We start from the raw sequence: 71,785 nt of genomic DNA, 5'->3' as shown, positions 1-71,785 counted from the left end.
ATACGGACAAAGTTTTGGGAAAAAACCATACAAAAATTCTGAATATATCCGACATGACTTTGCATCAATTCGGTAGAATGGCCCATATGTCAAATTGTACAAATGTACAAATATATATATATATTATATAATATGAATATATACCTATACTTAAAATATATTACATTATATTATATTGTATCACATATTATATATACCATATGTTATTCCATTGCACATTATACTGAGTCATTATATTATATTGTATTATATATATGCTATGTTATTTATATTACAGTTCAACTATTGAGATGTGTATGTATATATTGAGATGTGTATATTTTTACTGCTATAGAAATATATAGCTTTTTTTGTAATGTTGATTTGTGAAATAACTGTGTATTGCCAATTGCACTGTTCAAGGTTTCTTAATGCACATACTTGAAAAGGAACTATTAAACTATGAAAAACACACTGACTGCCAGTTTCTCACTATTTGATGTATGCTCTTTCTCTTAATGATGGTCAATACGTAGTAACTAAAGAAGCACTATTTCGATAGTTTATAGATCTTCTCAGTATTTTCAAAGTGCACGAGCTGGTGCAAGAAAGGTGCGCGTTTATCATAGACCCATGCACATGAATGACTGGCGATTTAACTAGCGAGATTCAAAGTAATGTAGAGGCAAATCTTTTTCACACACTTCACGTAGAGCATAAACCCTTGAATACTCCATGAAATTGGTTGCGAAATGTAAAAGGTTATCGTGATTTGTATCCAGATAAACCGCAGCTCCTGGCAACTTGCGGTTGTTTGACACGTTTGACAGACCTCTGACGTCAGAGAGCTCCTGTAACAATATGGCGGCGACGCGTTTCGCCGAGAAGCAGTGGAGGCGGCGTCTACGTATTCATGTCTATGTCAACACCCATCTCCACGTCCTGTATTTGGAATAGATCAATGATAGACTGTTAACATGTGCCACACTGACCCCTGTTGGTAGATGGGGGTGTGGCATGTGACTTTCCAACAGGTTCAGAGATTCTGATAATCTGGTCTGTCTGGCTTCTGCCACTTCTGGAAGGTGAATCTTTTCCTTGAGCGTGTGATGTGAATACAAAATGTTACGCATGTAGATATGGGAGGCACCCAGTTGGAAAGAACATCCAGAACAGACCAGTTGTTTTATTGTTTTTTTCTCAGAAATGCTTTTAAGAAAACTATTTTCCTTTCTCAAGGCATATACATATTTTTGTGAGGGCCAACTGGAGAAGCAGGAGTCTTCTCTGACCGTTTCATCCCGGTCTTGGGACCTCAGACGTGAGAACATCTGCTGTGACATTTAGGCCTTTAGCCCCATCATAGCGTCCTCCTGAAAACCCCGTCGTATTTGCTGCCGGTCCTGGAGACTGGACTTGTTGCATTTGCGTCTGACCCTGAGTTAAATATTCAAACACAGCATTAATGAAGAAGCCTTATATACAATTAATCTCTTGTACCTGTCCATGACAAATAAACAAATAAATATTAGAAACAGTAGAATACCTGTTGCTTTACTTCCTCTCTTAATGTTTCTCATACTTTTGAAAAAAGACAATAGGCCTACAACAATGTACTTGAATGCCTGAAATAATGTTTAGCACTGGTTTTCAAGTCAAATAGAAAAAAACACTTGGAACAACCTCTGTATCATATTTTGTGTGTTTTAGTTTTTTTATTGACTGTCTTTCAAAACTAGGCTACTCACATTGCTTCCTGGTGTGGCTTCAGTCTCCATTGGTTTCCATTCGTCCATTTCTACCTGTTGTGTTCCAACCTATGCAGATAATATATTTAAATGTCGTAGTAAACACATGTCCATCCAAGTATTCTTTCACTTCTCTTCTGGAAGTTTCATGGAAGATCTTATTTCAATGACTGTCCAAATAGGAATAGTTTTGAACTTGTATGTTGTATTTTTTTTCTCTCTCGTCACACTGAAGTTAATTCAGCTGCGCAAAACGAGATTAAATCACTTTTTTTTTTCACATAAACTCCAAACTCAGGTTACGTAGACCAAGGTCACAAAAGTCGACAAGAAATGTACTTACTCTTCTTCTTTCTCACGTCTCACTAGGTTGTCAGGTTTGGGCTCTTTTGATTCCGGTTAGGCTCGTTACACCTGATCTGTTTATTGAAAACGAAACTGAAAGGTTGGTCACAATATTTCACGTCTTTGTGTAATGTGTAATGGCTGTGTTGTTCAGCCAGGGAAAGCAACACAGCCATTACACATGCACTTTACAACTAACTCTACAGCTAAAAGGTTATAAGACTACACTATCGTCTGAAGCCAAACAAATGGCACTGTAATGGGCGTTCAGTCTCTTACACCAAGTCTGGAATAGTTGAGTACCCCCTTTTTTCGGAAATCAAACATGGAAGGTTAAAAAAGGTTGGGACCCCTAGATATGATCAGTGGTGGAAGAAGTACTGAAGTTTAGTAACAATCCGACTTAAGTAAAAGGTACTCACTTTTAAATTTACTTTAAAAGTAAAAGTAGGCTACTCACGCAATGGGATGTCTCTCAATGTCTAGGCTGTGCCATTTTGATAACGAATTAGCGACTGGTAATAAATGCCTGTACATATGTCACTACTAGTAATAATTATAAGCAACAACATTTGTTAATTGGAAAGGTTGGTGTACTTATTGGGCCTATTGTCTGTAATACTGTTCACACTCTATCTTACAATTCTGCGGATGACAATTTATCTACCAGGGATTATTTGCAAAGTTAATACCATTAAGCCAAACCAATAAAGACACAATTGTAAATCTTTTAATCTTTTATTTAATTGTAAACATGTAAAAAATGGAAATATGAAACATGAAAAACAAATGGAGGTCAATGCAGAGTTTTATGCTCTATTGATTACAGAAAAGAAAAAAAAACATATTGAGTAACCCAAGACTAGGCATTAAGTTTGCATGCCAGGCAATAACCAGTCAATAAAAAAGGCAAATCTTCACGTTAGCTTGACATTGCTAAACTACCAGCTACCAACTAGGCTACGTTAAATAAATAATCGAGGTACAATCGTGTTATTTTGATGCTATTGCTGTATGTCAACATGTATTTTGCTAGATAACAGTATAAAAACATGCCAGCAGTAACCGCATACGATATGCAAAAGTCATAGACATTAACTTAGCATAGCAAGAACTCCGCATAACTCGACGGGTTCTCCAAATTAGAAGGCGAATTTTGAAGGCTAGCAACTCCTTTTTTGAGGTAGACAGGAAACGCACTGAAACCTCCACTAATGTTATTATTTCTTGGGGCCTCTGAACTTGAACATGTCCTCAGATGAGGCTGACTCTGAATCCATGCTGAAAAGTTGTTTGTTAGGCAGGCTGTTTGTCGAATGTTTAATTAAAACAGGCAAGGCTACCGTAGTGCTGCCAAATACACACTCTGCTGTCATTGGAGCTGATAGAGCCACCTAATTGGTTGAAACGTCCTAAAGCCACGCAATCCATATTTTTGTGTAGGCAACGGTTTGGCGAAACTGTGTTCATAAAATGTTACGAATAACGACACATGTTGTAGAAATGTAGCGGAGTAAAAGTATAGATAATAGCTGCAAAATGTAACGAAGTAAAAGTAAAAAGTATGCACTATTATTTGTACTTAAGTAAAGTACAGATACGTAAAAATGTAACGAAGTACAGTAACGAAGTAAAAATACTTTGTTACATTCCACCACTGGATGATACAGTTGACATATGATCTGATATGTAATACGTTATGCGTGATGGAGGGACGTGCGGTCAGAGGAGGCAGGGGAGGCAGAGCCTAAAAATAAAAATAATAATTATATATGTATATATAAAATAATATAAAAATAATAATAATATATGTATATATAAAATAAATATTCATATTTCTCTACTAATCTGTGGTATGGGTGTAATTTCTGCATGATTCCGATAATTTTGAGCATTTTTATTATCAAATTTGCTGAATTTGCGCATTTCCTGTTCCAGAAAACAGGGACGTGCGGTCAGGTGAGGCAGAAGCATTGGTGTCTATGGGCAAGTGAGGCAGTGCCTCACCTAGGATTGTGCAATCACTCCAAACTGGGTTTTACGCATGCGTGCGCAAGCGTAGGACCTTTGAGTTGAGCTCAAAACGCATTGAAAAATAATGTTAGTGAGGCAGACAGTACCTCTGCCTCATTGAAGGGGGCGGGCGAGAGCGCACTTGTCGGGTATATGCTTGTTTTGACGTTGGACTCCTTCTACACTTCTTTACACTTCTACTTGACCTTGGTGGCGGAAATGGAAGATTGTATTGCTAAGCTGAAGCAGTTCTCAAACTGAACTTTCAGTCCAAAGGTGAAATGATTAATAATGGGAGACTTCAAACAACGGGACAGAAGGTATTGACATTTGCATTGGAGTGTTTCACGTTTCCCAACGGGACTACATATTCATGCGAAACACGAACCTCGATAAAGTCTGCTGGTGCAGGAACGTTGTCTTGAAGTTGTGAGCAGACTAGGTGCTAATCCTGATCTAAACTAGCCACTGACTGCATTCGCTCAAGAAGAGGAGGGAGATGGCGGGAGAAAACAACGGATTTCCACTGAACTTTACAGGTAGTAGTGAGTGGATTACTTTAGTTTCACCTCAAATTGACGGTTACGAGCTCCAACGAAAGTGCACCAACTTTAAATTATACTGGCCAGTAGAACATTTTGGTATTGTGTGCTATTTCTGCGGTGTTTAACTGTTTGCTTGTTAATATGTTGTGTAAATAAATATGTAATTGTTTTTTCTAAACTGCGAATTCAAGTTCCGAGTTGGGTAAAAGGTCATTTAAATTAGCATCCCCCCACCGTAGTTATATTTTCCCTAGACAAAATGAAATGAGCCACATCATTGGTGGGAGGGCTACATACGCTATCTTGTTACTATTAATGTCTTATTATCTTACTATTAATGTCTTATTCGGTTGTACGTTTAGCTGTAGGCCTATAGCCTCGTAAAGTTAGGTTAACAAGTCAGTTGAGTATTGAGCCGCATAACTTCTTATATTAAACAAAAAACGATAGTTTAAAAGTAATGGAATTCGACAATAAAACATGTTTTTCAGTTTTGGTCAGATGACAATTTTTAAACCATAGGCATATATAGATGTATGATGCAAACATTTAAAAAATTTTAAAACAACTAGAGATCTGAATGACGTAATCACTTCCGGTTTCTGTGCCTCACCAGCTAGGAACCTCATGGCACGTCACTGGCGTGATGTTCAGTATAAATACAACTACACAAATAAAGTCTTCCTCTTTCCGGTCTACCACTAACCGAAGTGAGCAGTGTGAATTATTTCCTCCGTAAATCATATAGGTTTATCCCTACATTAGCCTAATGAGAATGGCTACGCCAACAGGTTATGGGCCCCGGTCACGAGATGGAAGTAGGTGGAGTAGATTGTGCTTTGACGGAGATGAGAAAAAGTACGACATTTGGGAGACAACGGGAGACTCCTCAACGAGCCTGACTCCGACGATGAGGAAGATGTCGTCTAGAACGACATAAAGAAAAACGGTATATGCAGAAATGATTCAGTTCTTGGACGACAAAAGCCTGTCGCTAATAATGAGAGATGCCACCGACAACGGAAGAAAAGCTTTCAAGATACTGAGGGACTATTATTCAGGTAAAGGCAAACCAAGAATAGTTAGCCTGTACACGGACCTAACGTCTTTGAAAAAGAGTAGGCCTACAGATGAAAGTGTTACGGACTACATCATTAGGGCAGAAGCAACAGTTACAGCACTTCGGAATGCTGAAGAAAGACTGAGTGATGGACTTTTGATTGCCATGATTTTGAAGGGATTGCCGGAATCATTCAAACCCTTCGTTATCCATGTTACACAAACAGACGAGAATGTAGTTTTTGCTGAATTCAAGACAAAATTGAGAAGTTTTGAGGACACAGAAAAATATTGTGCTAGCTCGGAACACAACGTGATGAGGCGAGTGCGACAGTTCAGGGAGGGAGACAGCTCGCTGCAGGCCGGGAAATTGTCTGTTACAATCATAGTCTACTATACCAGTGGTTTTCAACCTTTTTTTAGTGATGTACCCCCTGTGAAATATTTGTTATACACAGTGCTATGCCATCATTATGCCATCATTGTCTTATTTATTAACCTGTAAACAATGAAGATTGAACATTGTTGCATTGTAACACCCACCAACGTAATAACTTCCCACCAACGTAATAACCCTGCCAACGTAATAAAAAAGTGTGCATTTCAGACGTAATAGCCCGGCCAACGTAATAATTTCCTGCCAACGTAATAATTCTTGCCTCCTGCCAACGTAATACACAGCTTCCTGCCAGAGTAATACTTATTACGTTGGCAGGAAATTATTACGTTGGTGGGAAGTGTAACACCCACCAACGTAATAACTTCCCACCAACGTAAAAATCCTGCCAACGTTATAAAAAAAAGTGTGCATTTCAGATGTTATGGTCCGGCCAAGCTTGAGAAGTCTTATATTTTGTTACATTTTGTCCCACCAATGTAATACATTTGATCATTTGCTTAATAGATTCCACTGGGTAGTAAGTTTTTATTTGTATTGAAGGGACAAAGACATGTCAGGATTCTCATCTCTTATCTGACACATTTAACCATACAGATATATGCCTCTTTTCCACTGTTTTCTGGTAGGCCTTCGATTGTGCAGGCAAAATGAGCGTTTGTGCACAAACCGTCTTTAAGATAGCCTATTTAACTTTGTGACCTTAATTGACCATAGGCTACTCAGCACCCCCTCAACATCCAAATGACTCGAAAATGGTTGGAATCGTTTGTGCTTCGTTTGTGCACGATTGTGCAGGCAAAATTAACGTTTGTGCACAAACCGTTTGTATATAATTTAACTTTTAATTTTTTGGAAGTAGGTGACGCAGCACCCCGTCAACATCCAAATGACTCAAAAATGCTTGGAATTGTTTGTGCATGTGTGTGTGGGTAAAATTAACGTTTGTGCACAAACCATTTGTATGTCACTTTGTTTGGTTTTGTCATTTTATTTATGTTAAGTCCTAAAAGTTAAATATCTTAAAGACGGTTTGTGCACAAACGCTCATTTTGCCTGCACAATCGTGCACAAACGACGCACAAACGAATCAAAATACTTTTATTCATTAACTTGGCCCTGTTTCTCGACAGGTTAGTTGCTAACTAAGTAGCAACTTAGTAAGTTGCCAATGGGACATTGCATTGCAGCCAAGTAAGTTGCTAACTTAGTTAGCAACTAACCTGTCGAGAAACAGGGCCCTGAATTAGGGTTGCATTTGCATGTAGACTTTGTTGCCATCTAAGTTAACTTTGTTGCCATCACTATTTCTTTGTATTATTGTTCAAAACTGTATAATTAAATGTGTCAGACAAGAGATGAGAATGTCATTGGGAACAAAGTCTTCAATACAAATAAGAGCTTACTGCCCAGTGGAATCTATTAAGCAAATGATCAAATGTATTACATTGGTGGGACAAAATGTAACAAAATGTAAGACTTCTCAAGCTTGGTCAAGCTATTACATCTGATATGCACACGTTTTTATTATGTTGGCAGGGTTATTACGTTGGTGGGAAGTTATTACATTGGTGGGTGTTACACTTCCCACCAACGTAATAATTTCCTGCCAATGTAATACTTATTACGTTGGCAGGAAGCTGTGAATTACGTTGGCAGGAGGCAAGAATTATTACGTTGGCAGGAAATGATTACGTTGGCCGGGCTATTACGTCTAAAATGCACACTTTTTTATTACGTTGGCAGGGTTATTACGTTGGTGGGAAGTTATTACGTTGGTGGGTGTTACACTTCCCACCAACGTAATCATTTCCTGCCAATGTAATACTTATTACGTTGGCAGGAAGCTGTGTATTACGTTGGCAGGAGGCAAGAATTATTACGTTGGCAGGAAATGATTACGTTGGCCGGGCTATTACGTCTAAAATGCACACTTTTTTATTACGTTGGCAGGGTTATTACGTTGGTGGGAAGTTATTACGTTGGTGGGTGTTAGATTGCATTGAACTGAGTGCGTTTGCAATCACATTTTAGTAAGAAACTTGTGCTTGTGTTTCATTGAAAATCTTTTTCAGTCTTGGTGGCAGGGAGGCAACTGCTGTGATCAAGCTCTTCTCCAGGCACAGTCTGTTTCTCTGCTTTGTTTTGATCACATTCATTGCAGAGAAGGAGGCCTCACATAAATATGTGGAGGCAAAGGGTAGTAGCTGCTCCAAAGCTTTCTCACCCATGCCAGGGTGCTCCTGCTTCACACACATCCAAAACTGTGAGTGTGGATGTGGCAAACTTTATCTGGAGGCCACGGTCAGATGATACTTCTAGGATTGTTTCCTGATTAGTGACAGGTAGGTTGCTTCCACATGCTTTGGACAAGAGAAATGGGTATTTCACCAAATCCAGCTATGTAGATTTCTCCTTAATGTCAGGAAATTGGGAAATTGAAAATTAAAATTTTGAATCAAATTGGTCAAATGTCCCATGATGACCCACTTGACTGGAGCTCTGTCCACATCCTCACTAGAGAGAAACTCATCCATCTGAGGAAAGCAGGTGAAATCCCCCTGTGCAGAGGCTCTTCTTCACAGCTCTGCTTTCTTCAGGAAGCCTCCCACCTTATCACAGGTTTAAAATGCTGGTGTCCGTTCCCTGCAGACATATTCAGTTCGTTCAGTTTGCTGAGTATGTCTGCCAGATAGCACATATTTGCAAGCCAGTCTGTGTGGCATTGGGAGATCTGTGCTCAATCAGAAAGGAGTGTACTTCAGATCGCAATTCCAACAGCCGTTTGAGTATTCTCCCTCGAGAGAGCCAACGCACAGTGTTCTGTGTGCAGCAGCATTTGTTTGTGTTCAGCTCCCATTTTTTTCTCGAAAAAAATCACGTTAATCATACAGTTAATTGATAGAAGACATTCCTCCATAATACCTCTTTTAAATGAGTTTGTTGACTTCAAGTTTCAATGACCTTCCGTTACGTTAAATGACCGGACCATAGATATATACAGCCGCGGAAAAAATTAAGAGACCACTTCAAAATTATCAGTTTCTCTGGTTTTACTATTTATTGGTTTGTGTTAAAGTAAAATGTACATTTTTGTTTTATTCTATAACCTACTGGCAACATTCCTACCAAATTTCAAATAAAAATATTGTCATTTAGATCATTTATTTGCAGAAAAATGACAATTGGTCAAAATAGCAAAAAAGATGCAGTGTCTTCAGATCTCGAATAATGCAAAGAAAACAAGCTCATATTCATTTTTAAACTACACAATACTAATGCTTTAACTTAGGAAGAGTTCAGAAATCAATATTAGGTGGAATAACCTTGATTTAAAATCACAACTTTCATGTGTCTTGGCATGCTCTCCACCAGTCTTTCACATTGCCGTTGGGTGACTTTATGCTACTCCTGGCGCAAGAATTCAAGCAGCTCGGCTTCTTTTCATGGCTTGTGACCATCCATCTTCCTCTTGATCACATTTCAGAGGTTTTTTATGGGATTCAGGTCTCGAAATTGGGCTGGCCATGACAGGGTCCTGATCTGGTGGTACTCCATCCACACCTTTACTGGCCTGGCTGTGTGGCATGGAGCATTGCCCTGCTTGAAAAAACACTTCTCAGAGTTGGGGAACATTGTCAGAGCAAAAGGAAGCAAGTTTTTCTTCTGTGACAACGTTGTACTTTGCCTGGCTGAGGTTTGTAAAAGACCATAAGGATTGAAAAAGCGGACTGGAGGGTCTTCTAAGTTCGTCTTCTCTAATGAGTCCAATTTCACAGTAGGTGCAAGACTCTGTGGCTTGTAGGCCTCTCCAGGTCTCCGTCTAACCATCAGACGACCATGTGTTGGGCAAAGCTAAAAATTGGACTCAGAGAAGATGAACTTAGAAGATGACCCTCCAGTCCGCTTTTTCAATCCTTATGGTCTTTTACAAACCTCAGCCAGGCAAAGTACAACGTTGTCCCGGAAGAAAAACTTGCTTTTACAGTTATGGTTCATGGCAACTAGTATTATTACCATCAGAAGTACATAACTAGTCTCTCCAACAAATGTGTTAATGTAAAAATCTAAATGTTAATGTTACCGTCAAAATGCTAATGTTACTGTTTGTAAAATTGCACTCTGAGCTATCCTAGCTAGAGATTTGTATCATTTTGATCATTAATTTGTAAATATGGCAGGTTTGGTCCTCCATATTCATCAGGTATAGTTAACATTAATAGTAGTTGAAGACTCTTACTCATAAGTACTCCAAGATCTTACTAATTTTCGTGGTTGAAAGTCGGTAACAAAACAGAGACAAATAGCTTCACGGTCAAGCAATGTAATTTATTTCCTAAAATACGTTTTACGAATAACTCATGTTAAGTCAATACATGAAGTTTCATTTTTATAAACATTAATTCTAGTACCAGCCCCATTATTCAAACATACCAGCATTCTATCATTCAACATTTCTTCAACAGCCTCCCATTTAGGTCTGTGTGTTTGCTACCCCACAAACTATTGTGGGCATTAAAGTCTCCACACCATATTTCTCTACGATTTGTCCTAGAGATACTTTGTAACATCTCATTAGTTAAACCTTTACATGGATTATAGAAATAAACACTACAAAAATGTCCACTGATCCCATCAAATTTGACGAAACTGTGTTCATAAAATGTAACAAGTAGCCTAACAACACATACTGTAGAAATGTAACAGAGTAAAAGTATAGATAATAGCTGCAAAATGTAATGGAGTAAAAGTATGCACTATTATTTTTACTTAAGTAAAGTACAGATACGTAAAAATGTGCTTAAGTACAGTAACGAAGTAAAAAATACTTTGTTACATTCCACTGGCTGGGACCCCAGTCACCAAGAAACCCATTGACAACACACTACACCGCAATGGTTTGAAGTCCTCCAGCGCTCTCAAGGTCTTCCTGCTCAAGGAAGCACATGTACAGGGCCGTCTGAAGTTTGCCAACAAACACTTGAATGATTCTAAGGAGGATTGGGAGACAGAATGTGGTCAGATGAGACCAAAATCAAGGTCTTTGAAATCAACTTGACTTGACATTTTTGGAGGGAGAAGAATACTGAATATGACCCTAAGAACACCAAGCACTGGGGTTGAAACATTATGCTTTGGGGCTGTTTCTCTGCCAAGGGTACAGGACGACTCCACCGCATAGAGGGGACTATGGATTGGGCCATGTAAGGTGGAATATTTGGCTTGAACCTCATTCCTACCCATTGAAAACACAACCTTGATTAATTGGAGAGGATCTGCAAAGAGGAGTGGACCAAAATCCCTCCTGAGATGTGTGTAAACCTGGTAAACAACTAGAAGAACAGTCTGACGTCTTTGCTTGCCAACAAGGGTTTCTAAGTCATGTTTTGCTTATTGGTTCAAATACTTATTTGCCGCAACTAATGCAAATCAATTCATAACTGTTATAGAATGCAGTTTTCTGGATGTTTTTGTTGATATTCTGTCTCTCACTGTTAAAATAGACCTACCATTACAATTATAGATCACACATTTCTTTGCAAGTGGGCAGACTTGCGAAATCGGCAGGGGTTCAAAAACTTATTTTCCCCACTGTACATGTGCTTGTGGAACTGGTCCAGGCTGCTTTACAGGTGGTCGTACATTGCATAAAAGTGACCGCACATTTCAACTTGCTACACAACAAACCTCTTCACCTAAAGATTACCATGTCAAAGTGCTATCCAAAGTTAAAATCTCAGAAGTCAGAACCTTACTTTTTAAAATTAACATCTGTACTTTAATCCATATTTAATTCAATAGTTTTGGGTCTATTCCATCTAGATTCTGATTCTCCATGGGGATTCTTGTTTTGGTCCTTGTCCCAATGTACCTCAGGTCTCTCTGATCTTGGATCATCCTTGTTAGCCGGCTAATTCAGCAGTCTCTGCGCTGCGGCTACATGATCAGGTGGCCCTTGCAGGATGCAGTTTTGGGCAGACGCAGTAAGCATGAGTTTGTTGTGCATGACTGGGGGCGGCACTGGTCTCTTCAACTGTAACACACACATCAGCTTTGATCGCCACTCTTTTTCTTGAATGCGTTCTATTTCCATCCTTTGCATCTGATTAAAGTACCAATACTGAAACAGTGGCACCCTCATACAGGGCGGGCCCTAGCACATGTGGTGCTCTAGGCAAGCTTCACTTCAGCGAAAGTAGGAATTGCAACTTTCAGACGGTATTTTGCCCTGTAAGGCTTCATTTCTTTCACATAAACACAACAACGATTGCAACGCTGAACAAACATTAATTACAGAACAAAATCACTGAGAAGATGAGACAAGTCTGTGCTAAACTCCGCTCCGGCTACGCCCCCCTGTTCAACGGTTGATGCACACAGACACCTCCACTTCAGCCTGCAAATAATGTTTTTTTAGTCTTCTGTTCTGTTGATGGCTGGCAAGCAACAATCTTAGAAAGTCAGGGTCACTTGTGGCACACCTCATTCACTTGTTTTAAGCCATCAATCTACAATAAAACGTAATTCACCAATATGGCTGGACCCTTTTTAAAGAGGGTGAATACTTATGCAATCACTTATTTTGATTACATATTTTTATTTATCTGCGTACAAAATTGTTTTTACTTTGACATTAACAAGGGCTTTTTAGTGAATGTTCTTTTTTGTCCAAAAATTCAACTTATTTTGACTATGACTAATAATAAAAGCACTAAAAGGGTAAAACATCCAAGGGGGTGAATACTTATGCAAGGCACTGAATGTGTCTGGGTGCTGACACTGGAGGCACATCTACCGACACTTGAGGCTCATCTACTGACACTGAAGGCTCATCTACTGACGCTGGAGGCACATCTGCCGACACTGGAGGCCCATCTACTGACACTGTGGTTCTGATGCGCACAGTGGCTTTTTCATCTCTATCCTTGAATTTCAGTGGTGCTGACTTCATGTTCAACATTGATAAAGATCATTTCAAGCACTGTTAATTACTCAAGAATATAATAATCAAGTGCCTTGTATTAATAATTACCTTATTTGAATCATGTGCTTATGAAAGCAGGAACATGGCTTTTCTGTATGTGTGTGTAACTTAGATTCCACCTAGTCTGCAGAGCATGTTAAGACCAGAGGTGATGGGAAGGGAACTGTGCTTCTTCCCACCTTGTGCAAAACTGCCATCCTTGCAAGATAGGGAGCCTCGGACGTGAGAAACCCACTACGTGGTTATCCCTGCTGAAAGCTTAACTTCTGTCTGTATAAACCTTGTACGATGAGTTTATCTTGGCCTTCACTTTCAGCCTTGTGCTGGGAGGGGAGCCCGATTGCAATTGTTGTTGATGTTTGTCTAATAAATATACTTATTTGCAGCTCCAGAGTCCTGAGGTAACTAGGGTGAATTTTCACTTCATGTTCAACAGCATTTCACAGCCTGAAATAATTTAATAAACTATTAATATGACAACAGACCAATGACATACTGAGAATATAAAACCACTGGACAAGTTCTTCTTTTCTTGAAGGGCTTATTTTAATCTTGGCTGAAAATGGAGCATCCAAAATATCTAGATTGCATACCTCAATCCCCTTCAAGTTTTTGTTGAAGAATGCAGGGCCCTTTTTAACATGGTCTCACATTTTGCTGGCTGTTCTTTTCTGTCCCATTCCATTTCTACAAGGGCTGGAGTCGGGAAACGAACCCGGGCCACTGGATTCCTGGTTCAGTGACAAACTCACTGAGCAGTAGTATGTGCTTTAACAGGCAAAGTTATCTCCATCATGGTAGGAAGTATTTGTGCAGGAAGCAATCTATAATAAAAGTATATGCTAATCTAACATACACTATAGAAACTATTAAAAAACGATACAATGAAATTATTAAGTTCTTTTTTCTTTGGGATTTTTGTCGTATTCAGATTTGCAATGATGATTGCTCGGTAATATGTATGTTGTTGTCCAATGTCAATCAGACCCTCCCGGATTTCGCGATGTCGTGATCGCGCCAATTCACGCGAATTCAACTATTACCTGCGAATTCAGCAACAGCCACAACTTTCTCCTGTCCTGCAGACACTAGCAGAGTTCTAATCTGTTGTAAACAATGAGAATGGCTACACCAGGCATGGAAATTAAACGCAGTTTTATGTGTAGGCTGAGATATTCATAACATTTTTATTCAGTCTTACTTGTGGTCCTTTTGTAATTCCAACAGGTGCACTTCGTTGTGGATAAGTAAATCCTATGTACTGTTACCCCTACGTGTTTAGCATAACGTAGCATAACTAGCTATGTTTCTAGATAACAGTCTAACAGCTGTTGCCATTCCCACGAGATGAACATTTGAATGATGTCAAAGTAAAAGTCCTGTGTTCGTTTCCATAACAACAATACAAACAATATACATCTTCTGACCTAAATAAGCAGAGGGCAGAACAGCCTATTATGCTACATTTTTGTAGTACTGGTAATCTTTTGTTTGGTATGTTGGTAAGGTTATTTAGAGGACCATTTCTCAACTGTTTGGTTCTTTAGAAAATGTTTGTTTATTTATTAACTCAATTATAATTAACATTTTATCGCAACTTTCACTTGCTCCCACAATTTCATCGCAACAAACCCCTAAAAACACCACAATTTTCACCGCAAGTTTTTTGAAAAGCCCCCGCGAAATCAGTAATTTTCGGCCGCAACTATCACAAAAAAGGCCCGCGAAATCCTGAGGGGACTGAGTAGTAGGTAGTAGGACATATGCAGGATGTGTGCCAGAAACATAGTATTTCATTTCACCCAACAAAAGATAAGGAGTAATTCAGTAGACAAAAATAATTCAATCCCTCAGAATATAGCATCAAAAACGAGGCAAAAGGGGAAAAGTAAACAGGAGACTAAGACATTCACAAAAGGCTTACAAAAACACAAAGAACTAGTTAATAGGGAACTTTAAGACAATAATAACTTGAGACAGGAACTCAAACCAGGAAACAAAACACCATAGACACAGCAAAGACTAAGATAAAAGGCCAGGGCCCTGTTCGGCGTACAACTGAAGCTAAGATAATTAATTTAGCTCGCAACTGGAGATTAACTAGCTCGCTAAATGAGAACAGGCCAAGCCGGTCTGGCGACGGGCGCTAATTTATTTTAACCTCAAGTTAATTTATCTCGTCAGCTAAATTGCGCGTGCACGTCCTGCTTTAAAAGGCATGAAAGGTCGATAACCAAAACCAGGATTTTTTGAACGGCATTATAGTCTAAACTCAAAGAAAAAGACTCATTGTTTTCTCCGCTAAGGCGGGATATGACCATGAACGCGTTATGAAGAATTCAAGACCATAATCATGTCAAAATTCATCACTGTCGCGAGTGCAACAGCATTAAAGAAACTGTCCATAGGCTGTCTAATTACTGATATCTTTTCTTGACCCTAACATGTGACTTTGGTACAGCGGGCAGAGCGTAGGGCTTGCATGCAGTAAATCGCCGGTTCGATTCCTTTCACCTTCGTAAGAATTGTAGTTTTAAATCGCTTTGAATAAAACCGTCTGCTAAATGACTAAATGAAAATGTATTAATAAGAAATTCAATAAATTGAAGCAATCCAAATAAATTGTGTTTCTTTCTCTCTTCTTATCATGCACCCACCTTACCATCCACCTCCACCATCCATCATTCACTACCGCACAAACACTAGACACGTTTGCAAAACTAAACGTTTGCAATGATGTAAGTTAAAGTAGGTAAAACAACTTTAGCCAATATCTATTTGGGTTATGTGCTCAAATTTCCTGGGATCAAAGAAAACGTTAGTATTCATGTGCAAACTAAAAATCACGTCTCAGGCTGCATTATGAAAGTTATTTCGGGTTTATCAACTGTACCAATGTCTCAACTCTACTTTAGGCTACCACTGTCGGTGGTGCAATAAATGACTCGAGAAGGTCTTCTAAATTAATTATTCCTTGTCGGGTGGATCGGTAGCGCTCATACAAGAACTCATCATGATGGAAAAATGGATCTTCTTGGCGGTCGCAAAGAACTCTTACTACGCTAATCAAACTATGACTCCTTGTCAATGGGATCCCTCCTTTTGGCGTGGGTGTGGCAAGTTTAGCCAGCTAAACTTTGCTTAGCCTGCCCTGGAGCAGGCTAGGGCTAAGCGATTAATTACCATGGAAATTGAGCAAAAGTTGCTTCGGCGAATCCGCTAAAGCGGTGTTGTCTTTTTTTAGCCTGGAGTTTAGCTCGCTAAACCGCTTAGCGAGTGTCGGCGAATAGTACCCAGGTATAAATATACTTGACTTAATTGGTCACCTGACTCACTAATGAGCAGGTGAAAACAGAAAATGGCGTAAACATGAAGTTAACAAAGAAGCACATTTACACACCGCAGCTAAAGAGTCTTTCTTGGTGGCGACCTCTAGAGGCCCGAAGGTCCCAAATCTACCTATTTTGGGGGGCTTTAGTCCATCCAATTTCCAATGATACAGGGTAAACCCAAGGAACAATGGGAAGGCTATTGTAGTGTTTCCATTGCCTATGCAACACACTCAGGGTGTGGTGTAGGAACTGCCATTGTTTTCTCACTGCTTTTAATCACCAAATTGAATCCTGGTGTCAACATAAAACGTTAGCATGACCACCTTCTCAGCTGAAATTTTAAGTACTTGTGACGATTTTGGTTGTTCTTTAATAGGTTACAGCTTAACCTAGTTTACAGTTTAGAGGATTATTTTAAGTTTAAGAGGTAGCTAGAATAATACTTGATTGCATAGGCTACTTAGCGTTCTTGGGTCTCGTATTTCTGTATTATCATAATTGTCTGGTTACATCCCTGACTGTCACAACACCAAAACACTAGAGGTATTTCAACTGGCAAAACAGTCTTTTTATGAGGACCAAAGCTGCAACACACTTTTTTCGACAGTATTTTCCTCTCAAACCTCTTAGACATGAAGCTACACTTATTGCAAAAATTCATATTAGTTCAATAGTCATGGAACAGTGTTTTATTATTTAAAGGATGTTTCCATTATTTATTGTTTATTTGTATACACCAACATATAAGATATGATACGCCATCACCAGAAATGAAAAGAAGACAGAAGGGATTATTATCAGCAGATTAAACATTAGACATTTCTTTGGTGTATTGCAATGCAAATAGTACTATATTAATCAAAATTGTAGGTAATCTTAACAAAATTATGTCTCTTTTCAGTAAGAAGGACCAAATACAGACACAAACTCTTGCAGTTTGCCCTATGGTCATTGTTATTGTGGAGCTTTGGGTCAGACTATTACAGGCTTCTTCACTCAATGCCTTTGGCTTTGAGTTCTTCTCGCACTCTCTTCATATAGTCATCATCTGGGTAGCCAAACCTAGAAAAGAATCAAAAGTAACATTAGTGCTAAACAACGTTACGTTTTTGGCTGTTTTCTAAAACATAAGGTAAATGTTAAGATGAATAAGACAGCCTCGACAGGACTACACAGCTACAGTTGGTCTTTCTGTATATAAATTCAACACTGTTAAACCATTTCTGTATTCTAGAAAATGCTTGGTATCTTATGTATTGAGTTTAAATGCTGAAGACCTTTGGTGGGCAGTATCACAGCATCTATTTGATTGAATCCCCTACCTTTGTGGTCCTCCATATATGGAGGTTTTGTGATGGATGTCGTTCCAGGTAACACAGTCATCCTGGCCGCTGGTACGTGAGGTGCCCACAGTAAATATTAATCTCTGGTCAAATGCCCTTTTCAGTAGTGCAAGTATCTCCCTCCCTTCCTTGTTGTCTGGTAGGTAAGCTGTTCTACGTGCACCTTGAAATGTCCGACCTGGCTTGGGATGCTTGCTCTGCAAAAAAGATTGAACAAAATTGAGAGCGCAATTATAGTTTCATATTGATGTATTGAACCTTTATTGCTGTATTCTAACTGACTACTTTTCTGGTATGCTACCTGGTTTCTGCGTTACTCTGGGAAGATTAACTACAGACAAATAAACAACCTCCCTTACCGACTGATTCCCACTTGGAATATTATAGTCAATGATGATGGTGCCACATCCTCCAAACCCAGGAACGGAGGGCCTCTCACTGCGATCATTCATTGTTCCATCAGGCTGGTCTCCTTCTACTTTACCAAACACGTCTTTACACACTGGGCAGGTGGCACCCATACTTTCCACTGATCGTCTCAGGCAGTCCTTACAGAAAGAATGCCCACAGGACAGCTTCTCCTCATTGTTAAAGTCATCCATGCAAATGGGACACTTATCTTCTTCTCCACCTCCATCTTTTCCTCCAGGAGGTGCTCTGTGATCGTTATTTGGTCCTCCTGTTGAACCTTCTCCTTTCCTCCATTCATATGCGTTCGTTTCCTTCCTTCCTGCTCCTCCTGGTTTTTGATTCTCTCCATACACACTACTGCTGGTTGCTCCATTCACTGATGATCCGCTAGCTGCATACCCTTTTCCTCCTTTCTCCCATTGATTTTCTCCATACACATTACTGCTGGTTGCTCCATCCATTGATGATCGGCTAGCTCCTCTTTCTCCTTCCCATGCTGATTCATTGCCATATGGTGTCAAGAACTCAGCATCTTGCTCATATCCAAGCATGTCCTTGTGTTTTTTATCAAAGACAGTTCCATCAAGCTTCTTCTCTATTTCTTTTACTGCAAAACGTAGATGATCTGGAAGGCCAATCATCATCCAGGCTCCACCGGTACCAGAACCTTCCACAACAGCAAGAGATGGGTTCTGTTTACGGATGGCACTTAGATGCACTTTAACACTCTCTGTTTGGGTGTGAGATGTGTTTTGCAAAGGACAGCTCATAGTTGTCGTGACAACCTTTTGATAAAGAGACATCAGTGCCCTGAGAGCATTCACTTCAAGATTGACTATTTGAATCCCAGTGGACTGAGCGCTGACAGTTACATTACCAGAAACACCAAATGTTTTCTTGTCATCACCAAAGTCAACACCAAATTTGTTCTTGAGATCCTTAATTTGCTTCTTGAACGCATTCTTCATGAGCTCCCAATGGGTATCACTAATGCACAGGCCATTGGATAAGAGAGGGTCCTTGATGTTCATCTCAATAGTTTTGGGTCCATTCCATCTAGATTCTCCATGGGGATTCTTGTTTCGGTCCTTGTCCCAATGTACCTCAGGTCTCTCTGATCTTGGATCATCCTTGTTAGCCGGCTGATTCAGCAGTCTCTGCGCTGCGTCTAAATAATCAGGTGGCCCTAGCAGGATGCAGTTTTGGGCAGACACAGTAAGCATGAGTTTGTCATCAAAACGCTGAACCAACTCCAACGCCGCACTGGGTACAGGAACATTTACTGATGAATTATTAGCACATTTTCTGAAAAGGTCGATGAATTCATCAGTAGCATCTGTGGATGACTCGTTGGTGGCTCCACTGGTCTCAACTGTAACACACACATCAGCTTTGATTGTCACTCCATGTTTCTCTTCAATTTGTTCTATTTCCTTCCTTTGCATCTGATTCAAGTACCAATACTGAAACAGTGGCACCCTCATAGGCTCTCTACTGGTCTCCATCTGGTTGGGGTGGGTGTGTATAGACACAGAGTTGGTATTTCTTGATACTGGCTGTCCAATAACTTCCTTGAATTCCTTGTAGAATTCTTCCACCTCTTCAAAGGTCCCTTTCACTGTGAGAGTATGACTCCCTGTTTTGTGTTGTGCAAATTTGTGCAGAAGTTTCTTCTCAAGCTGAATTTCAAACTTCTGCACATCCACAACAGCACTCACGGTCATTGGGATCTGTAAAAAAACTGGAGGCTCATCTACCGACACTGGAGGCTCATCTGCTGACACTGGAGGCTTATCTACTGACACTTTCTGTCTGAAGTACACAGTGGCATTTTCATTCATATCCTTGAATTTCAGTAATGTTGACTTCATGTTCAACAGCATTTCACAGGCTGAAATAAATTATTAAACTATTAATATATCTGACCTTATGAAAAAAAGACCAATGACATACTCAGAATATAAAACCACTGGACAAGAGCATATTTTCTTACCTGATGAAGGGCTTATTACAATCTTGGCTAAAAATGGAGCGTCCAATTTATATAGATTGCAGACCTCAATCCTTTGTTCAGTCCCCTTAAAGTTTGTGTTGAAGAAGGACTGCAGGGTCTTGTATAACATCATCTCCCATTTAGGTGGCTGTTTTTTTCCTTCCCATTCTATTTCCACAAGGACTGCTGCAACATCCTGGGGTTCAGACAGCTGCTGGTTTTGCATCTCATCCTCTGATGGTTTCTATTTGAAAATAATTAAGTTATTAAACAGTCAAGAGGACCTGGGACCTGATCTGGTATAGGACCCAACACCAAATTAACTAAACTAAGGCATGTATTTCATTCAAAAGTCAATCTGAGCCATTTACTCATGTATAATTAAACACTGACTATGAGTGTGTATTATACACGCCATGTCCAAGTGATATTTGTCCTTTAAAGCATAAATAAGGAGTTTTGTTCGGAAAACTAGCAAGCTAACTACCTAAAAGGCATGCAAAAGCCTTGCAAACACCACCAACAGTTTTGACACTGATAGTAGCTTGCCAACACACTGTCTTTTCGCAGTATACCTGGCAATGTCATGCTGTGAAAGCTTTTCTTCCATTTTTGCACGGTATTCCAGCCCAGTATACAGAACTACATAGGGCATATCCTGGATGGCTAGTGGGAAAGACACAGGTGTTTATCTGTCCTTCACATGACAATATGCTATCAAAATTAATTTGAGGATGGTACCAAAACAAGTTGCCTATGAAACCATACCTCAAAAAGTGTAAAATTGTTGCATAGTGTTGAAAAAAAATAGAAAAAAAAAAATAGTGTCTGGGACTCACTGCAGAGAAATGCCAAGTTAATCTAAACTTGGATAACTAACTTTGTAACATATTGTATACTGTATAGTCCACTAAAGCAGTATGCAGGAAATTAGCACTTTTTGAAGTGTGTTCATGTTAACAGTAGGCAGTCATGTGAAGGACAGATAAACACAACTGTCACCATGCACTATGTTATTCTGAAGTGTGGGTCATAAAATGTAAGAAAAGCTTCCACAACAGAACAGCACCAACTTTATCGCCAAAAGCAGAGATCATATCACATCTATTTCCATCCCACTGCAAGTCTCTGGTCTGAGCACAGAAAAGTAAGAGACTTCTCTGACCGTTTCATCCTGGTCCTGGGACCTCTGGCGTGGGAACATCTGCTGTGACGTCGGGTCTTTAGCCCCATCATAGCGTCCTCCTGAAAACCCAATCAGATTTGCTGCCGGTCCTGGAGACTGGACTTGTTGCATTTGCGTCTGACCCTGAGTTAAACATTCAAATACAGTATTAATGAAGTAGAACTAGATCACAACCAGATCATGACCATACGGCTGTAATGGCTGTGATTCTGTCTGCACTGAAGGATAACTGGGATGTCCTTGGAACAAGATGCCCTGTTGCTGGAGGGTATAGCTTGATTTCAAAACTAATACTAATTATGAAACAGGAATAAACTACAAAGGTCTACAGATTGTATTATTTTTATTACTATTATTATTCTCGTAAGCCTACTAATCTTTTAATTTATTTTAACTATTTTCTTGGTCGTCAGCAAAAAGGAGGCAGGCTGAAAACTGCTAGTTCATAGTATTCTTCAAACAGTCCCGTATATGTACATCAAAGTGCTGTGCAATTTCCTGTTAATGTACATCACAGTGCTGTGCTTCTTCCTGTTAATCACAGTGCTGTCCTACTTCCTGTACAGTACATCACAGTGCTGTGCGACTTCCTGTTAATGTACATCACAGTGCTGTGCGACTTCCCAAACTACATCATTGTACTTACTTACCCATGTATCTCGACTGGGTTGTGATGTATAGGTTGCAGATGTATCTCCACTGGGCTGATGCCCAAGATGCTGTGATGAACAGGGTGCTGATGGGCCTTTCAAAGGCTGCTGAGTTATGGCAGGTGCCATTTCATTTGAGCGAAAACCCTGAGAGAGTAAAGTATTTAAGTGCTGCAAGTTTATAGCTGTGACTTTCAGGTGATCATTGTGAATTCACGAGAAGTCAAGGCACAAAAAGGCCATTTTATATGGCTCTCACATTGATGAGTACTGCCATGTTATCATGACTAAAACCATTACTTAGAGCAGCTATGTCTCATTCTTAACCTTAGCTGTAATTAAACAAGTTTCAGACAAATATTCTTATACTATCCTTATACTAACCTGTGCAGCCTGATTACTCAATTTATGTTTACTACAGCAGGTCTGGGATTATGCAGGGCTATAGGCACCCACACAGAGCTGTCTCAACAAACTGATAAGACTTCTGGCACCCCCTGAACATACAAACTCTATACAAAAATCTGTTATTTTACCTCAGGTTTTGTAGCATTTTTGGGTTCATCGCTGTGATTCTGTGTCTGTGTTGCTGTCCTATCTACAGACACAGATGAGGATCCTGTGGCGAGGAGTGTCCCTATGGCGGAGACCTGCTGGAGAATGAAATGGTAATGCTAGGCATCAATGGAATATAGAGACTAAAGGAAATTATTACTGTTCTGCAGCCTTAAAGTTAGGTGTGCTTTCTGGCACCTTATAAATACAATTAAATAATGAAACACATTGTATCCTACTTGACCATTATAAAAGTGTATCAATTTCTACATCATATCCGCACAATTTTAACAATTTGACAATTTGGACCAACCTGGTCCCTCGGGCCGGCAGGTATGACCGTGTCCTCCATAGACCTATAAATGTCTATGGTGTCCCCATCAACACTCATCCCCATGTCCTGTGTTTGGAATAGATAAATGATAGACTGTTAACATGTGCCACACATGTGCCTGTTGGTAGATGGGGGTGTGGCTCGTGTCTTTCCAACAGGTTCAGAGATTCTGATAATCTGGTCTGTCTGGCTTATGACACTTCTGGAATGTGAATCTTTTCCTTAAGTGAGTGATACGAATACAAAATGTTACGCATGTAGAGATGGAAGGCACCCAGTTGGAAAGAACACCAGACCAGACCAGTTGTTTTAGTTTTTTTGAGAAAACAATTTTCCTTTCTCAAGGCATATATTTTTGTGAAGGCCAGCTGGAGAAGCAGGAGTCTTCTCTGACCGTTTCATCCTGGTCTTCGGGCCTCTGACGTGAGAGCATCTGCTGTGACGTCGGGCCTTTAGCCCCATCACGCCATCCTCCTGGAAACCCCGTCGTATTTGCTGCCGGTCCTGGAGACTGGACTTGTTGCATTTGCGTCTGACCCTGAGTTAAACATTCAAAACACAGCATTAATGAAGAAGCCTTATATACATTTCATCTCTTGTACTTGTGGAAATAATGTTTTTCTACTGTCACTGACAAATAAACATTAGAAACAGCATCAAATGTTGAGATGTGCTCTTCAGATGCAGGGGCTTTAGCGCATCTACTTGTACAAAAGTAGATGAGACCATTCAAATGGATTAATGTTCAAAACTAAAACTAATTATGAAACATGAATACATATTTATTTTAAAGGGTAGACCTACTACAAAGGTCTACAGATTGTATTATTATTATTATTATTATTTATGAGCCATGACCTCACATATAATTAAACACTGACTATCAGTGCATGAGTGTTTATTATACACCTCATATATTTAATGGCATTGAAACCTATCAAAATGCTTTTGAGAAAATAATTTCAATTTCTCAAGGCATACATATGTTTGAGGGCCAGCTACATATATATAATTTACAATGGCTTTAAGTTCAAGTACAGCAACTAATGACTAATGACTGAAACTTTTTACTGTTCACAATAATCTTTGTGTGAACTAAAGTTACAACGCATTTAGAACCTGATGACCAACATCCTCTAAAATGAATTAGTCAGTAACTATTGTTTACAGTAACCTAAAAAACAAATGCTTTCATGCATGTGATAGAGATTATTTCCAAACACAGTTAATGACTTAAGAATATAATAATCAAGTGACTTGTATTAATATATTCCTTGTATGAATCATGTGATTATGAAAGCAGGAGCATGGCTTTTCTCTCTGTGTGTGCAACTAGAATATAAGGTGCCACTTAGTCTGCATACGGACAAGAGCATGTTTAGACCAGAGGAGATAAGAAAGGAACTGTGCTTCTTCCGACCTTGTGCAAAATTGCCATCCTTGCAGGACAGGGAACCTCAGACGTGAAAAATCCACCACGTGGTTACCCCAGCTGAAAGCTAAACTTCTGTTCTGACTATATAAACCTTGTGCGATTTGGGTGGGTTTATCACTGCCTTCACTTTCAGCCTTGTGCTGGGAGGGGAGCCCGATTGCAATTGTTGTTGTTGTTGTTTGTTTAATAAATATACTTACATGCAGCTCCGGAGTCCTGAAGTAACTAGGGTGAATTTTCACCTATCAGCATGTATGTATATGGAACCCATGGCTGTATAGTGAAGCACTTGAACTTATCAGAGATCAAAGAGCAACAGTAAAGGATCAACAGCAACAACAAACTTTGACTCCACACTGAGTCTGACGGCTGATTTACTTCCTCGTGTGTCTCAAAAAAAATCCTCATGACAATAGGCCTACAACAATGTACTTGAATGCCTGATGGTGGTTTTCAAGTCAAATAGAAAATATTCTATATCATATTGTGTGTGTTTACTGACTGTCTTTCAAAGCTAGGCTACTCACATTGCTTCCTGGCGTGGGATCAATGTCCATTGGTGTCCCCTCGTCCATTTTTACCTGTTGTGTTCCAACCTATGCAGAGAATATATTTAAATCTCGTAGTTTTAGCAAAGACATGCCCATCGAAGTATTCTTTCCCTTCTCTTCTGGAAGCGTCCTGGAAGATTATATTTCAATGACTGTCCAAATAGGAATAGTTTTGAACTTCAATGTTGTATTTGTTTTTGTCACATTTAAGTTAATTCATCTGCGCAAAACGAGATGAATCACTTTCGTTTCGGTGGCTGAATTAAGCGACGAAGTTAAGGTCGTTCTGACGACAATCCTGAGAAACAAATTATTTGAATCCGTCTGCTTCTGTATGCCTATGACCATTAGCCTAAATTAATCGTAGGTTATATGACGTTTTCGTCAGGATACTCTGTTGGATTAAGACTGTTGTTTACACTGCAGCCAAACACAACCGTGTGCATTTTGAGCTAGTTGCATGCAGAGTTGCATGGTAGCCCATTTCTTAGGCTAAACAGTTGGCTACTTTTTACTGACTTTCAGGATACCGCAGTTCTTTCTTAAAGACTGACAGCCTACACAACAACTCCAAACTCGGGATATTTAGAACAAGGTCACAAAAGTCGATAAGAAATGTACTTACTCCTTTTCTTTCTTACGACTCTCTAGGTTGTCAGCTTCGGGCTCTTTTGATTCCGGTTGGGGTATATATAGTTTCCTTATCTGTTCATTGAAAACGAAACTGAAAGGTTGGTCACAATGAATGTTTCACGCCTTTACACGGTCATGGTGAACATATGTGTTCAGCCAGGGATAGCAACACGGTCATTAGACACATGCACTTTACAACTAAATCTACAGCTAAAAGGTTATAAGACTACTACACTATTGTCTGAAGCCAAACAAATGGCACTGTAATGGGCGTTCTGTCTCTTACTCCAACTAAGTCTGGAGTAGTTGAGTACCCCCTTTTTTAGAAAATCAGACATGGAGTGTTATAAAAGGTTGGGACCCTAGAAATGATATTTAGGAACTTAAAGAATCACAACCTGGGTATAAAACCTTGTCAATTCACTACTGGAAATATACAGGGTGGGTTCAAACAATGTAACCCGTAGGCCTGTTAACTCGCATATGTTGCCGATCACGCTGGAATGATCAAATTCGTCCACGTCATCGTCATTACTTGTCATAAAAACAAACAAAACGCGGTAGTATCTGTCAAGACTTCCCAAATATTTCCCAAAGTAACCACTAGATGGAGTCAAGTTGTTATTTTATTGTTGCTATGCTATGTCTACGTCGACAGCAGGGAAATATATCACCGACGGAGGAGCTTACGCTAGCGAAGTACAGTTGCATCTCAATACATTAGAATATCATCAAAAAGTTGAATTATTTCAGTAATTCTATTCAAAAAGTGAAACTCATATTTTATATATGTTCATTACACACAGACTGATATATTTCAAGTGATTATTTCTTTTAAATTTGATGATTATAACTGACAGCTAATTAAAACCCCAAATTCAGTATCTCAGAAAATTAGAACATTACTGAAGACCAATAGAAAAAAGGATTTTTAACACAGAAATGTTGGACTACTGAAAAGTATGAACATGTACAGCACTTACTTGGTCGGGGCTCCTTTTGCATGAATTGCTGCAGCAATGCGGCGTGGCATGAAGGCAATCAGTCTGTGGCACTGCTGAGGTCTTATGGAAGACCAGGTTGCTCTGATGGTGGCCTTCAGCTCTTCTGCGTTGTTGGGTCTGTTGTCTCACAACTTCCTTTTCACAATACACTATAGAATCTATGGGTTTTAGGTCAGGCGAGTTTGCTGGCCAATCAAGCTATTGGTCCTTATACCATGGTCCTTAACCCAGGTACTGGTACCTCTGGAAGTGTGTGCAGGTGCCAAGACCTGATGGAAAATGACAACCGCATCTCCATAGGATGGTCAGCAGAGGGAAGCATCAAGTGCTCTTAAACTTCCTGGTAGACGGCTGTGCTGACCTTGGACCTGAGAAAACACAATGGACTAACACCAGCAAATGACATGGCACCCCAAACCATCACTCACTGTGGAAACTTTACACTGGACCTCAAGCAACTTGGATCCTGTGCCTCTCCTCTCTTTCTCCAGACTCTGGGACCTTGATTTCCAAATGAAATGCAAAATTGACTTTCATCTGAAAAGAGAACTTTGGACCACTGAGCAACAGTGCAGTCCTTTTTGTCCATAGCCCAGGTGAGACGCCTCTGACGTTGTCTCCGGTTCAAGAGTGGCTTGACACAGGAATGCGACAGTTGGAGCCCATGTCCTGGATACGTTTGTGTGTGTAGGCTCTTGAAGCACTGACTCCAGCTGCAGTCCACTCCTTGTGAATCTCCCTTGAATGGGCTTTGTTTCACAATCCTCTCAAAGATGTGGTTATCCCTGTTGCTTGTGCACCTTTTTCTACCACATTTTTTCCTTCCATTCAACTTCCCATTAATGTGCTTGGATACAGCACTCTGTAAACAGCCAGCTTCTTTAGCAATGACCTTTTGTGTCTTACCCTCCTTGTGCAGGGTGTCGATGATCGTCTTCTGGGCAAATGTCAAGTCAGCCGGCTTCCCCATGATTGTGTAGCCTACTGAACTAGACTGAGAGACCATTAAAAGGCTCAGGAAGCCTTTGCCGGTGTTTTGAGTTAATTAGATGATTAGAGTGTGACACCATGAGTCTTCAATATTGAACTTTTTCACAATATTCTAATTTTCTGAGATACTGAATTTTGGGTTTTCATTAGCTGTCAGTTATAATAATCAAAATTAAAAGAAATAAACACTTGAAATAGATCAGTCTGTGTGTAAACAATCTATATAATATATGAGTTTCACTTTTTGAATAGAATTACTGAAATAAATCAACTTTTTGATGATATTCTAATTTATTGAGATGCACCTGTATTTCAAAATAGATATTCCCGATCAAAACCATCCAGTTTACCCCTAGTGACAAAAAAAATGCTAAGCTACAGAATTGGGACCTATGAGTTACAGCTGGGTCATGCCATTTTGTGCCTTCATGAGGCAAAAACATACCAACATCCAGAAACAAAACACCTAGATTTAAAGCACTAACAATTAGTTTGCATATTTTAACCAATACAATTTTGTACATATTCTCATTGTTTTTTTTATTTTCCAGTGACATCACTTCTCATAGTAAAAGTGCTCTTTTAAAGTTCACATCATCTTTTGATGGGGAGGACAACTTTAAATCATCCACACAATGAGTTATTTTTAAGTATGGTACGTTCTGTGCTGGTAGTTGACATTCCCCCCCACTTGTGGATTTGTAAGCCATCATCAGCTTGGCTTCATGATAAAGCTCTTTTTATCTGTCTCATCACTGGGCATAAGGCTTGAAGCTTTTTCCTGCCCTGTCCCACTCCTAACAAAATACGCCCCGACTGCCCATAAACTGCCCAACTTAACAGCCCCTAACAGGCTAGGTGCCCGCTAGCAATACAGTAATGATTGTCAAGTTCTAAAGGAAAGATATCACATACTTCCACCTTGGTGTCACATTATTGGCTACCATATCTTAAACATGTGGATTAATAGAATATTTAATTGTTTTAATGTCCACTCTTTACGTAGAGCTGACTGGTACAAAATGTACCAGTAATTGTAAGTTAGCGTGGTTTACAACACTGTAGAGGCCAGTGCATCCAAAATATTCAACATTTAACCTATGAAATAAGCAACACAATCATGAGGACACAATCCAACTCAGTCTTTATTGACAAACAACATTTATAAACGATACATTCAAAGAAACAGGACAGAATATATAACAAAATACAAGGAAATGTAACATCAGTCGAAAAACACGTCTAGAAATGTGACTTTATTTTTTGAATATATGCGTTGCCCTCGACGACGTGATTTTCAATGCGCTTGTGGAACTGATCCAGGCTGCTTAACAGGGTGTCGTACATGGCCTGAAAGAGATCGCACATTTCAACTTGTTACACAACAAACCTCTTCACCAAAAGATAACCATGTCAAAGTGCTATCCAAAGTTAAAGTCTCAGAAGTCAGAACCTTTACTTTTTTTTTAAATGATCATCTGTACTTAAATCCATATTTTAATGTCAGTAGTGTGGTGGTGTGTCATGACAGAATACACTGCCACCTGGAGGTTTGCAGGGGTAGTGTATGGTACCTGTGCCCTCTCAATCTCCTGGTTGCAGGTGTCCCTCATGACCTGCATCTGGGTCCTGAGCTGCTGGGTTTCCCTCCTCAGGTCGTGGATCTCCTCCACCACCTCCTCACGCTTCAGATGGACCCGGTCATACTCCCTGCAGGATGGAGGGAACGAGCAGGTCATCACATGGCCAAGGCACAGAAGAGGAGGTCATGCGGAAATCCAAAAAAAGAAGATCCCATCACAACGGTGCGTTCACCCGAAGACACTTTGTGACGGAGTGCCGTCACTACGGTTGGGTTTCCTGATTCCTGTTCTACTCGTGTGCCATTAAGATGGTTTCTAGCCTTTACATCTATTCTTTGCCTCTTCTTTCCAATCAGACAAGCAAGTCATACATAAAACCCACAGATCTGGCAGCTTATGAGCAGGCAGGCTCTGCTATTGTTGCTTCCCATGCGCACAATAAAAAAGGGCACGTGCCGTTAGGGGTCTACTCGACACAAGTCCTCACCCCATGACGTTGCGCAGGTGGTGGTCCTTCATCTCTTTCTTCTTCTGCCGGCGGATCTGCTGCTTGGACTCCTTGTCCTGTTTCATGGCTTGCGCCCTCTTCAGCTGCGCCTCCTCTATTCCCACCGCCTTCAACTCCTTCACACGCTGCTCGTACTCAGACGCCAGCTGCTGAATCTGCGCACACACACACACACACACACACACACACACAGGACTGATGATCCAAGGTCTTATTTGTTACCGTCCTGGCAAATACATAAAGGGCAGCTAACACAAGCTCTGTATTACAAGTCTCACCAAGGAGGCATGAACTGCCCAATGAGGCATGGGCTCACCAATGAGGCATGGGCTCACCAAGGAGGCATGGGCTCACCAAGGAGGCATGGGCTCACCAAGGAGGCATGGGCGAGTGGGCACTCACCTCCTCCTGCTGGCGCTGGGCCTTGGTCATGCTGGTCTGGAGGTCCTGCAGCAGTTTGTTCAGGAGTTGGAGCTCCACTTCGCTCTGCACCACCGCCTGCACATTGATCTGCCGCTCCACCAGCTTCTCATCATTCAGCTCCTAAACACACACGCACAAGCAGGTAAGTGAGGCTGTCATTATTTGACTGACAATATAAACTAAATTCAATAGCCGGGGGGATTCATGCCATTGCGTCCAACGTTTTGAACAACTAGAATTAAATACGAACCTAATTTCAATGTGAGAAATGAATTTACCCAGAGACTGCCACAGAGCACATTTACAGGAGTTCTGATTTAGTTTTCAACAAGTCATAAGGTGATACAAAATGTATATTTATTGTATATTTATATATGTTTATATGCTAATTGACCCATTGACTCACAAGATCACCACCAGGGGAGAACCAACTTCCCACCCAGTGCCTCGTGGTCACGTACTTTAGAGTTTTTGATGTTTTTGATGTTCTCCTTCATCTTCATCATCTCGTTCTTGAGCTCCTCGGGCGACTCCACGATCTGCGACTTGAGTCTGCTGATGGCCTCTTTGAGGGCACTCGCATCGGTCTTCAGCTGACTCTGTCCAGAGAGGATGAGAACGGTGCTGGTGAGACTCCCTGACAGCAAGTACACACTGCACTGCTGTTTGGATTTCTGTACAGTGATGTATAGGACTGATTCAGACAGTGGCCGACTAACAGATTGGACCTGGGAGGAATCTGGTCCACATCCAGGCCCCATCTGATCTGGGGTCAGCTGCTATGTGGGGAGTTAGGCTCGCTTGCATTTGGAAAACTAACCAGTTTCTGCATCCGCTCGATACTTTCATTCTTTCCTTCGCTGATTTCAGCCTTTAGGTTATTCTGTTGGATGGGGCAAGAGAAGAGAAATATTATCAACATGTATGTGTGCAGGATAATGGTGGTGTCTGCACAGTGTGTGTGTGTGTGTGTGTGTGCGCGTGAGAGAATAGGCTACACATGAAACATAAAAATGGCGTGCGTGCGTGCTCCCTTCTTACCACTGCCTGGTATGCCTGTGACGTACTCTCGTGTAGTTCAGCCAGAGCTTTGTCCAGCTGTTTGGCTTCGGCCTGCTGTTCTGGAGGGATGGTCCTAAATCAACAAGAGCAGAAAAAATTATTCTTAAATATCAACCGATAACACTGAAGCATGCTGTGGAGTTGCGCGCTCCCATGCATGTTTCTGTGAGCGTGTAATAGGGCACAAATGGGCACTAATGCAGTGAATGTCGCCCATCAATGTCTCCTTATGTTTGAAATGTTCTATTTCCGAGTGTACTTCTGTTCTCAGCCTACGTTAACATCAGTGCGGACTTCCGTTCCCATTTTAGTTTGTGTAAATGTCAAGACTAGCTACGGTTGTAGGCAGAGCCTAAGGAGTAACAGAGAAAGTATTGGCAGTTGGAAGTATTGAATAGTAGTATAGCAGGTACAAAAATATGCGTATATAAATGAAAAAATTAAAGTTGAAATAAGCCTTTACGTTAGCTCCTTTATTCGTTTCTCTGCATCCTTGATCCCATGTTTGCAGGCTTTCTGTCGGTCAAGGTTCTCCCGCTAAAACAGAGGGGTAATAGAAGAAGGAAATCAAGCCTTTAGTCAACACCATTTGTACATTTAAGTATGGCAATACATGTTAGACAGTCTTGAAGGGCAACATATTTAACCTCTATAAAAAGATATATGAATGGAAGTGTGAGACTAAATAAATAAAATAAATAAATAAATAAATAAATAAATAAATAAATAAATAAATATATACATACAGTACTGTGCAAAAGTTTTAGGCAGGTGTGAAAATGCTGTAAACTAAGAATGCTTTGAAAAATATAAACAATAAATGTTTACTGTTATCAATGTACAAAATACAAAGTGAGTGAACAAAAGAAAAATCTAAATCAAATCAATAGGTGGTGTTTCTTAGCCTGGTGACACCAGCCTACGTATTTCCGCCTGAATTGATTTCAAGCTCATACTCAGTCTGGCCCAACCCCGTTGACAATCGTCTCCAGGACTCAAAATCCAACCGCACCAATCAGCGAACAGTAGAGCTGTGACGCAAAACACGCCTTGGAGGAAGAGACACGAAAAGCTATCGGGAAAGTTGTCTCAACTCTCGAGAACATCAGAAAATTAAAAGGAGAACAAGAGTATTGTTTTGTAAGTTTTATGATTGGAAAGGACGTCGTAGCTCTTCTCCCAACTGGCTTTGGGAAGAGTTTAATCTACCGAATGCTTACCAAACGTTGCTGATTGGTTAAGGGAACTCCAATGATTTTAAACCTCAAGCTAAGCACCCGCCCATCTCGGAAACGAAAATGAACGGGGTTAAGCCAGACTGACTGACGGAAAAAAATGGAGTCACAGGCTGGTAATGGCCAGGCTAGGTGTTTCTACCCTTTACCTTCAAACTAGCATCAATTCTTGTTGCTACACTTGCAGAAAGACAGGGATTTTGTATGATTATAGTGCGGCGTTAGATCAACCAATTATACCAAACAGGTGCTAATGATCATCAATTTCACATGTATGTTGAAACACAGTCAGTAACTGAGACAGAAACAGCTGTGTAGGAGGCTTAAAACTGGGTGAGGAACAGCCAAACTCTGCTACCAAGGTGAGGTTGTGGAAGACAGTTTCTTGTCACAGGTCACACAAGGCAAGACTGAGCACGGCAACAAGACCCAACGTAGTAATACTGCATCAGCAAGGTCTCTCCCAGACAAAGATTTCAAAGCAGACAGGGGTTCCAGATGTGCTGTTCGAGCTCTTTTTGAAGGAGCACAAAGAAAAAGGCAACGTTGAGGATCGTAGACACAGTGGTCGGCCAAGGAAACTTTAATCAGCTGCATTAAAACAAACCAAGCTTATTTCTCTCCGAAATCGTAAGATGTCCAGCAGTGCCATCAGCTCAGAACTGGCAGAAAACAGTGGTACCCATGTACACCCAGCTACTGTCCGGAGAAGTCTGGCCAGAAGTGGTCTTCATGGAAGAGTTGCAGCCAAAAAGCCCTACCCAGACATGGAGACAAGGCCAAGTGACTCAACTAAGTACAAAAACATAGAAACTGGGGTGCAGAAACATGGCAGCAGGTGCTCTGGACTGAAATATTTTGCTGTAGAAGAAGGCAGTTTGTCGCCGAAGGGCTGGAGAGTGGTACAATAATGAGTGTCTGCAGGCAACAGTGAAGCATGGTGGAGGTTCCTTGCAAGTTTGGGGCAGCATTTCTGCAAGTGGAGTTGGAGATTTGGTCAGGAACAATGTTGTCCTCAATGCTGAGAAATACAGGCAGATACTTATCTATCATGCAATACCATCAAGGAGTGTATGATTGGCACCAAATGTATTCTGCAGCAGGACAACAACCCCAAACATACAGCTAATGTCATTAAGAACCATCTTCAGTCTAAAGAAGAACACAAAATCCTGGAAGTGATGGTATGGCATCATCGAGTCTGGGATTACATGAAGAGACAGAAGGATTTCAGGAAGCCTACATCCACAGAATATCTGTGGTTAGTTATCCAAGATGTTTGGAACAACCTACCAGCCAAGTTCCTTCAAAAACTGTGTGCAAGTCTATCTGGAAGTATTTATGCTATTTTGAAGGCAAAAGGTGGTCACACAAAATATTGATTTAATTTAGATTTCTCTTCTGTTCCTACAATGCATTTAGTTTATTGATGAAGAATTGATGAAAATAAACTGTTAACACTTCAATTTTTGAAAGCATTCTTAGTTTACAGCATTTTTTCACACCTGCCTAAAACTTTTGCACAGTACTGTATATATATATATATATATATATATATATATATAAAAACAAGGATTCCGGAAACAACCTTTTTGTACAAGATGCAGCAAAAGCAACAGGTAGGTTCCTATAGAGTAGTGTAAAACTTTCTACTAATTTATCTACTATCGCAAACTTAAATTCTGATGAGGCTCTCCTCTTTTTCATGGATTGAGGTCAGTCCTGACAGGATTCTCCCTCATAACCCGTTACTGTATAGTAGAGTGGACTTACAAAGCTCTGCTGATGTGCTGCTGTCACTTCCATCCTCTGTTTCCTGAAGTGGAGGAAATTCATGATGCCACTCATAACAGTGATTGTCTGCTTGGTCCCTGCAATGTAAACACGTGAAATAGATTCAACACAACGTCATTAATGAATGCATTATGAATGAACGTAGTCAAAGAAATGAAAGGTTTTCTCCTATGTACCTCGCTTTGGATAAACACGTCTGCTGAATGACCAATTGTAAATGTAAAGTCCACGTAGATAAAGACTACGTATGTGAAAACTTGACTTTGAAAAAATTATGAAATACTCTATTCCTATGGAAGAAATGAATGCCATGCCCTCACGTTAAGATATCACTTACTAGGAGTTAGCAGATCACTGAGAGAAAAGTCATACACATGGCACATTGGCAGGAATTGGCGCCTGAAATGCAAAACAACTTTTTACATACCAGAAAAATAATGCGGACATGGAGAAAATCCAGACACTTAAAAATAATAATAATCATAAAAAGAATGCAACTATACATTTGCAGTGGTGTATTTGATGTATACTGTTTACACACAAACATCTCACATGCGTAAGAAGAGATTCATGATGGGTGCCGTCCCCTCATGCAGTGAAGGATACTGGATGTTTTCAGACAAAGGCACCTATAGGAAAGAAACAGAAAGATGTTAACAACTCAATTCCCCTGGTAGCGCCACATCCCACTCATATGAACTCCTCAATCAATAACTTTCCCATTAGACCAGCAAACATGAACATGAGGCAAATGTTAGAAAATGGCCTAGCCCATTAAATACACACCAGATAGAGAGAGTCTGGCTTGATGCGGAACACCAGTTGCAGCACCCTCATGTATAGCCGCTGTATGACATCTGGCTGCAAAGATAGGTTCATCCATAAGTCACATTCGTAATGTAATGTTTACCTGAAAAGATCAATCATAAATAGAGCCACTAGAGGCATTTATCTGGGTTCAAGCAGAAAACAAAAAGTGCACCAATTTGGAGTGTTTCACAGGTTAAGCAGGCAAAAGACGACAGCTGGAATTCTGGAACAGGCCCTCAGATATAATTTGTTCACTGAATAAATGTAACTGATTAAAGACACTTCACACTACTTGATATTGTAACGTGTCCCGCTATGGACAAATCTTCACAACATTTGGCATGCGTCCACGTGATTAAGCCCTATTTTGGACTTAGATTAGATCAAGACACTGAATGTACAGTACATTTACTTTACATATTTATATGTAAAAAAATAAGTCAAGTAAAATTGGGTTGTACATTTAAAAAAAAATCCAATTATTCTAATGACCAATGATTTAAACCAAGCTTCATGTAAATCAGACTAACTAAAATCCCCCCCGATATAAATTCAATTAAAGGCACCCAGTGGAACTTTATGTAAACATTCGATGAAAAATAAACATTCAATTTCTAGTCTTTTTTACACGTAGTAAGTTTTAATAACTCCATACCATTACATATCGACATTCAAGGAGCAAAGATGAGACGTCGTTGTGTGGTGAGAACTGATAGAAAATCGTAAACAACAACAATCGCCGGTGAGGAGAAGCCATTTTTCCATTGACTGGAAGCCTGCTTTATTTATTGTAGGTTACAAAAAATAAAGAAAATGGCGGCGATTGTTGTTGTTATCGATTTTCTATCAGTTCTCACCACACAATGACGTCTCATCTTTGCTGCTTGAATGTCGGTATGTAATGGTATGGAGTTATTGAAACTTACTACGTGTAAAAAATACTAGAAATTGAATGTTTATTTTTAAGCCTCGAAAGTTGCACTGGGTGCCTTTAAGAATAAGAGCAAAAAAAAACACAATAGAGTACCAGCAGCAGCCATGTCAATTGTGCGCATAACTACATGACTATAATCGATATGTGACTTATTAGAACGCTTTACTTACCTTAGGTGTTGGTGTTATATCACCTTTGGTGAAATGTTTGGCCTCTTGACCAATAAGTACCTCTGTACGGAAGAACTGGACTAGTGCGTCCGGCTTGTAAACCGGGAATGTATTCGCGCTGTCCGACATCACCTCTGTGAGGGAAAACATTCGCGAATGTTCAAAGAAAAGTGGTCCATTGAGTAACTATCTAACTGAAGTTAGAAACAGCTTGGAGAAAGGGATAGTAAGTAGTATTTGGTGACAAAAAAAAAAAAAGTATCTGCTTCTGGACTGAGGATTTAACTTTGAAGGCATGAGACAGTAACATTACTCTTCACATTTCTGTACCTTTACCACTTCATTTAAAGTCCTTTTTTTTTATTTTTGCTTAGCCTACATGCATGCCCCCTCTAAACTAAACAAATGCATTGAAAAAAACACACTAAACCACCAACATGCAGACACAGGGAAAATCGTCAACTAAACAAAAATTACTTTAAAGTAAGGATAATTAGTCTGACAAAAAGAGTGCAATAGGGGATTGTTTATTTTAGATGCGAGAGTGCATTCTAATATTCCTGCTTGTGGTCACTTAGCTAGCTGTGAGCAACACTCCATTCGGAATTTGTGTCAGTTATGCTAGTTAGCGCCAGCTAATGTTTAGCATATACTCATTCTTCGACATTCTTAGCCTACCATTTGTTTCAGCACAGGTCGCCATCGTCCAGACACGTAAAATCACGTTAACAAGAACAGTAAACGCATAAACTCAGAACAATACCTTACCTACAGGTTCTTCTTCGTGGCTTTTTTATTTGCAGATTAACTACTTGCAGCTGGGCAGTTCACAAATTTGATTTTTGGCGCTTCTGTCGTCACTTCCCATTTGCTCCTTCTTTGGTGGTCTGGTAGTAAGACTCCACTATGGAATTATTACTGCTGACACCTAGCGTTTGTATATGAGAAGGCAGTGAGATTCAGATGGGCATAACATATTTTTCAAATATTTTCTTATATCATATCCACTTACTCATGTCCAGTTACCTGCTGAAATGTTAATATATTTAATAAAAGAAATAAAAAAAATCTAACTATGTTCTAGACATACTGTAATTGGAGTCTCCAATTACGGCAACTTGTCATCACTCTTACTCTTTTTAGCAGAACCTAGGTTTAGTTTATTAAACTTTCCATTTTTCATTTTCTAACTTTCCATATATAATTTTCAATAATTTCCCAGTTTGCACAGTTGAGACGCTTGTTGTTGTTATTAATAAGCTTATGCAATCACGGTCATCTCTAGTGCAGTGCATTTTCCTTATCAGGACACGTAGACAGATAGACATTGTAACATGATATAAGGTCATCGGTCATAGCGGTCTAGGCCTACTTGAAACAATATTTATTTAATTACAACCCGTGCTTGAAAAAAAATACTAACAAATAAGTAGAAATTATTCATCCTCCAATTTTAGAAAAGAGACAGGCACGGCGCTGGGATACCTCACAAATGTGCTGTCATTCGTCCCTTCCGCGTTGGCAATTCCGCAGGTGCTGCTTTATCCACGTCAGTTTTGCTTTTATAAACACAGAGCTTACGACCACAGAGACGGCACACATGCAATAGCCGTCGGATCTATATCCCAACAGACATTCTACGAGCTTTTGCAAACATGTCATTGCTTGATTCTGATGACAGCTATGACTTCGTCTTCAAAATAGTTTTAGTCGGAGACGTCGGTGTCGGCAAAACTTGTGTAGTGCAACGTTTCAAGACTGGTATCTTCATCGAAAGACAGGGCAACACAATTGGAGTGGACTTTACCATGAAGACTGTGGACATTCAAGGAAAAAGAGTCAAGGTTTGTGGATCTCAGGAATAGCGTGCCCTTGCTACCTCAATAATTTGTCTTGTGTTAGTGACTCTGATAGATAGATACCTGTAGGCAAGAGAGCTGATACATTGGGTAGACTGGAGACAATGTGTCTTTGTTTCTCAGAATCTGTATTATTAGCGTGTTACGCTCGAACTTTGTGTCCTGATTTAAATGTGAGGATTAGCCCATATGAAGCACGATAGGACAGGCTACATTGTTTTGAATGTGGGCAGCTGTAGTAAATACACAGACAAAATATGTGAGAGTGGTAGACAATCATAGATTATGCAATTACCACATTAGGATGCTTAAGGTTGTAAATCCAAAGGGCTAAACGGGATATGCTGGACACTTTCTTGCGGTATTCTTCGTCCAAAGTAAATACGGAGGACACTGACTTATGTAAACACGTTCAGGCAATAGACTCAACCCTATGGTTTGAATACGACGGCGTTGTTCCGTGTCATGATTTTCGGCAGTGTTGAACTTTTTAAAAAGGAATGATTCAAGTTCTTCAGGTTCTGTATCATTCTATTAATTATATGTTGCCTATTTGTCTGACCCTCTTGATGCAGACTTTGTCACATGATGTCAGTTCCTGGTGATTTTATTTTTTAATTAATTTATTTTTTACGGATCATTTGAAAGACTTTGCTAAACTATGAGGTCCAGTCCAGAATATAAAACTATAGATTTTTATATTACTGGGTTTAGTGAGAGACTAAGTCAAATCTGAGCCATTGTTATATGTTCATGCCACAGCTATGCCACACTACATCTGACCTCTTTTGGAGCCGTGTCTATTTGTTTGCATGGCCTGTGTGTTTTTGGAGGTGTTGTGGCTTCTCATAAGCAGGGTGCCACTCTAGGTTGAATTGTGATGAGTGTTAACGTTGAGCCCCCTAGCTGAGTCAGCTAACGTCAGCACTTTTGGTATTTCAACCAGAGCCTGGCCTTGGTTAACTGGCCGGGTACCCCTGCTGTCAGCATGCCCTCTGCTTTACCATAGCGTATTGATGATGACAGGGCAGGTTTCCATCAGTGTGAATCAGTTGTGTCGGGGGTCAATATGTTATATAGGCCTACACCTTCGGTACCCAAAGCTTTGAACCTCATCATGTAGTGTGTGTGAAGGTATGACATGTTGTTGGCTGTTCTCACAGGTTAACACTACGAAGAGTATCACACGAAACCATAAGTCTGTGTGTCTGCATGTCTGTAAACAACACACACACACACACGCACACAAAGGGCTATAACATTTTGTGTTATATGGGGTATGGGCTGGTGTAGGCCTGTTCTCGTAGTTGAACACTACATACATAATAACATGTAACCATAAGTGTGTGTGCCTTGCTTAAAGTAACGCTAAGGCAACGTTGTGGCAACAGTTGCAGATCTGGGACACAGCGGGGCAGGAGCGATTTCGCACCATCACGCAGAGCTACTACCGCAGCACCAACGGCGCCATCATCACCTACGACATCACCAAGAGGGCCTCCTTCCTGTCCGTGCCCAAGTGGATGGAGGACGTGAAGAAATACGGCGGCTCCAACATCGTCCCACTTTTAGTCGGTGAGTGGAGCTGGGCAGGGTTAGCCCTCAAAAATGTCAGTGTGCATCTTAATTCGGTCTTCATGGATTGTCTATACTGCCCTCATTATCTATCTCTGTGACTGGTCCCACAGTGTTGTAATTACTATTAATTTCACTCCATGTTGAGTGCCCTCAGCTTTACTAGTAATTCTGTCAAATCATTTAAGAATAGCTTGGGAGCACTGTCACTTAAGCAAATGGAAGTGTTAACTAGAGAGAATATGTGTTATTAGTGTAAATTAGTCACTCCAGAAGAGTGACACGAAACCCAAAGGTACTTTTCAAACCTTTGGTACACACGTTCTAATCACCTTGATCATGACAGTGCAATGTCAATATTTTGAAAGGATGCCATAAACCCTGTTTGTGTCCTGTCTGGTTTAGGTAACAAATCCGACCTAAGTGACATGCGTGAAGTCCAACTCGCAGAGGCCCAGTCTATGGCTCACCAGTTGGACTTTATCACTGCCATTGAGACGTCAGCCAAGGATTCTACTAACGTGGAAGAGGCCTTCAACAAGATGGCCGCCGAACTCATTCTCAGACACGGGGGCCCCATGTTCAATGAGAACGTGACTGACAGCTTCAAGCTGAACAGCAAAGATGTGACTACAGAAGGCTGGGGCTGCAGCTGTTGATGCCCGAAATTTTTTGTTATCCGACTGGAAAGTTGTTGTTTTTTTTACTTTGCTGTTCTTTTAAGGCACACCATTCGAGTTCCTATAAGGGACATTTGTTTTTCTATTCTCCCAGGGACCAGTCCATAGTTTTCATTTTTTTAATTTAGCAATAAATAGTTTTCACTGTTGAGGCAGATTGGTCACAATGTGCCCTAAGAGGAAAGTCTTTCACCAGGAAATGCACCGGAGAAGGAAAGAAGTTTCTAGATAAAGAGACGTTGCATGTGGACCTTCAACTTACAAGCCCTGACTGATGTGCAGGCATTTTGGCATGGAACGAAAAGGTCTTTTCAGAGGGTTCTTAAGCAAGTTTGAATCACATGTCTGGTAATGGGCTAGCCTAGCTAATGCATTCACATGTCTCTCTTATTCAATGCGGCCCCCACAGCACTGTCAGCCAGGGTTGCTGAAGTGCAGCAACTGCTGTTGCCTGAAGTAATGAAACCTCTTCAAAGGATTTTTGGTTTCTGCCACTGGTACTTTCACATTCTTTTTGTCAAAAGGAAGGCTGATAAAAGATGAATACAACCTTGTAAACGTACTTCATAGACTTATGAGCTTGGTGTCATGTCATAGTGAGAATGCTAGACTGAGAGCATATTTACACAGCTATTGACAACAGTTGAAAGTCGTTGAAAGTCTCTTACAAGCACTGTGGCACAGGTAAACTATTGCACACACTAGTTTATTGACACACTCCAGTAAAATGGGGCAACGTTTTTTGTTTGTTTTTCTTTTTTTTTTACCAGGTATCATTTAGCTTTTTGTAAGGGGGGAAACAAATTGTCTGGTATAGCGTGACCAATAATGGAAATGTGTACTTTTATTACTATTAACTGGATTTTTACATCTCACAACAACAGAAACGAGAAAGACCACAACATCGTGTTTATCACAGTGCCAAAAAAAGTCTGTGATGGTAAGCCTGGCCGTTGCCAGGGGGGACAGTTGAGTCTCTGGTTTATTGGCCTTCTGATTGGTGGCCTTTTAGCTTCTGCTTCTGTGGCCAGGATGTGATGTCACAAAGGCCCCACATGTCGCTCAGCTGGAGGGGAGCAGAGAGCCCTCTGGGCTTTGGTATTTGTGTATCTCTCTTTTTTTCTCCCCCTGAGGATAGAGGGAGAGAGGGCTATGTGTTTGGATCAGCTGGACACCAGACATCTACACAGAAAGCACTACTGTAGTTGCTTTCTGAACCAATGCTGTGAAGCTCCCTTGCTGGGCTGTGTTGTTTTTGGAGTGTGTGAAGGAAAAAGCCTTTTTCATATTTATAACTGACAATGTCAACTGACACTATCCACCACCCCCACATACACACACACACACATACGTGCGCACATGCGCTTACATAGATGGTGGAATGATTTGCCTCATATATAAGGTGTGTAGTTGGGTGTAATCTGTGGATGAGGAGAGAGACGCTCATGTGGTTTGTGTTTTTTTTTCTTTTAAATGGGCAAAGAGCAGCCATATTGTTTATTTAACTAAAAGTGCAATGACGTCTAAGCAGACATGGAGAGATTCTGTGCATCAGAGCCTCTGGACTATTCCCCATCTTCTCCTAATAAGCTGTAATACAGTTTAGTAGCACAACCAGATGTCCAGGGACAGTCCCGTGTTTCAGTAGTGTCCCAACGTGTTTTGAACTGCTAGATGTGTCGCATTTCCAAGGCAATATTTTACAGCATAGTGTGTGTGTGTGTGTGTGTGTGTGCGGGTGCGTGTGAGATTTTTAAGTATGGAACAAAAAAATTGATGGGAGTGAGAACTACAGCGTAGATTGTGAAATAGTGGATTTGGTCATCATAGTTTTGAGAGGCTGAGGATATGGCAGATATGTCAGCAGAGGGGAGTTGTTACAAACCTTCATCACGCTCATCTGAAAGTTGAGACTGCAGGCCAACGATTCGGCTTTGGCTTTCTTCAATGACTTGGTGTCGTTTCTGGCGAGCAGAGGCATTATTGAAGCACTTCTTTTTCAGTGTTAACCTAAAGCCATGTTTAAACTGCAGTGATCCATCTTCAGCCTTGAAAGGATTGCCACACTCAGTACTATGCTCAGCACTCACTGGAAGGTGAAAGCAACTCTGTTTAGGTAACTTTTAGGTCATTATATTTAGTCAATTAGGCCTATGTAGGTAACCAGGATTTCATTTGATATTTTTACAAATTAGTTATTTGAAAAGCACATATTCAGGTACTGTAATTTAGTAACGTTTAGACAGAACTTAGTACAATTCTGAATGTTTCCAGTGGTTGATGAAAAGACATTTGTGAATTATTCGTTTTTATAGTGTCCTTCAAAGATTTATAATGACTTTTGGTATAAAGGTGGAACTGAAATGTTTTTAATTGATAATGTCTTATGACTGAAGGACACGTCTCTTGGATGCTACGTACATGCCTGGGATGTGACATTGGTTGAATGTATCTGATGGTCTGTTATAGCGGATTTTAGAGTGCCTTAAAATAAATTTGATATCAATAGAAAAAATGATTAGCAATAGCCATGACATGTTATTATGCATTTTATGATAATACTTTGACAGTTATTGAATTCTGTTTGTAATCCTTTTTGTTTTCTGAGTAATTTGATGCTCTGAATGGTCTGTTCATATTGAATAAATAATATAAATATAAATACTTGCCATGTTTTGAAACTTGGTGTGTCCTAGGATACTGCCCTCCCTGTCATGATAACTGAAATGACACTAAACATGTTTGGAATGCTGAAATTCCTCAATTCTGGAATTTGTACATTCTGAAACAAGAATATATAACTGGACCTGAGTACGAACCTATGGGGAGTTGACTGAAGGATGATGGATTGCATCATAATTGGATGTTTTGACATTTTATGTGAGAAAATGACACGGACACACTGACCAATAACAGACTGATGACAAACGCACATCTGAATGATACACTCTTTTATTAATAATATCTGATTAAACTTTTGGAAATGTTTTTTAAGAATAAATCTAAAGTTGTTAATAAAAATAAATACCTTCTACATGCATCTTTGTTTCAATGGTAGCACTTTCTTTTCTTATGCCTTATCTATTCGAAAAGAAGGAAAATATCGTTCAAGAAAAAATAATTTGTAATCTTACAAATATGTTGTTTAAAAAATATATATATATATAAATAAGCTATTGTAATGTGGGGGAATAAAATATCTAAACATGTATGCGATATAAAATAATCGAACATGTATTTCTTAAAAAAAAAAAATCTGAAGTAAATATTTTACCTGCTTATCCCATAGGTAAGGCACCCGAAAGAAAGTGAGACCATTAACAGTTCGTCCCACTGTCCCCCTTTGATCATATGGGCAGTAACACTGTTGACCTATAACTCTAATGTATTTTGTGCAATTTAGAATAGGAGACAATGGCAAGAGTAACACAAATAGTGCCTGATTACAGACGCTTAAGCGATTTCCACCCATCCCCCGACAAACACTTGCATTTTGCACATTGCAGTTCTCTTCATCACGCTTGCACCTAAATATGCTTACTTGTGTTTCTTTCCCTGAATGTTTACCATCCAGCTGTTTGTAGTTTAACTGTTGTTTGAGGGCCTGTGGCTAGGACCTGATTGACAGATTTTACAACAACAAACAACACCATCTTGCAAGCAACAAACAAGACTGGCTAGTTCCTCTCGGGCCCAAGGTACTATTTTTACACAACCAAATGACCCTGAGCAACATGGGATATCTCTTTAGAATGAAAGGAGAAAAAATACGTTCCTCCAGTTTTTAATGCATGGGAAAAATGATGGTGGGTGAACATGCTTTTAAGCCATCTACTCAGTACTCTAAACTTCATTTGAAAAGGACCCTGATCTCCAGCTGTAACGGGTGGCTTTCACAGAGCTTTGGATATTAACCTTTGTACAGTTCTCCTTTTAGAGTCGGACTCAAGGATTCACGTTTCTTTTCCACACGCACCGAAGATGGGTGGAAAGTTCATGAGCAGAAAAATAAAAAAGCAAGAATAACTCATGATAGTAACTCATTATGGGAACTCAATATAAACACAAACATATTATGAGGGTACAGTACACAAAGCTAAAACAATATCTTTTTTTTTTTTTTTTTAAATGTGTGTCTCATAGTTTCTTGGCCAGTGCAGTCAAAGCTATTCTCAATCATTCACATATTCTCAACACCTCAACATGTAACATTTAACCATTAACAATTATTTAGACAATAAAGTCATTTTTAACTTAAATCACATCTAGCATGTTTAAATAGGATTTAGGATTCTTCATGACTACACCTGGCAATAAAAAAAAACACTGATGTCTATGATATACTGACTTAAATACAGATATTAGCAAAGCACTATCAAAAGCGCTACTGCTGTCACCACCTGAAAGACAAACGGTATTGAAAATGAACCTACTGGAGTGTCTGACATGTCATGAACTAAGATACTATGGTTAAGATCCATTTAAAGCAGTGCCGATGGCAGCTAAAACACAAAGACAGCACTGCGCCCACTGTGAGCTGCTGTCTCAAGGTATTGGTCAAGTCTGTGCTCCTACACAGCTCGTCAGCCGGAAGAAAAACATGCAAAATTAAACAAAAAGAGAGACAGACGGCAAATCTTTTTTTTTTTTCTGCAGACACAGCATCTTCTAGAGAGGTTTACTCAGGGGCTGAAAGTGATGACATCATTGTTCATGTCCATTTCCTTCCCCTCACAGCTGCTCAGCGGATGGGCACCTCATCCAGGCCAACTCAGAGCCAGATCCAGGCTAACTCAGAACCAGATCCAGGCTAACTTACAGCCAGAGCCAGATCCAGGCTAACTCAGAGCCAGATCCAGGCCAGGCTGAGCTGCTGTAGGGAAGGTCTGTTAACATCAACACCAGATCAGATCCAACCTGCGGAGGGCTTTCAGTGCGGGCACTTCTAAAAGCACGAAAGGGACCCATCCCGCACTGGGAACCTTCTGGAAGGTTTCACTGGCCTGTATAAGAAACCTTTTCAGGCTGAATCAGACCCCTGATGCTGCGTACTTGATGAGTGACCACGGATCTGATGACATTGCTGTTCTGCAAGCAGGACTAGTATGATGATGTCTTTTTCCAACCAAATGCCCAGGCCAGTCTCTCACCCTTACTTTCACCCCCTCACCTTCTTTTTCTAAATATCATCCTACCCTACCCATCCTACTCTAAACGGGCGCCCCCAACCTCTCCTGCTGAAAAATGAGCTCCACAGCGGCATCCACATCTTGCACAATGTGGTCCGGCTCCACGAGTGCCGGGTCGAAGCGGAAGTCGCGGTGGCCGTGGAACACTGTCTCTTTGATGGAGTGGCTGGAGTCGGGCGGGACCTCTGTGTGAGGGTTGTAGACACCCGTGCACACCAGGATAGACTTGCAGGAGGTGGCTGAGGGCGATGCCAGCTCACTCTCCCAGCGACAGTCCACCTCCTGCGATGCAGTGGCGGCAGCAGTGGCGGCAGCAGTGGAGGAGGGGTTTCCTCTGAGCCCCGCACCCACCCCAACCCCCGCCACAGCTTTGGCCACAGTTTTGGTGCTGGTGCGACTGGCCCGGTCCTCGAGGTAGCGGTTGTAGAGGTTAGCACCGTAGATGTCAGTCATGAGGTTGTCCCTGGTGGCACAGAGAAGGAGGACAAAAAGGAAACAGGAGCAGTTCATTTGGGCAGGAAGCAGATTCAGCTATCTCTGCACTAATTAAAGTAACGGAAGGAGGAAGTATTGTCTCTGAGGGTGGATGTTTATTTTCGGTTTAGCAGGAAGCATTTGTGCCACCTCCATTACAACCACTTCTGAACAGAACCAAAATGTGCCTATGTATGTCCATACTGTGGTGGATTATACAGTGAAAAGAAAATGCTAAATGACCAATTCTTCACAAAGTTTACAGACTGCAGCTTTGTTTTTAAAATGATCTGCAAACATCTCACACTTTTAGTTTTTTGAATGAAATCTGATTTCTCATAGAAAGTGAAAATATTTTTGATTGGGATAATCTCCACCACATTTCTAACAAATCCTCCACATTTTCCAAAACAAAAGCTCCTGGTGGTGGTAGTCCTGCTCTGCGGTCTATTTTGCCACTGTGAAACCGTGCGCTTACCCGATGGCATACAGGGACCTAATGGGGGCCCTCCAGCCTCGCTCTGCGGCCTGCTCCCGGATCAGGTACTCTGCAAAGTGGTAGGTGAGCTCACTGGGCTTCCCCATCAGGGCCTCGTACTTCAGCTCCTTCCCCGTCACCTTCTTGTAGATGTTCTCCAAACACACCAGGAAGGTGCCATGACCAAAGCTGGGCAACAGACAGAGGGTGGTTTAATGACCAAAGCTGGGCAACAGACGGGGTCATTTAATGACATGTGGAAAGGAAACTTGGTAATTCCAGGGGCTCAGCCTGCAACATGTGTGTAGATGTTTACCATATGCATAGGCCAACAAAGCTAAAATGGCAACTAAAAGGCAAAACTGCTTTATGTTTCCAAAGTCACCAAATCTGCATTTCTCCTTGTAACTGCACCAGAGTGACTGCAATTATGGTTTCTATTCAACATCTTCAACTCATCCTCCAGCTCCTGTGCTGAGTTATTACCGTGGAGACGGTGCCTCGGCCATCCACATGAGGTCCATGTTGCAGGCCAGTAGAGGGAGGTGATTGGGAGGTGAGTTCACATAGGTGCTGCCCAGGTTGCCATTGGTCAGGAGCACGTCTACTATCAGCTGCAAGTTCGTCTCCCATCGGATGGGCTCACCAAACAGGATAACAGCTACGGGACGGGGGAAGAGAGGACCCAGCCGAGGGATGTATGGTCAGACAGAGAGTAGGGGACAGCAAGAGAAAGGCTGTTTGGTCAATGTCAACTAAACACCACTGAAACATAGGCCACGTCCTAAATCACAGGTACTGTGAAGTATGCCAGTGTGCTGTCAATACCTGCAAATCCATCTGTCTAAATTGTATTCCCAGTCTAAACAGGGATTGGCCCATCAATAACTTATTGAAAAAACAACTTGACAGAAATGCCCTCCTTGGACTGAGGGCAAGTAATAAATCATTCAGTGGGCACCATTTACCAACAAGAATACAAACAGAGTCAAACAGGTCAGCTATGGTCATGCCACTTTCCCTAGATTAAGCTCACATAAGATGTCAAATAATAAAAAATTCAAGCATTGATATCTTTACTGAAAAAGACAGTAGCAACAATCTCCCACTTTTTGAGGTTTTATAAGCAACAAGTATTGGCATCATCGACAGATTAATGTTCTTGGTATATGGTCATGTGAAGGACAGATAAACACACCTGATGTGCAAACCAGTCACCCATGCTATGCACTATGCAGTTATGGGGTCCAGATTGGATCACCACGTGAAAATGTAAAACAAAGCTTTCACAGCACTACATCGCCAAAAACAAAACTTACATTAAAAAAAACATAACCGTTTTTTCAATTCAAACTGAGTTGTTGTTTTTGTAAGGTTTTCTGCATGCCTTTACAGTAGTTGGATTCTGATCACTCCCTTCCTTCAATGTGTTTCAGTAGACTATTCTATTTCATGTGGTTATGTAATAATACTGCAGTAGCTTAAATAGCTCTGTGACTGAGCACTGAGTTGTTCTCAGTCTTTTACTGGCTAATGCACAATGCCTACACCATTAGCATGGCAAGTGTCTGCAGTAAAAGAAAATTCTATTGCTATGGAGCTAGGTCAAACATACAACCCTGTAAGTAAATGCAAAACTGGATCAATAAACACGACAATATTTAACAAACATGTTTGTTAAATCGTTAACATGTTTACATACAGCGGTGGTCAATGCATGGTGAGGTAAATAGAGTACATTAGGGAAGTCGATCTCACTCTATTACCATATGATGAACTTAGAGGTGGGATAATGGCTGGAGAGAGAACGCTTACCTTCAACTTTAGGGAGGTTTACCAGGAGAGAAGACTGCAGAAGAAGAAGAGCACACAAGAGAAACAGCATTATTAAATAGAATCCCTGTGAGTACATGAAGATGATCCTCAACACAGGTTATGTTACAATTCAACAGATCCTGTTCCTGCAATCCTACTTCACTTTCTGTAATATTTGGTCAAAAATGTCCTAACATTTAGATAGCTGTAGACAAGGTACATTGTAGTACATTATCTAAGGTAAAACTCTGGTATAGGACATCATTATCTATGTGTGTGGGGGTGGGGTTAAGGCCTCCTAAAGTCCAATATGGACACTGACCGACCTGTCAATCACGTGGCCAGGCCAATACAGTACTGCACATCACATACAAGAGGCAGGACTCTTTCTTAACTTCATGATCAACTTGAGAAAACAACTGGAATGTCTAGTCTATCCAAGAATGTGTGTATAATTAATTATTCATGGTGCAACATGGTATAGGGTCACAGAAAATCTGAAATACTGGGCTTTGAAAAGGTAACTACAGCTTGGTTTATTCAGGCTTGTCAAGTTCACCAAGTATCTCACAGGTACATTGTGTGCAAGTGAGTATCAGAGAGGGAGAGAGACAAAGAGAGAGAGAAAGAGAGACTGTTGTGTGCCTATCTGTAAGTCTGTGTGAGAGGGTGTGTGTAGGTGTGGGTGTGTAGCTAGGGGGTGTCAGAGACCAGAACGGAGTGTCTCCAGAACAACTGTCCATTTAACCAAATAAAGGCCCTTGGCTGCAAAGTCACCATAACCTTGTTCAGCCTGTTTGTAAGACCTGGGTGATCTGTTACCACCCCCAAAGTTCCAGGAACAGCCTTAGTCATTGTGGAAATCAGGATATCATGCTGTGTTTTTCTTGGCCTGCTCTGGTGTTACTGGTGTTACTGTTTTCATCATGAATAATCAAGACGGACCTGCCCCGAGCGGCAAAAAAGCACCCCAAGTTTATATTCACCAATACAGGAAATGACATCAAATAAACAGTGGCACACTAAAAACATAAGTACAAAGAGCCATTGCAATAACAATATCACTGTAATACTAACGTGATCCTAACAGCTATTAACACAGACTTAGAATTTGGTGTAAAGGTACAAATTAAGTTACCAGGAAGACAAGGACATCTGGCCACACTTCATATCAAATGTCCTTAATACTATGTACTTAAAACTTCCTGTACTAAACTGAAAAATTACAATTTACTTTGTGTGATTGTACGTGATGCTCTTGGGGTTATGGTTAGAGTAAGGTTTACTAACATGTAATGACTTATAATTATATGAGAATTACATAGTAATATTTCTTATTTACATACGTTTACTGTAATAAGGACAGTCTATGTGACGGGTGGCCAGACGTCTCAGTACAGAAGAGGTTGTTGAACTGACCGGTAGCCGGGGGCGTCGGTTGTGATCCACCATGTCCAGCAGGGGAAATGTCTCCCGCAGCATATCGATGCTGACCACCTTATTGAACCCCAGGCTACAAACACTGATGTAAGGATCCACACTCAACATTTGAACTTTCCCATACACATGCTGGGAATGAGTAAAAGTCACAGTCTTGCTGTTGAGCAGTGTTTACACTTGATGTGACCCACAGTTGATACTTTTTTTTGTGTGGATGAAACCGTAGTTTGCTTTCCCAGTTCCCAGCAGAGAAATGATTTGCCGTTTTAAATGGTAAAATGGTTAAAAGGTCTTAAAGCAGAAAATCAACATTTTAGAAAAGGGGTAACTGATGTTAATTATAGGAAACAGAAATGACGGTAGAGATAATATCACTAATGAGAAAGTCTTCAGTTACTAACCGGATATCAAAGATCAGATACATTTACATAACATAAGAAGAAGGGCATCTGTTTCAGCATAGCTCCTGTGTGGGCCATTAAACAGGCACTAGCACCTTTCATTTATTTGATTTTGTTTCAACTTTGACTCAGCAGTTTTTTTTTTCTCCTCCTTAATGTGTTTCCATTCTTCTGTCGGGGACAATATTTGGGCTCCCTTCCCATCATTCGAAGAAAAGTAATCATGGTCTCACAGTCTTTGATGACGGCAGCATTACTCATAACCTAACCCAGATTCTGGTCTGACTGCATTGCATAACTGTTTATTAGGTTGAGGCCCAGATGAATGCTCCTCCCTGTAATCACAGACCACCTCGGCATTTGGTTTAATCTTTGCGGCACAGACGAATGGCTGTTATAACACAAACCATCGCATCCCCATCTTGCGTGTGAAACAGATGCAGTGCCATGTGGCCGTGTGTGTGTGTGTGTGTGTGTGTGTGTGTGTGTGTGCTGCAGCATCACACCCTCCTTTAACCAAGCAGCACAGAGCACTGAGCCCAGAGCACCCCCAGGCTCACTAAGCTCACCAAAGGGAGAAACAACATTGCTTTCTGATGGAAATATTTGTTTAGATGCCCTACTTGAATTGCATGCTTGGACATGGCCCTTCAGTAGCACCTGTGATTATGCATTCACAGCCTTTACATCCAGAGCGCTGTTTTCACCACTGCCCGCCTTCCAGCCGAAAGACAGCTGTTCAGTTTCAGACAGGAGTGTGTTGGGGAGCACTGCACTTGGGTAGGAAGAGGGAGAAGGATACTTCTTGGCAATGTCTAACACCGGGCCTTGTCCAGAGACTAGGATGCATTTGTCATGGTACTTCGTAAACATTCTCAGAGGACTATGGGACATCATGACTTGGTCTTGGGAGATCTGTGTGGAGGTAACAGAGATTTGCAAAAATGTATCCAATAATATAACACTCTAAAACATCAAGTACAAAATGTAGTGCAAAGTCAGAGCTAGAGGTGACTGGAGAACACACTATACAGTGACAGAGGTGCTAATTAACTGCACATTGACAGAGCAGCTTACATTTCTATTTCATCGCAATAATTAAACAATTTACAACATACATTAGCCAGTATACCAGTATGTCAATCGTCTACATATTGATATTATACTCAAGTTCATATAGGGGCATATTCACACTTTACTGACACAGCAGAACCTGTTCTGCTTTAAGTCCGACTAAAAGCAGGGAAGTGAAACAGTGCGCGAGACACACAAGAAAACAGAGTAGCTTACAGGCACTCCCAAAATATGGGACAACTGGTCGGCCTTCTTCTGGCGAAGGCAGTTTCCAGCGTTGGTGACGAACACCACAGGGACGACAAACTGGCCATTGGAGTCCACCAGTCTTTGAAAGGCCTTCTTTGCTGCGGGGATGGGAGTCTTCCCCCGGACGAGAACTCCATCAATGTCAAACAGCAAGCCAAAGTCTGGCTGGAACTGTTTCGGATTCATTCATTCATTCATGCGCGCACACACACACACACACACACACACACACACACACACACACACACACAGACACACACACACACACAGACACACACACAGACACACACACACACACACACACACACACACTCAATATGATGCAGAACATTAAGCTATCAGGCTATCTTCTTGTGCATTAATCCCTGCACCAACAACATGACTTAAATACTCACAGAATCAATAACATATTAAGCCATATTTGTCTGATTGATATTTGTCTGATTGATTGCACTGCTAAATAATGACCAATGCACAATTAGGCCTACTGGTTGCAAACAGCTCCTCTGACATCTTTTACATAACCACTATTAGGGTTCACAGCTTGAATTTGTGACCTTTAAGACATCGGGATGACGCAGCAGATTCTCCAAATCCACCACCAAACAGAAGGACAATAAAGACAGCCAGTGAGGACTGTCCGAGGAATCTGATTACACAAGCACCAGGGAGGATTCTGCTCAACTGTGGCTACCCTACCCAACCCGACCCACCAAAGCTTGGACATGTATCCCTTGTTTTCCAGCAGTGTTGCGAGTGCACATTTCTTTTTGCATGCATTTGAGGATTATGCCGTTCGGCACTGCCAAAGCCCTGCAAAAAACATCTGTGTGTTCCCCTCTGAGAGCATTTGTGTTAAGTTACATAGAACCATTGGAAGACCTGCCTTGGCAATATAACTTTAACCATCTTCCTTGCTATAAATGGACAGAGGCCCCTCCCCTTCCACCTAGGCTTTTCCATTAAAAACAACATGATTGAAGGGGTGTAGACTCCATTGTGCGAGTAGTCTATTATCCTCACTGAAATGTTTTTTATTTTTATTTCCCCCCCAAAAAAGTATACACAAACTCTCCAAGTCTATCCAAACCACAGATTGCACAGTGTGGAGGGCTGAGAGTCGCATCAAATGGCTCGGAGGTACAGACACCACACGAGCCTGAGGTATGCCGCACTGGCCAAACAGGTCCGATTTCAGGGACAAAGTTAGGCTTGAAGCCTCATCCTCCAGTTCCACCATGAACATTTTCAGACACTAATACTCAACACAAATATGTCAAGTCAAACAGTGACAGACCTAATTCCGATTTAGGTTCAGTGTTCCAAGTGGTGACATTTACTATACAATCGTTCACTGACTAGGCATATTACCAGCACTTATCTTACAAACATGTCAGATATTCCCATACACAGAAGCACTCAGAGAAAGGGATTTCTACCTGATATCTGACCTGTTTCAACCTGTGAATAAAACCTGTCAGACACCTTTTAAATTTGGTAATGAGAAAAAAAACAGCTTCGTTATAGGCCTATGTGTCAATTAACAAATGTTCATGGTATAGGGCCGACCAGCATGATGTTTACGATTCCACGCTCCAATTGAACATCAATTATAGGCCTATTGACGCAAAATTGTGGACGTATGTAAAGAATGAACTGCATGTGCATTGAAGCGTGTGCTTACGAGGCTTTGTGCCTAGGAAGACCCTCACCCCAGAGCTTATCTGACCCCCTAATCCCACAGGGGAACATGTAGCTAGGAGAAGTTGAAATTTACAGCTCTGTTATTGAATAAACACTGAGAACGGGCCGCTGCTGCAACGTTTAAATGAACGTGGGATTTTTCCATCGCCTTGCAGTCTAATAAACAATCTCATTTTGGACGTTTGCTTCAGCACGACTCCATTGCTGAAAGACGTTTAAGAAGACAGATGTAGATGCTAGTTGGTAGATAGTCGTTACATTGTCACTTAATGCAACAAATACACATATAGAAACCTCCAAGGCAGATAATATTTACAGTTATGCTGTGCATGGACATATTGAACGACAGAACGCCAGGCTTCAAGGCGACTTTCTAAAGTGCTGCTTTACCGGTGTTTTCAACAACCCAGCAGTCTCGAATTAGACCAAGACCAAGTATTTCACACTCGGCCTCTAAAAAAATAACATGGTCCCTAGAAAAAGACAACCACAAAGATAAAAAAAGATGCTGCCATCATTACAGTGATCTCATCCCATCGATGCACATCAACGGCAGTGCCATTGGAATGTACATAAACAAGGGCTTAGCTTACCTTGCTGTTTGACGTTGCAGTGCCGCACAAACCGCATCGGGCCAGTGCGGTCCCTCTTTCGCCTTGCCGGCTACATAGGCTGTTCACCGTGCGATAAATCGAGTTTAAGACCTTCATTTCTGTTTTATTTCGCCAGTTTGCAACTCCCCTGACACCGCCTGTTGTTCCTGTCCGGTTTCAGCCTCGTCTAATTCCTCCATATAGCTTTTGTAGCTCTGAGATGTGACGACATGAGGAGGTGGTCCAACGTAGTGGGAGAATAAGGAAAAAACATGACCCTCTCGAGATTATCTCGACCATAAGAAAGAAGCATAGTCGAAGATACAGTTTCAACGCCTTACATCGCACAAGAGCAATCAACCTAATTTCTATTCAGCTTTTTACATGCTATAAGGAAACAAGGCGCCTCAACACCGCCCGCGCAACAAGGAAACAAAGGCCACCACAGCTGTGCAACGGATTCGTGATGTCACATATGAAATGCCGGCTGTCATTTGAAATCCTACGGAGTTACTATAGATTGTGTTTAATTTAAAAATCTAAACTTGTATTGACTATAACTTAATAGCATAATAGTTCATATTAACAGTCAGCATAATTCAAAATAGTCGAACCTGAAAAAGATCTCTTGTATGTCAAATGGGCACTTTTTCTGGGTTTATTTTAAGCTGAGGGTGACCAACATAGGTAAACTATGTTACCTTTGTTTTGACGGGCATCGGAGAGTCTGGGGTTACTGATATGTTTTGATGTGTTCACCATAATCACACTCTCATTCTTTTATAATGTGACTTTTTTTATTAACTGTTCGTCCACCCATTTAGTTACCTTTCTTTAGGAGTCTTGTCTCTGAAAATCCAGTGGGGGAAAAAAAAACCTAATGTAATTAAATTGGTATGAATTTTGTCCACTAACTTAACACAACAGGGGAGAATACACCGGAGGACTTCCATTGCTGAGTTTGAAGCATTTTTATGCATGATGGAAATTCCATTCAAGGTGCTCAGAAGGAACTGTCAAGCACGTGACCAGGCAGTGTGCACGGAAAACCTCACTGATGGATTTGTAAATGCAATGATTTGATTAAGCCCTGATCGTGTGACCCTGGTTTCTCCAAAACGCCTTTTGCTTGAGCGGTCACATGCAGTGAGCAGCCTTGCATTTCAAGATCCTAATTCAATCTGTGTATGTAGTTACTTGTACTTTCTGGGATGGAGGTACTTTGAGCTCTGGCACAGAGAAACTCATTAATAGAGTTTGGATCAGAGAGCACAGAGAAAAAAAAGGCTTCATATCAACCTCCTCAATTATTGCTGGGAAATCTTGAAAATGATCATCACCCATGGTTACATGTTTGTAGAAAATAGTTTACTCAGCAAAAGAAATGTATACAAAACAGATATTTACAGTTATATTCCGTCATAACCACTTCAGAGGGATGGCAACAAAGACGTTTTACACTTAGAACTGCCCTGTTTCACAATCATTCTCCTCTGGCTGTTACATCATTTTGAACATTTTCCCACCCATCTCTTGCACGCACACACACATATGGAGACACACACACACACACACACACACACACACACACACACACACACGAGGAGAGGTCACTACAGCCCAAGCAAGGCTTTAGCCTCCTCACTCTGAGCCATGAGGCTCTCACTGGCATACTTCTGAAGCAGCTCCATCTTTTTCCTCCTCACCAAGGCCTCCTCAATCTGGAGAAGCAAAAAATCATTATAATGCAACTTAAGTACCACAAGCCTGCAATGGTGTTCTCAGAAACACACAGAATTAAGTCTGTCATTCTGATCATTTTGACATTGTGTGCTTTGGAGGCCTTAATTCTTGGATCTCTCCAACTACTTATTCAGGATGTTGAATGGAAAAATGAACCACATCAACACAAGTCAGTGCAATTTGATGAATTAAAATTGCTTGCATTTCTTTCTGAAAGTGCACAAACTGTGTGATGGAATTACACATTTATTATATAAATAAATACAAAATAAAAATTGTACAAATAAAAAGGAAGAGCAGAAGACAATGGCCCTCACCTCCTTCTGTGAGGGCACAGGGACATGAGCGATGAAGGACTGAATGCCTTCCTCTCCCTCCATCTGATCCCTGGTCTCCTCGTCCGAGTGCTTAAAGACAGGAATGGGAGGGGTTGCATAATGACAAGATTACAAAATCACACTGGATTAAAGTATAGACGTCAAGACAATATATAAGACAGACGTTAAAAAAAAAAAATGTTTTAAACAAAAACATTTATCTTGGAACTCATTCAGAGATGTTTCATATTGTAGTGTACATACGTTAACTTTAAAAGCCAACTAATAAACATTTCTCCTGTCTTAATTTACAAAACAAACATACGTTCACACTCAACCAAAAACACCTGACATTTCCCCAAACCTGTTCCGTCATCACTGCCTGCTCAGTTCAGTGCTAACGACGTATGGCCTACGTGTGTTAAATTGCTAAGTTCAGTGCTAACGACGTATGGCCTACGTGTGTTAAATTGCTCAGTTCAGTGCTAACGACGTATGGCCTACGTGTGTTAAATTGCTCAGTTCAGTGCTAACGACGTATGGCCTACGTGTGTTAAATTGCTCAGTTCAGTGCTAATGGCGTATGGCCTACGTGGGCAGCACACATACATCACGTCCCCACTCGTTTGCCATCGCTTGTCCACTGATTTTGAGTCACCCTCACTGACCTGAACCCTGTTGCCCATTTAGGGAAATTACTCCCAGCCTTGGCACTCATTTAGGTACTGCTTACCTCTTCTGCTTGGACAGCATAGATGTGCTCCTCCTCTTCCTCCTCTTCTCCTACTCCTCCTTCACCTCCAGCCAGACGCGCCTCCTTCTCTGCTTTCCATTTTTCAACGGCCTCGGCTATAGCTAAGACACAGTGGACAGACACATATGCTCTTATTCAAAGACAGACATCCATTACTCCTCGACACAAGATGCACACACAATAAAGCACTGCAGATCCTCTTACATCATGATCAGATGACCACTTAATATATACTATGTTAAAACGGCAACAAACACATAACATCAAGACCAGAGAAACCAATACAGACATTTATACTTTTCATTTAAGAAGCTTTTATCAGCAAGGAATAAACTATGTGTAGCCCCTTGGAATTCAACCAAACACTGTGGTGTTAATCTTGCACTACCAGTTCAACAACAATCTAGCCAATATTAAGAATTGGTAGCTGTACTAAACTCTCTCTATATATACTGTATATATATATATGTGTGTGTGTGTGTGTGTGTGTGTTACGGTGTCAATCAATACAGTGACTAGTCCTGAGGACTAAGTAGCCAAAGGCTGGGTGAATGCAGGTACTCAATCAGTGTCATTTGGGTATGGCACAGCAATGTCAGTCACATGATTTCCACTAAACTGCATGACCTCTTACAGCCACAGGGCCAGTGGACGGGAGACCCGGACCAGCTCCTTATGAGCAACCTCAGGCTTCCCATGCTGCTAGCTGTCAGCGGCTCTAATACATTTGTACAAATGGGAAACACATGCCCTGCTAGTAGCATCAAGAGGATAAAGACACCCGCTGTACTGCAGGGCGCACACAAAGACCCCCATTGTCCCCCCTAATGAAGAGTGGACAGTGTGCGTAAATGGGTGTGCGAGTGAGTGTGCGTGTTTAAGACTGGAAGTGAAGTCACGTTTGGAATAGTAAGGAGTCACCACGAGGCTCTCAAATTCAGAGGCACGAGATACTCAGATGCCAGGGGGGGCTTTCGCTTTTTCCCTCCCCTCTCTTCCACTGGTGATAGTGCCACATAATTCAATGATTAATCTCGACCACCCTGATGCTGTATACAATCTCGTTCTCAGAGTTCATTTAAGAAGTGCAGTGTAAAGTGCATATCAGGAAGCGCTTTCTTTTTTTATAAGGTTTAGATGGCCATGCCCAGTTATTCATCTGGTTTTTCCACGAAAAATCGCTCAACACAAAGACACAACACACTGTACACTTCTGACACAAACACACGACACCTTTGTAAACGTTCTATACATGTATAGGTCCTGCTCTCTGCATGACTGTTGAGCTGCCTGAGCCTTCTGATGTGAAACCAAGCTGGGCCTACCCTGTTTCTCATACTCCTGCTCCAAGGGCACCAGCATGCCATCGTCCTCGTCTCTGTAGCCATAGTACTCGGCGTCGATCTCCTTCATCAGCTCGGCACGGGTCTTTCGGGGTGGAGGGGCAGCTGAAAGGGGGTGCACACGTGAGGAGTCATTCGCCAACCGCACCCACTGCCATTGCATTGCCGTACACCTACTCTACCCAATACCCTATGCTAGCATTTATGTACAATATACATTATTGCCTCCACAGAAATGTTTCTCTGTCCCTACATCCCCTACCCCTGTAACAGTAACCCTATTGCCACAGTAATCTGGTCTTGTCTGTATCATGTATTTACCACCAGATGTATGTACACATATGTCCAGTGACCAAATGCTGGCTGTGTATTGCCCCTGTTGCTTCCTTTCCCCTTCTGCCACCCTACCCTTCCCCCCTTCCCCCCGTCCCACCTTCCTGTCTCCACCCGGCCGACCTCAAGCAGATGGGTCCCCCCTTATGTGCCGTGGTTCTGCTTAAGGTTTCTTCCTGCCTAACAGGGAGTTTTTCCTTGCCCCTGTTGCCGTTGTGCATGCACTAAGGGGGTTCAGGCTCTGGGCTCTGTTAAGCGCCGAGAGGCAATTGTGTTGTTATGGCGCTATACAAATAAAATTGAATTGAATTGAATTCGCTAAGACAGGTCCCAATCAATATTAACACACTCAATCGATACGACAGTCAGAGATCTTGCCATTTTCAGATCTAAGCGGACATGCTGACGGCGATACGTTGAGGGATACTGGTGTGTATTTAAGAATTACACTGAGCCTAACTGTCTGACCAAGGTCCATTTCAATCCTCAAGAGCAGGAGGGTTATGATGACATCACCACAACACCATGACTAAGACAAAGGGCATGAAATAACATACTCTTATAACAGGCTGAAATAGTACATTTGGACTGAGCCCAGAGCAGTGTAGAGGGGTTTTCACAGGTGTTGAATAGGTGCTCTACACACCATCTTACACACAGCTTGCTTAATAATATGAGATCTACCAGCTGTGCCTACTCACGCTCTTTCTCAAACAGTTCGCGGACACCGGGCAGGTCTTTGGCAGCGCCAAAATACTTATATCCTCGATTTCCCGGAACCTCTTTGCCCTCATGGTCAAGCATTCTTGGTCCCACTTTCTGCAACAAAAACGTTATTAAGATTGTACAAGTACCGGAAGATTGCACTCCTAAAGTGGCCCTCAATATATCATCAATAAACAAACTGGAACAGCCAGGGGAGAAAAACCTAGCCTCTACAGCATCTGTAATAATCATCTATAGTCTCTACAGCCAGTGGTACCTGCAAAACGCATCTGAAGTTAGACGTCTTTCATTAACACTCACCCCATAGTCAGGGCCTCCAAGTTCTTTGATCCGAACCTCCCAGTGGCCCTTCTCTCTGAGCAGCTTGTTGATTTCGTCGTTGAGGTCTCTGATCTTAAATTCACCCAGACCAGCTGAAGAGTGATAAGAAAGAGTGTTACGTCTGAAATTGCATGTGCCATAAACCTTTGATGTGACATGGCATACAATCACGTCTGGAACTCACCATTCTGAATCTGGGCCACCTTCTTGGAGATTTCACTTATGATCTACAAAGTTGACAGGGAGAGGAGTTACAACATGTTTAGTTAAATCTATGAGTTCATCAATCCAATGCAAAATGTTGAAAGAATAGAGATGATATCTACTCAGGCATTTTTCATCACACCCAAAATTATAATTTGGGACACAGTTAAATAAATCATTGACAAAATGTTTAGTTTTTTAACTTTCAGCTACATTTCACACCTACAAATTCTGAAAATGAAAAGGCGACATTTTATAGCATTACTTCCCAGGACATACACTAATATTACTATCTAATAGTATATGATCTCATGTAGAAGACTTTTTAGACCCAATACTAACACGTGGTTTCACAGGAGTATGACTATCTGTATCAACATGCAATACTGGTATTTAGAACTTTTTTCTGAGCTTCATCAGAATCAGAATCAGGTTTTATTGGGCAAGTAAGTTTGCACAAACAAGGAATTTGTCTATTCATGATCCGCTTTGTCTGATAATACAATAACGATGTGAGAATTCTAGCCGGATCTCGTTTACTTTCAGCATACATACATGATACACTATAGACACCTTATTTCCATAACAAGAAACAGTGCAATGCAACACAGTGTGTAAACGTTTGAGGGGGAAATAGCCCTTCCTGTCTTTGTAATTACAGATGTGTTAGTATGACTGAACTGTCAGAATAGACTTTTAACTATTGACTTCTATCAGAATTCTAAAGTGTTTTACATTTTTAGGCTTAGTTTATATTATAAAGGAAACAATCAAAAGGACACTATGCAATAATTAATTAATTAGTGACCAGTTTGAAAGAAAAACAAATTAATTTGGTATTTGCAGAATTTTTCCAGTGTATCCACCAAGTGCTTTAGCACATTCAAGTGGTCAAAATGTGGCCCTTGTTCACACGACTTTAGAAGATTCCCTCTGACAAAATGGAATCTCTTTTTAGAAATATAAATGTTCTTACCTGTCTCCTCCACTTCTCCGCTTTGGGTAACTCATTACATTCTGACGCAAGAAATGGTCTTCTTTCCTGGAATGTCCCGAAAAAAAGTTTGGATCAACTATTTGAACCTTGTGACCACCAATTCTTCCAAATATTCACAAATATATAGCTGTTGATCCATTTTCAATCTTATATATTCATATTCTTACCCTAACTTTGCCTTCCTCCAGCTGGGCTTGCCTAAAGCGAGCCAAGGCCGTCCTGTGAGACACAATCAGAAAATTAAAATTAGTTACACATTCTCGATCACCTTCTAACTCAGAATTAACGGTTTGAAATTACTTTAAGCAGTTAAAATGACAGATGCACTCACATGGCCTTTTCAGCGTTTCGAGCCTATTCCAAAAAGAAAGAACATTTTTATTCAACCCATTGAAAAAAATCATCATATAGCTAGCATCATGGCAGAACTTTACCTAAAAAAATAATGGTGCAGATCACAATTTAGAGACTGACTCAAACTTTATAGTAAAGGATGAATACTTTCTGTGGTGTTTTTTGAGACAGTCTCATCAAGTCACCTCTGAGACGATGCAATATTGTAACAATAACGTGCACACCTTGGCCAAAACAACTTCTCCCAAGAGAAGAGGGATGGTAAATAGATACAGTTATTTCACAACGCTTGGTAATAAGAATGTGCTGCCCAAATTCTCACAAATACTACCGACATTTAGTCAGATAAATTATACCAGAGACTATAACAGCCTGAGATATCAATTTGACTTCACATGATAGCCAGCGTTAGCTACCTAGTCAGTCAACTTATTGCTAGTTGGCTAGGTTAAACACAGAATCGTAAGTAACGTTAGACATTTTTTTTAGATACATCAGATGAAATCGCTAGGCAATAGTAGTTTGGGGGCGAACTTAACGTATGCATCTTATTATCACAATAGTTAATAACATTTTACATACCATATTTGCAGTTCAAAAAAAGACCTCGCGAAATGTGAAAATATTCGACGTTCCCACACGTTTGGACGCAGATATATGACGAACCTTGATGACAAAACACCGCGACAAGGGTTGCGAATAGTAAATAACAGAATACCGCCACCTAGTGGTTACTCTTTTTTAAATTGCGGTTGTTCACTTTAAAACTGTTTTATCAAGGTTTAACTTAACACAGAGTGGTTTTTAATTGGATACCACTGGCACGACTTCAGATATTGAAAATTATTTGAATTAAAGGTGAATTTAGTTAAATCAACAATTCGTTGTCGTCCAAGCGGTTGCGTGCGCCCTCCGCCGGTTGACCTCTTTTCCGCTTTGGGTTGGGTGGAGACTTCATCATCTGGAAAAATGGCAGGCCAGGAAGACCCTGTTCAGAGAGAGATTCATCAAGACTGGGCAAATCGAGAATATATCGAAGTTATAACAAGCAGTATTAAGAAAATCGCGGATTTTCTTAACTCATTTGGTAAGTAATAATAAACATTGAAGCAAATCAGCTTTACATTCTAAAAGGCGTACCATTAGCCTCAAATGTCCCCAGTAAATTGCTAGCTAGCCAGTTAGCTATCAAGCTAGCTAACATTAACTGTCTAAGTCAAGTTAGCACATTTGGTGTTATTGAGCTCATCGACAACGCTTGTGTTTGCAGAAGAAGATTGTATTGCTAGCGAGAGATTCTTGTGTTGCCGCTGTATGTCGACACATGCCTGAAATGTTAGCCAGAGACGAGACTTCGCTAGCTAGGTAGCTAACTTGCTGACGTCAACTGGGTGGTTTTAATCATTATAAATTCTACCGAAAGAATGCTTATAATACGCTGCGTTTCTTTTTCCGAATTTTCAGATATGTCCTGTCGATCTCGTTTGGCCACACTCAACGAAAAGCTCACTGCTTTGGAAAGAAGGATCGAATACATTGAAGCCAGGGTACGTCACAACTTGTGGCAGTGTTGTGATTTTTCTGTTTGTATTTTCAGCATGTTGACTTGAAATGTTCAATATTTTTCAGGTCACCAAGGGCGAAACATTGACCTAAACCAGGATGACCCGACTACAGTTCTGTTTTGGGAATCCTCCTATTTTCTGTTTTTGAAAGTCTGACAATACCTCACACATCACATCATGTGTTTCCTCCAATTAGAGGCATTCCATTTTCATACTAATGCTAACTGGATGTGTTGTTTAAACTTTTTGTAAAGTAATTCATAAATGGTCAGACAGGCTGTCCTATATGTGCACCTTCACTGTAAATGCCAGCTCACATGGATCCTGTGGTCAATGTTACTGCACAGTTTTGAACTTCAAACTACAACATTGTAATCATGCAATCAAACCACATTTAAATCAGTATATGATTAAAACTAATCTTTTTGAAGTACTATGAACAGATATAGGCATCTCTAGGAACACCGAACCCCTTCCCTTCTGCATTACATGTGCTTTGCAGATAGTAAATTGACTGTCCTGAGAAGATCTCCGATCTTGCACTGTGGTTCATATTTTTTCATATGGATACCTGCCCCACGTGTTTGTTGTTGAGCATGTTGATACGCAGAAGAGTTGCCAAAGTGCGTTGTCCGCTTGTGGTAATTGTCTGACATTTTTACCTTAGTTTTGTGTATGCAACGCAATTTGATTTCACATTTGTATTAAAAATGAAATAAAATGTTTAAAAGGAAGTTGAAAATCATTTCAGCGTGTCAATTTAAGTTCTGTTTGGAGATAATGTACAGTGCAGTCCATTACTTCGCTTATGTTTGACAACTGTACCAGCTGAGCTGACTAGATGTAACTAATTAGTGCCATGCTTACGTTTAGTAGCATTGACAGCGATTCCTCTTTTATCTGTAGGTGTCAATAAAGAATATTTTTCATGTGCCTGTTATGAATGTTGACAAAATTATTATGGACAGTGTTGTGTCATTGCTCAGAAAACATTGGGTCTCATCTCTGTTTGATTCAAAAGGGGAAATTGTGCCTATGAACAGTCAAACTAACGTTCAAAAGTTTAGAATTACTGAGTATTTTCCTTATTTTTGACAAAAAAATGACATTGTTTTAACCTGTAATTGATCAAAATGAAGTAAAGACATTGCAAATGACTTGCAGCTGTAGGGGACTGATATTAAATAGAATATCTACATATAGGCAGAAAAAGGCCCACTTTGTACATCCATCATTTCTGTCTTTCAATGGCACTTCATGTCAGCTATTCCTAAACTATTCTGTTTAAAAGGCTAATTCATCATTAGAAAACGCTTTTGCAAGGATATCTTGGTTGCTGAAAACTGTTGTGCTGTTTAAGGAAGCACTAAAACGGGCCTTCTTTGGACTATTGCGTCTGGAGCATCAGAACTAATATGGTTGGAAAGAAAGCTTCCTTCAGAAACGTTTCAGTCTGTTGTTCTTTTCAAGAAAGTAAGGCAATTCTATGCAAGAAACTGAAGCTATCTGGGAAAGGGTGTGCACCACATCTTTACAGGACATAAACAAGCTTTAACCAGGATAGAAATAGAAGCAGGAGGCCCCAGTGCACAACTGAGCAGGTGAATTAAAACATCAGAAACCATTCAGAATCATATCATTTGAGAAAAATGCTGGGTATGTCCAAGACTGGCAAATTAAAAGAAAATACTAAACTAGACAGAAAGAAACAGAAACTGTGGAAGATGATTGGAAACATGTCATAGACAGGCAAATCTAAGGGAACAAGCTGTAATGCTGAAAAGTCTAGAACTGCTGTAAAGGGAGAATTCTTAAATAAAAGCAAATTGTCATGTAGAAAGCAAATTGTGTTTTTCGAGCAGTAATGATTAATTCTACATCTGTCAAAGTATTGACTATATCTTTTATTCATTTCTTATTTGATGTATGGAAATGCGAGTTCCTGAGACCTATGAAATATGTTCTAAAAGAAGAATCAGTCAGGTTTTGTTAATTATGGTCTTAGGAATTCCCCACCAGATTACCTGAAAACCATAGTGTCAAACAGCACTCAACAGCCTTGTGACCTCCACAGGCTGAGTTCAAGTTTTGTGTGAAGTAAGGATTTTACAGAGGGGAGTTTAGATACGTAGTAGGTCGTAGTAGTAGTTATGTAGTAACTAAACATACATAGTTACATTATATACTTAGTTACGGTACATGTACTGGTTACATTTATTGGAGGTGCTTTGGGATTGAGGGTGTGTGGATGAAATAATTTAATAAGGTGGAAATCGCAAAGTGAAAATAGTGCAATGTCTCAGTAGGTCTACAATTGTGGTATGTAGGACTAGCACACCAACACAAAGACACAAACACACACACACACACTCGCACACATACACACACATACACACACATATTGTACACACACCCTTGGCCACAGATAAAAAAGGCACACAAAAGGAATGCTTACCTTATTAAGCCTTTCCTATATTTCCTATCCTTTCATCACTTGCGGAAGGTGAATTACAGAGCCCCATAGTGAGGATGGATAAACATGGCATTCCTGAACCTCATGTTCCCACAAAAAGGAAACTCCATGACCTCTCAGCAACAGTGGCTGGTGTCTGATACCTTTCATGATTTCTTTTCACTCTTTAAAGCTTGTCAAATGTATTTGAATGGTAACACAACAGATCAAGGCGAATTACAATGCATAGTATTTAATTTGGACCATGTACTGTACAATAGGCATATTCTATATCATATTTGCAATGCACACTATCTCTCATGATGCTACACAGGGGACCAGATGTAACGTCTGTGCTCTGTCTCTGTCTTGTTCCCTTGTATGTATCCCTTGTGTTACGTGTTTCTTCATTTGTGTTTGTTTACCTTTGTCTCCTCGTGTCTGTCTCCTCACGCCCTCCCCTTGTTATTCTGCTTGTTCTGTGTATTAGTTGGTCTCCCTTGTGTGTCATGTGATCTCTGTTCCTTTGTCTAGTCATCGTACTTCCTGGTTTCCAACATGTGCTTTTCACCATGTGCTTTCCTGTGTTTGTTTGGGTATTCCATGTGCCCTTGTTGTTTTCCGTGTCTCCACCCCTCACCTGTTCCCAATAATCACCTGGTTTGTTTGTCTTATTGGTTTCTCCTGTGTCCTGTTAATTCCCCTCGTTTAGTCCACCTGTGTCTCTTTGTCTGCCCTGCCTTGATTGTTTTCACCTGTCCCTTGTTATCTGTTGTGTGTGTATATATAGTCCTTGTGTTCATGTCTCTCGTTGCTGGTTCGTCATAGTTGTTACGTGTTGTCTCGCCGTGTTCTCGCCGTGTTCTCTCAAGATCCTTGTGTTGCCGACCCTGGACTGTTTTTGACTTCTCTTTTGCCTTGCCCTATTGGATTTGTTTGCCTGCTTGTTTGACTGCCTTCCCGTGTACCGAACCCTGGATAGTAAAACGTTGATTCTTCATCCTACTCCTGTTGTGTCTGAGTCGTGCATTTGAGTTCAACACCCCACCTCCAATTCGTAACAGTACGAACCAGCCAGAAAGATGAACTCAGACTCAATGCTTGCTGCAAGGCTAAAACAACAATCCACCTCCATCTGCTCAAGTTATGAGGGGAATGGAGGAATGAGAGGAGGGCCCAGAATCTCTTCAGCCTCCTGTCGGCGGAATTCCAGCAGCACCTGTCTCGTTGGGATTCTCTCATTGCACGCCCCTTCTCTCCAGCTTCACTTACCACTACTGCTCTGGCGTCAGCACCGTCAGCAGTTTCGTGTATCCTCGACCCTGCCTTCACAATCGCCTCGGCTACCCTCGAAGCAGCCTATGCCGCTGTCACCCTCGAGGCAACCTCTACCGCTGCCACCCTGAAGGCAGTCTCTGCCGCCCACGAAGCAGCCTCTGCGGCTGCCACCCTCGACGCAGTCTAGGCGGCCCTGGATACTGCCTCTGCAGCTCTAGAAGCCGCTTCTGTCGCCCCCGAAGCAGCCGCTGGCGCTGCTGCCCTCGATGCAGCCGCTGCCGTCCTTGATGCCGTCTCGGTCGCCATTGTAGCCTCCATAGCTACCGCCTCTGAAGCATCCCCTGACGCTGCCACCTCCGAAGCAGCCGCTGATGCCCCTGGCGTAGCCACCACTGCTATCGCTCCTGAAGCAGCCTCTGACGCTACATCCCCTGAAGCAGCCTTCGACGCTGCCGCCCCGGAGGCCATCCCTGATGTCCTCGACGTAGCCTCCGTAGCTACCGCCCCTGAAGCAACCCCTGACGAAGTCGCTGATGGTGACGCCACTGAGGTCTACGCCACAGCAGACCCAGCCGTTGCTTGCCCGGACCTCGCAGCCACCGCTGCCGACCCAGACCACGCAGCCATCGTTATCAACACAGACCGACGCCACCCCTGCAGACCCAGCCGACGCCACCCCTGCAGACCCAGCCGACGCCACCCCTGCAGACCCAGCCGACGCCACCCCTGCAGACCCAGCCGACGCCACCCCTGCAGACCCAGCCGAGGTGTCCCGGTCCAAGGCACCCCTGTCCCAGGCGCCCGTGCCCCTGTCTCCAGTGTCTCAGGTCCCCCTGTCCCAGGCACCTGTGCCCCTGTCCCAGGTGTCCCTGTCCGAGGCTCTCCTGCCCCTGTCCCGAGCCCCCCAGGCACCCCTGTCCCAAGCGTCCCGGGTGTTCCTGTCCTGGTCGAGGAGGCGTGTCGTGACCTCCTCGCCCCCAACAAGGCTCCCAGTCGCCTGCCTCATTCTGGGCGTCCACCCGGCCTGCCTCCAAAGACTCTGCCCCTGTTCGGCCGCCCACCGGGTCGACCACCAGAGACTCTGCCCCTGTTTGGCCACCCGACAGGCCAGCCACCAGACATTCTGCCCATGCTTGGCCGTCCACCCAGCCAGCCACCAGACATTCTGCCCATGCACACTTCAACACCCCACCTCCAATTCGTAACACCAGAATTATTTCAGTTTGTGAAAAGTCACATACGCACACGCACACGCACACGCACACGCACAGTGATGGAGGGCTCATAACAGATGGGCTAGGAAACACAACATCAGTGTCAGATGCTGGAGCCAATGGAAAAAAGGGGACTCTCTGTGTGTGTGTGTGTGTGTGTTAAAAAAAATTCTAGCACAGTGTTAGCTGGTCCAATATACACACAGTGTATATTTGTGCGTGTATCTGTTGATGTGTGTATCTGTTCCACTACCATATTAGTGGCATGTTTTATGTTAGATCTGTGTGTGTGTGATCCAATTAGGAGAAATAGGTGTGTTTTACAACCCTCCCTCCCCATTAAATGCTCTGTCTCTCTCACTCACTCACTCACTCACTCACTCATCGTTAGGAAGTAAAAGCCTCATTAATAAATAAAGGTGCACATTGGCCACGTACAGGCTCTCATATGAAGCCGTCCTACCCAGGCGTGTGCAAGGATGCTACTCAAAAGGTCATGTTTTCTGGCTTTGCTGAGATTGATTGAAACCCTTTCTGCTGTGGCATGTGTCTGCACACACGTTTGTCTGACGCACGACTGCTGCCACATTTACACAAATATCCATCACACACACGGTGCACTCATCTTGCATGGGTGCACATTCTCTATGAAGGCAATAACACTGAAGAATTACAAGGCTTTCATTTCAAGGTTGAATCTGCTATGTGTAGTCTAATGATGTCAGGTACCATTTTGGTATTATATGATCTGTTTAGATTATTTTAGATGATTTCCTTATTTGAATGTGTACTGTGCCTATCTGACTGATGTTTTGTAAAGGCTACTTAAGTAGCATCGGACCATCTGAGGTGGGTCTGGCACTAATTTGGCACATTACTGGTGTATCACACACACACACACACACATACACATGCACACACACACACACACACACACAGAAGATATGCAGACGACAGCTGCTATGTGGTTACAGAACCGTTGCTGAGAAGAATTGTGCCTTGTCTGAGCCTTTGGATGAAAGCATTTTTGGTTGAGATTAGTTCGGCTCTATTCTGGTCTCGGAGGTGTGACTATAACATTCGTGATGAGTGTTTGGGACAAAATAATGCCAAAGGTGTGTCCTGCCCTCCTGATAGAGACTCATCTTCCCCTTGAAAGAGAGCTTTACTGCTGCTTGTGTCTTTTCAACATAGCAAGAACTGATTTTTTGGAAAAGGCATTTTTCAGAAGGTAATTGTTATTCTATTGTTTTCTATGATAGGACTCAATTGAATGGGCATGCATGCAGTGTGTGTGTCTGTGTGTGTGTGTGTGTGGTTAATAAGAGTTTTGGCAAAGCTGCAGTATATCCTTAAAGGCATCTCACTGTCCAGTTGGAGTTTGTCAGGACTTTTTGATTTCGTAATGTCTAACTGTATAGAAGTCCAATTCAGCCATCACAGCTGGGCGAGAGGCATGAACAGGAGAGTTGTTCGGACCCTCTCCACATAAATGGACACTCTGTTGGAGGTCAACAAGCCTGCCTATTGTTGACACTGATCTCTCTGAAGTTAGACAACAAAGGAGCAAGTTCACAATGCCGTGATGCCCTCATTCTTCTTTGTGTCGGCTATCTGTGGATTTCATATTGAAGCATCCAGTATGCGGGTACCTTTCTGCATAGATACCTTTATTATGTGCCTTGGGAGAAGGGTTTGACGTTAGTCACGGTAACAAATTAGACTAATGTAGTTACTTCATTACAGAGCAGAAATAGCCAAGGTGGTGTGGAATGCACTGTTGTCTTGGCACCCAGGCCAAGTCATGAGCGCTCGAAACCAAGTCAAATTTGAACAAACGTTAAAACTTTCACTTCAGCTAATGTCATGAGCCCTTTCTTTGTTCCTCTTATCCACAGACGTGCCTCAGTCCTAACCTGTCTAAGTGTGAATCAGGGAGGTTGTTTTAGCCCATTTGCCGGCTCTAGCTGTCTTTCCCCAACCAGTGAAAATGACATGGAATCAGTGCTGGAGGGAGGAGTTCAGCAAGAGGAAGTTGACCTTTCACCCCTACGCACCTGAGCTGCTGCTACACCCGCAGGTAAGGCGAAACATCATGTTTATTTTATAAATTAGTAGAGTGCCTCCTCTCACACTCATACTGTATGAACAGAACTGTAGCATTTTTTAATGGTATATTTTGTTAAAGCAAGGTGTTGTTCGTAGTGTTTAATAGTGGTTAAATGGTGTTGGTGCTGTGGTAATGGTCTCCTTCTTGACATAGTTCCTTCCCTCAACAGCACTGATTCTCCTGATCTGTTTAACATACTGGTTCTCTTCAGTGGGACGTAGCGCCCTGGCTGTGGCTGCTGTACAGGTTCCTGATGCTGTGGTACACGCTGGGCTGGTGCATGTACTCCGGCCTGCTCTTCTCCACCCCCAAGTGGCTCATCTACATCAGCCACCTCACCTACTGCCTGCTCGGGGGCTACTACCTGTTGGCCTTCTCCAACCTCACAGGAGTCATGGTGCTGGTCAGACAGCACTGCAGGGAAAAGTGCAGAGCTGTTACTGAAGGTCCTATGTCTTATATTCATTCATTCATTCATGCAGGCATTCATTAGTTCATTAATTTACTCCATTATCCTTTCAGTTCCTGTTTCCTTTTTTAAACTTGCTCATTCATTCCGGGGTTCATTCCTAAATCCAGCTAACTATCCATCCATTTATCAATTCATTCATCCACCCATCCATCCATCCATCCATTCATCCCTCCATTCATTCATTCACCCACCCATTCATTCATTCATTCATCCATCCATTAATTCATTCATCAATGCATTCATTCATTCACCCACCCATTCATGCATTCATCCATTCATTCATTCACCACAGGTTCGCTGGGCCCGTTCCCTCTCCCTTCCCTCCTCACCAAGTCGCTGAGTCTGCAGTGGTTCCTCCTCACGTTCGTGGGCACCTACTCCCTCACCGTGTCCTTCCTCTACTGGCTGGCAGTTTATCCCGTCGAGGAACACAAGCTGTCCGCCTTCAACATCAACATGCACGTGGGTAACTCCTTGCAGTCTCTGCTGGACCTCTTCCTGTCCGCCACGCCTGTCCACTTCTTCCACTACATCTACCTGCTGCTGGCGGGCTGCGTCTACGCCGCCTTCGCCGTGCTCTACTGGCTGGGCGGCTTCACCAACCTCGCCGGCGAGCCCTTCATCTACAAGGTGCTGGACTTTGGGGCGTGCCCCCTCACTGCCTCGCTCTCCATCCTGGGCTTCACGCTCATCTGTCTGCCCCTGTTTCACTTCCTGCTGTGGAACGCCTACCTGCTGAGGCGCTTCCTGGCGGCGGAGTTGCGCGGCGGAGCTTGGGATCTGCGTCGGGGCGTGTGGTGGTGGAGAGTCAGTGGGAAGAAGGAGCCCGTCCCCATGTCTCTGACGGACACCTCCACCTCCACAACCACCTCCCTGTTCTCCTCCAGCAGAGTCGAGCCAGAAGAAGGGGTCGCCCAGCCCCTCCTAGTGCCTGCCGGGTCCAGCAGGGTGGCTGTGTCCGTGTATATCTGAGCCCCCAACCCCCCCTCCCAATCAAACTGCTGCTGATGTCCACATGATGTGACATAGTGGTCTTATTCACATACAGTAGATACAGCAGGGACGGGTTTAACTGCTACAATGGAGCAGGACCCAAGATTGGATACATTTGGTTTATTCTGATCAGATACATTTAGTTGGGTTGACCGGATGCAGTTATTTGGGTATTTGGGTTTGGTGGGATCATCAGATGAGCACCTGATTGGTTAAAATGAAATCCTGGAGCCGCAGTGGCCCTTGGAGTATAATCTAGTTTTATCTAATAATCTCTGTTCTAGTGTACGTACCCTGCCAGTATGCAAAATTCCCTTTTCAAACAGTAGACACAGTAGTCAACCTAATGCATTTGAATCAATCACACTTATATATATGTACATGTATACTGTAAACCCAGACAGTTCTACTAACTCATTAACATTATGTATTCAGTACTTAAAACCTGGTATTTAGTTGACCCAACTTAAAATGTATAAGTTTTCTGAGCAAGTGCAGACGTTTTAATTGTATAAGAATGTATTTGTTGAGTTACCATTGCCTGATAACTCCAAAAAATGTAGTATCTGACGTCATCAACGTCGTTGAGAACACCATTGCAAAGCTCTTGCGATGAGAGACGGACACAGCAGACTTAAGGTAGAGGAGTCGTTTAGTAATCCAGAGGTTGGAAGGTTGCTAGTTCGATTCCCCACAACTCCTTACCAAGTGTATAAGTGTGAACACCTAAACAGCTCATGATCTATGAATGCAAAATTCCTTGTCAATCGCTTTGGATAAAAGCGTCTGCTAAATCACAGATGTAAATGTAAATGCAGTGGAAGGCGGTCGACCAATGACAGTTCTCTCTACAGTAAGAGCTTGCGCAAGAACTTGGAACGTAAGGAATATACCCTTTCAAAAACTTGTAAAGGCGTAATAACTAGTTTGAGAAAGACCCAGAGAAACACATATATCTGACGAGGCTAAATCCTTTACGATTTTTGAATAATATGAGTTCAGAGAACTCAAAAATTATGAAAATGATAACACAAAAAATCTGATGCATAATTTGCCGATGCATAATTTTTG

The 71,785-nt window shown here is 41.5% G+C and overlaps 5 protein-coding genes and 1 pseudogene across 6 annotated transcripts; 2 read left to right on the top strand and 4 right to left on the bottom strand.

Moving 5' to 3' along the window:
- Positions 1-17,117: 17,117 nt before the first annotated feature.
- Positions 17,118-25,649, bottom strand: LOC308371849 (uncharacterized protein). The gene is made up of 11 exons (XM_080846850.1): positions 25,487-25,649; positions 24,838-24,906; positions 23,270-23,413; positions 22,855-22,941; positions 22,523-22,639; positions 21,987-22,133; positions 21,316-21,459; positions 20,151-20,394; positions 18,106-20,048; positions 17,726-17,943; positions 17,118-17,465 (listed from the first exon to the last, which is right to left on the bottom strand). The coding sequence occupies exons 2-11, from the start codon at positions 24,883-24,885 to the stop codon at positions 17,396-17,398; spliced, it is 3,162 nt and encodes a 1,053-aa protein (XP_080702976.1). The 5' UTR covers positions 24,886-24,906; positions 25,487-25,649; the 3' UTR covers positions 17,118-17,395.
- Positions 25,650-28,707: 3,058 nt separating this feature from the next.
- nuf2 (UF2 component of NDC80 kinetochore complex) lies at positions 28,708-53,655 on the bottom strand (the record flags this gene model as incomplete). The annotated part of the gene is made up of 18 exons (XM_080845833.1): positions 28,708-28,838; positions 29,063-29,198; positions 29,559-29,734; positions 29,982-30,122; positions 30,464-30,601; positions 30,823-30,885; positions 31,044-31,137; positions 31,528-31,601; positions 34,073-34,170; positions 34,431-34,492; positions 34,646-34,722; positions 34,880-34,954; positions 36,008-36,141; positions 48,078-48,111; positions 49,497-49,590; positions 50,721-50,833; positions 51,209-51,412; positions 53,539-53,655. 18 exons carry the CDS (start codon positions 53,653-53,655, stop codon positions 28,731-28,733), a joined length of 1,938 nt encoding a protein of 645 aa, XP_080701959.1. The 3' UTR covers positions 28,708-28,730.
- rab43 (RAB43, member RAS oncogene family) lies at positions 37,663-40,100 on the top strand (the record flags this gene model as incomplete). Its single annotated transcript, XM_080845701.1, has 3 exons — positions 37,663-37,851; positions 39,258-39,441; positions 39,847-40,100. 3 exons carry the CDS (start codon positions 37,663-37,665, stop codon positions 40,098-40,100), a joined length of 627 nt encoding a protein of 208 aa, XP_080701827.1.
- LOC308371687 (haloacid dehalogenase-like hydrolase domain-containing 5) lies at positions 45,332-47,273 on the bottom strand (annotated as a pseudogene). The gene is made up of 4 exons: positions 47,231-47,273; positions 46,749-46,923; positions 46,263-46,417; positions 45,332-45,773 (listed from the first exon to the last, which is right to left on the bottom strand). The product of its transcript is annotated as a haloacid dehalogenase-like hydrolase domain-containing 5 (transcript).
- Positions 53,656-55,039: 1,384 nt separating the features above from the next.
- Positions 55,040-61,266, bottom strand: isy1 (ISY1 splicing factor homolog). Its single transcript, XM_080846202.1, has 11 exons — positions 61,213-61,266; positions 60,608-60,630; positions 60,444-60,495; positions 60,256-60,321; positions 59,260-59,302; positions 59,055-59,167; positions 58,730-58,847; positions 57,678-57,800; positions 56,332-56,453; positions 55,599-55,688; positions 55,040-55,259 (listed from the first exon to the last, which is right to left on the bottom strand). The coding sequence occupies exons 1-11, from the start codon at positions 61,213-61,215 to the stop codon at positions 55,152-55,154; spliced, it is 861 nt and encodes a 286-aa protein (XP_080702328.1). The 5' UTR covers positions 61,216-61,266; the 3' UTR covers positions 55,040-55,151.
- Positions 61,267-61,396: 130 nt separating this feature from the next.
- Positions 61,397-63,130, top strand: brk1 (BRICK1 subunit of SCAR/WAVE actin nucleating complex). The gene is made up of 3 exons (XM_080845819.1): positions 61,397-61,717; positions 62,095-62,177; positions 62,260-63,130. The coding sequence occupies exons 1-3, from the start codon at positions 61,600-61,602 to the stop codon at positions 62,284-62,286; spliced, it is 228 nt and encodes a 75-aa protein (XP_080701945.1). The 5' UTR covers positions 61,397-61,599; the 3' UTR covers positions 62,287-63,130.
- Positions 63,131-71,785: the final 8,655 nt, after the last annotated feature.

Source organism: Sprattus sprattus (assembly GCF_963457725.1).
Source record: "Sprattus sprattus genome assembly, chromosome: 10".
Taxonomy (NCBI): Eukaryota; Metazoa; Chordata; class Actinopteri; order Clupeiformes; family Clupeidae; genus Sprattus; species Sprattus sprattus.
Note: the sequence above shows the minus strand (reverse complement) of the source record. Positions and strands in the feature narration are given on the sequence as shown.

What these genes read in the sequence shown, in the direction of transcription:
- LOC308371849 (XM_080846850.1), bottom strand. Translation starts at nt 24,885, where the DNA reads ATGGACGAGGGGACACCAATGGACATTGATCCCACGCCAGGAAGCAAT. An exon ending in AAAATGCTACAAAACCTGAG is followed by an intron (nt 22,134 to 22,522) that starts GTAAAATAACAG and finishes TTACTCTCTCAG; the next exon opens with GGTTTTCGCTCAAATGAAAT. An exon ending in TGTAATAAGCCCTTCATCAG is followed by an intron (nt 20,049 to 20,150) that starts GTAAGAAAATAT and finishes AATTTATTTCAG; the next exon opens with CCTGTGAAATGCTGTTGAAC.
- isy1 (XM_080846202.1), bottom strand. An exon ending in TGGAGGAAGGCAAAGTTAGG is followed by an intron (nt 60,322 to 60,443) that starts GTAAGAATATGA and finishes GGGACATTCCAG; the next exon opens with GAAAGAAGACCATTTCTTGC. An exon ending in GGTGGCCCAGATTCAGAATG is followed by an intron (nt 59,168 to 59,259) that starts GTGAGTTCCAGA and finishes ATCACTCTTCAG; the next exon opens with CTGGTCTGGGTGAATTTAAG.
- brk1 (XM_080845819.1), top strand. Translation starts at nt 61,600, where the DNA reads ATGGCAGGCCAGGAAGACCCTGTTCAGAGAGAGATTCATCAAGACTGG. An exon ending in GGATTTTCTTAACTCATTTG is followed by an intron (nt 61,718 to 62,094) that starts GTAAGTAATAAT and finishes CCGAATTTTCAG; the next exon opens with ATATGTCCTGTCGATCTCGT. An exon ending in TCGAATACATTGAAGCCAGG is followed by an intron (nt 62,178 to 62,259) that starts GTACGTCACAAC and finishes AATATTTTTCAG; the next exon opens with GTCACCAAGGGCGAAACATT.